The following is a 72,089-nucleotide window of genomic DNA, read 5'->3' on the forward strand; positions in this document are numbered from 1 at the left end:
AATTGGAGGCGTAAACAACGTGTATTTCTAATTGTGAATAATTATTGTGCTTTGAAAATGCCGAAAATAAGCAATGTTTCAACTTGGATAAAACCTTACAAAGAGGTATCTATGAATATGGATAAAGTTTATTGCTCATGTTGTGGCAAAACCGTAAGTACATACGTATTATTTTTTATGTTATTTTAAAAATTTACACGGTGGTACAAACAAAGATTTTAAAATTTTAGATTATGTTTAAGAAAAGTATCGAAATAAGGCTAGTTCGCAATAAATCGATGTAGGTAATTTTTCTTTTTCAAGCATTTTTTAAACTCCTTTGTTAATATCACGGTTTCTACAAGAAGCATTAGCAAACTTTTTTCTTTCTGATGCTGTGCCTAATGATAAATTATTGCTTATTTTATCTGATGTAGCACCATATATGGTGAAAGCAGGACAAAATTTAAAAATATTTTATCCAAACTTAATACATGTCACTTGTTTAGCGCATGGAATAAACAGAGTTGCGGAGAAAGTAAGAAAAAAATTTCCACTAGTTAACAGTTTAATAGCGAGCGTCAAAAAGGTATTCCTGAAATCATCTGTAAGAATACAATGTTACAGAGATATGCTTCCTGCTGCTCCACTGCCACCGCAACCCATTTTAACACGTTGGGGAACATGGTTGGAAGCAGCTAATTTCTATGCTGATCATTTTGTTGATTAAAAAAAATAATTAACATTTTAACGGATGATAGTGGCCAATCTTTATTGGGAGCTTAGCAAGCCTTCCAAAATAACATCCTCCAACAGCAACTGTCATTCATAAAATCAAATTATAGTTTTGTACAGAAAACTATAACTCAATTAAAATCCTCCAAATTATCATTGTTAGAGAGTACAGTTTTAATAAAAGAATTTGAGTCATTGTGTCAAAACGTTCAAGGTACTATTAGAATGAAAATTTTTCAAAAATTTAAAGTAACCATGGAAAAAAATAGTGTTACTAGGTTCTTTCTGAATTGGTTCAAGTACTAGCTGGGACATTTTTCGAACCACTTAATTTAGAACCATCTGTTATAGTAAATTTGAAAAATGCTCCAGTTACATCAGTTGATGTCGAAAGAAGTTTTTCTATTTAAAAATATATGTATTCAGATAGAAGCCATAAGTTTTTATTAGAAAATTTTGAACATCATTTGATAATCTATTGTTACCGCAATTCAAAATAATATTTATATGTTAAAATAATTGTATATGTTATGTACTTATAATATTGTAAGTATTTTTGTAAACAAAAAAATAAACATTAATAATTTAAAAATAAATAGTAAATATTTTTTATTACATGCATATTTTCTAGATAAATATGCATATTATGCATAAAATACTGTATATTTTTGCATAAAATACTGCATATTTATGCGCATATTTCATACTTTTTTATTTGCATATTTGCCTAAGTCTACTGATAAGCTTCATCGCTTCTCATGTTCTTCAAATTATAACTTCCCATTCGTATCCATTCCTGAAACAACAAAATTTTACATTTTATGTCTAATGAATCAGGTAAAAAATTGAAAATATTTTCTTTGCCGAAAATAAATATGGATATAATCAGAGGATAATAATAACGTATGAGAAAAACTTTTTACCAATATCATGATCATCTATTGTTTTATAGAGTTGAAATGTCGTATAAAAAGTTAAAAAATAATTCTAGCTTTAAAATATTTAATGAAATTTATGGGATTTTATTTTATTAACAAAGGCACATCTAGTAAGTAACATCTAATATGTGCCAGGGATTGTTATAAAAAACAAACTACTTACCTATTATAGTTGTCCCATTTTTTTAGCAGAAACACTTCAAAATAAAAACAACACAAAAAAAAACACGTAAATTACTATGCTGTTATAAAACCCGGTATAAATATTTACCACTTTTAAATGTTCACAACCACAATGTATCCGCAGTCGACCTTCTAGTTACAGTAGACACGCATAATGCATAGAAAATTTGTGTATAATGAACCTAAATGCAAGGTGGTAAACATATATACCATCGACCGTTAAACGGTCTGATAGTTTATGTTCAAGCCAATATAAATACTGTAAACATTAAAACACAGTTTTTAATGTTTATTTATGTATCACATCCATTTTTATTATTTTCTTTTCACCCACATAGTAGTTTCGTACAGCTTAACAATAATAAAAGTTTATGCGGTGCAGAAATAAACCACGAGTCTGATGCCGCGCTTGTAAATTGACTATTTATTTTGTCTGCTCACCTTAATCTTTGTTGACTGAGAATAAATTCGCATGTATAATAAAGTGCATAATACGAGTTTAATTTTCCCACTGGCTTCCTCCTTGCTCTTGACAACAGTCATTTACATAACATAACAGAACATTGTAACTAAAATGGAAATCCACGCAAACTCCTTGTTTGGATAATGGGGTTACTTATTTTAGCGTCGCACTTAAAAATAACTTCTTCATTACTAGCTTTTTCTACTCTAAGCCACGTGTTCCAGGATAACTTTTGGAATAATATTTGGAATCGTCTACAAGTTAATAATGTAATAAGAGATGAGTTTGAGTTTATACTATAAATAACACATATACTTAATATTCAATAAAATAACACGATTATTATATGCAAGCACGTTTAAAAGCTGTGAGCTATTGTTTATTCAACAAATGAAAATAAACGTCTGTTTTATGAACACATGAGCCATACTGTTTCCCGAAACCCCTGCAAATACTATACCCAAAAAACAGTTTTGACTGTTTGTTAAACTGATATAAGGAGTGCTAAATTTCAGTTTTCTCATCTCATATTTTTTACAGCTTTCCGCGTATTTTCTTTAACTTGGTTCTATACACGCCCACTAAAGGATTATGGTCAGATTGAATATCAGGCCTGGGAAGGTTCTAACACTGTTGAAACTATTTTGATATCTTTTGTTAACAAGCATATAACTAGTCTATTTGATTTCTTATAATAACATCTTCTCCGTTGTCTCTAGGTGATTTCCACGGATACAGGCGTCTAGGTGGTAGTTTGTAAAATGTGTTTAGCACGATTAAGTCATGCTCAGCTGCAAAGATACTTATTGTTTCTCCGCGTTGATTTCTCTCTCCGAATCCATGTGGACCAATATGTTGCCCTTTTTTCCGTTACCTATTTTCGCATTGAAATCTCCCATGACTATAAGGAGTTCGTGTCTCGGTATATCTCTTATAAGGTTGCTTATTTGTTTGTAGAATTCTGATATTTCTTCATCACTGTGGTCTGCTGTGTGTGCATAGACTTGTATGATGTTTGTATTCACCGGTGACGTATTTATTTGTAGCAGGAGAATTATATCGTTCACTGGTATGAAGTTGTTGACATGTTTGGCTATACTTTTATGTGTGATAATTCCAACTCCATTTTCATATATACCATTTTCTGATCGTAAATAGTATACTCTGTAGTCTTCTATGTCACAATAACTTGAGTCAGGCCACCTCATTTCGCTTGTGCCCATTATTGCTATTTTCATGTGTTCCATTTCTTTGATTGCGGATTGGATTTTTCCTGATTGAGCCATCGTCCTAACGTTCTAAGTGGATATCCTCTTCAGACAATTCGTGTGGATTTTTCTTAAAGGTGTGTTATTGGGTATTTCACAAGGATTTTGCATATTAACGACCTGGGTGGCCCTGTGGTCATGGGAATGTCCTCTCTTGCCGGTCTCCGATGTCCATGATCAGTAAGCGAATTTGTATTGAGATGTACAGCCATTATGATTGTACTAGAGATATCCATAGGAATCTTTAATATAGTGGTTTCTCCTTGCCTTCTATATTCTTGTGTCGTTTACCAAACCATTGATGCTTCAGCCTTTGGACAAAAGAGTACCCTACCACCTAACAACTCGTCCTCCCGAAGCCCTTGGTCAGTAAGTGGGGGATTGCTTATACCGGCAATCACTCGGTCCCTATTTGCGTTAGCCATCAAAATTGATGTTGTCCGTTCTCAACCGCGTGGAGGTGCATATTCGGATTTTTCCTTCATCGAGATTAAGACCTTTTGGCATTTCCTAATCTCTCCAGAGCTTTTAGAAGACTAAAATATAGCTAAAAAATGTAAATTCCCAATAAATTTTCATATTATTACCAGGTCTCTATAATTTTACTTACCATGTAAAAATTTGTGTTGGATTTTACAAATGTTCAAAATATCTCGATAGAAACTGACTTATCGAAAAAATATAAGGAGACAAAAAAGTTTTAAAAACATTTTGTTTAACTAACGGTACCACAAGAATAATTTAATTGGAACGTACATGAATATTTGGGGGGGTTAAAGGGAACAAAGCCCTTATACAATTTTTATGGACTACACAAATTTCACTTTTATTTTTTTTTTCAAGATGTTTCTGCCATAAGAATGCCACCTGTCCATTTTCAATAAAAAAACTTTAATAGTTTTTAACTTATTGGAAAAAATCGAATTTTATTTTGTAACTTCAAGGGGCTATAACTTTTTTATGTGCATATTTGTATTAAGGTAAGTCAGGTTCAATCGAACTATTTTTGATCCCAGAATATGTGATTTAATTTATGACCTGTATTTTTGTTACACCCTGTATATTTTTGCATTTATCTTCAAAATTTAAAGCATGGTATAGAAGTAGCATAGTTCCTTTCACTACGTCCCTCTGTTTTATTTTTAAAATTTCAACAGATAATAGAATTATCAATATCACAGGGATATTATAACATCAAACTAATAAAAGCTTGCAGCTGTAGGTACCTCTGCGCTAGTGCGTTATGTCAAAGAAAAACCACATAATGAAACGCTTTTGATCATACTCTCTCGTTATGTAATATACAAAGTTTTGGGAACGCAACAAAATGGTTTCGTAAAGATTTTCTGGAATTTTACCGTCTACCGCAATGTGATACCGCATCGTGTATCACGAGTCTGAAGATCTCCCCTTGTGTTGGGGTTACTCTCAGTGGCGTCAGTTTAAATGTATTTGTTAGTTTGGCTTTATTAGACAATGCAAGCTCGTATCATCGTTATATCAAACTCTTTGCATACTCTTAGGGTCTATATAGGATAAACTGAAAGAAGTATTAGTAGGTAATAATACATAGAATCTATTACTGCTTAACCAAGATATTTAATAATTGGTTCCATTGTAACCATTGTTTCCTAATGTGAAAAAAGTCTCTTTTCTCCTTATTAAAGAAGGCGCCGAGATGTATATTCCATCTAATTTACTTACCGTTGCACGTCATCCGCGTCATAGCCCGAGACGTCACATGATACCAACACGAAATATTTAGGCAGTAGGTGTGTTCTTTTTTAGAATCACTTTGCCGAGTACATTATAGCGTTACAGCCACTAGGCATATTTTATTATATACGCGTAGAAATAATATTTAAAGATTTCTATTAATGTTAACTTAAAGAAATACACAATAATATGTTTCATCTAATTTGTATACATGGATTATAAAGCGTTTTTAGAACGCTTTATAATCCGTGTATACGAACGAAGGTGATATTTTTGCATAAATTTAACAGTTGTAACATTTAACATTGCGGTAACATTTAACATGGTAACATTTATTTGACAGTTGCGGTGATGACACTTCATATTTGTTTATATTCTTTACTATAAGTATTTGCTTCATTATATTTACTGTTTTTATTATATATTTTAACGTAAGATTATAAATTAATTCTTGTTTTCTATTTCTAAAGTTTTTGTTTATTTACATTGAATATTAATTTGTTTTGCTGTATAATCCACTTCCGCAAAAATTGTGTGATGTATTTGATTTAAAATGAATTCAAGAATTTTTTGTAATTGGGCAACAATATCAACTTAGATCTTTAACGTAAATAATGACGTGCAACGGTAAGTAAATTAGACGGACTGTACATAGTTTAATTTACAATTTTTAAACTTTAAGTTTGTGTAGTGTTTTGTTTATTATATGACCAGTTTTTCTGTGTATTTTTTGTTTTTGTTTTGTCTATATTCATAATTTTAAATTTTATCCAAACCACCTAACAATTCTCTTCCACAACAGTATATTAATAACAGGTGGCTTTATTTCCATGTCATTTAATTAAAAAATCACCCTGGATACTATCCACATCTCTGAATTTTATTTACCACTTAGTGACCCGTACTACATCACGGTCATTTCTTAAAAATTTCCAATAAATAAATAAATAACACGACAAATCTCTAAAGTATACCTCTAGAGTAAATAAAAATAACTTTATAAAACAGCATCACTTTGTGTCATATTATAAACAATTCATATCCATTAATTTTCTGAAAATTAAAAAACAGTAGTTTTCTTTCCAACCACCTCCTTTCTCACTCTTTCGATTTGTAATGAAGTTGAAAACTATTATTGGACAATATCATAGAATAAAGCCGGCCACTCAGGATACTGCGGTGTCGTTCGGCAAAATCGTTGATGATATCAATTTTGCAGTACTGCAGTATCGAAACCACTTTTAGTCCAGGGCGCATCTGTTTTGAGATGGACGTTGAGAGATGATTCATATTTTTTTGCAGAAATTGCTTGGAATTCACTCATATACATAATAATAAATGAGTTATCCTCCCACTCAAAAAGGTCCGGAACATTGTTTAAATAATCAAAATGTCAAAAAATTAAGGAAAAATTCGATTTTTTTCTTCGTTTTTTGATTATAATTTTAAAAGTATTCACTTCCGATAAAAGTGGTATTGACATAAAAGTTACGTAATTAAATTTCCTATAATATAGGATTGGTTAAAAATTTTAAAAATTGTCACCCATGTTGCAGAATAGCAATAATTGCGAAAAAAAAACATAAAAAAAAGTTGATGGATTCGACCGTTACTTGATGGAAGTTCATTTTATCTAACAATAAAACACTGAAAATGTTTGTTTTCTATACTTCCACAAAATTTATTTCAACTATGTGACTACAGCTGTTTCGGCAGAGTGCCTTTCTCAAGTGATCTAGTTTACAATGTGTGACTTTTTAAGTCTTTAACTGAAGAGGTTGAGGATTGGGGAGCTGTTTGTCTCGAGTTGGTCATTCAGAATTATATCTGTATTTTTCAGTTTATTAATTTCCATAGTTTCTAAGAAAGGTAGCTTAAGGCCTTTATTTTGAATATGCAGAATTTGAAACTCTTCATTGAAGGAATGATTATGATCTGGAAGGTGAAGTGCGTATGTAGAAGTGTCTGTTTTTCTATTGTTGAAAGCCCTTTTGTGTTCTGCTATCCGTTTGTCAAAAGTTCTGCCAGTTTGACCGATGTACGTTTTCGGACAGTCACCACAAGTTAGTTTGTATATACCACTCTGTAGTTGCTTTCTCTTTCGGCTTTTATTGTTCTTAATATATTTGCTTAAGTTGTTGCTAGTTCTGAAAGCTGGTGTTATTCCTTTCTTTTTTATGTAAATGGCTGTCTTTGTTGTTATCTTGCCAGTATATTTGAGAGAGATCAGAAGGTACTGGGTTCTTTCTGTGGTGGTGGATACACTAATTTTAGGGCTTTCTTATGGAGTTTTTGGTTTAAAATTTTGTTAACTGTCTGTCCGTTATAGCCGTTGTTAAACTTCGAGATAGAACTAAACATCATTAAACAAATAGCAGTAAACAACGGCTATAACGAACAGATAGTTAACAAAATTTTAAACCAAAAACTCCATAAGAAAGCCCTGAAATTAGTGTATCCACCACCACAGAAAGAACCCAGTACCTTCTGCTCTCTCACATATACTGGCAAGATAACAACAAAAATAGCCAGATACATAAAAAAGAAAGGAATAACACCAGCTTTCAGAACTAGCAACAACTTAAGCAAATATATTAAGAACAATAAAAGCCGAAAGAGAAAGCAACTACAGAGTGGTGTATACAAACTAACTTGTGGTGACTGTCCGAAAACGTACATCGGTCAAACTGGCAGAACTTTTGACAAACGGATATCAGAACACAAAAGGGCTTTCAACAATAGAAAAACAGACACTTCTACATACGCAATTCACCTTCTAGATCATAATCATTCTTTCAATGAAGAGTTTCAAATTCTGCATATTCAAAATAAAGGCCTTAAGCTATCTTTTTTAGAATCTATGAAAATTAATAAACTGAAAAATACAGATATAATTCTGAATGACCAACTCGAGACAAACAGCTCCCCACTCCTCAACCTCTTCAGTTAAAGACTTAAAAAGGCAAAAACATTGTAAACTATATCACTTGAGAAAGGCACTCTGCCGAAACAGCTGTAGTCACATAGTTGAAATAAATTTTGTGGAAGTGTAGAAAACAAACGTTTTCAGTGTTTTATTGTTAGATAAAAAAATTATTCGCATTTTACGTTTTTTAATAATTTATGCTACAATTAACACCTTTGTATTGTAGGTACCCAGAAAAAAACTTTGTGATATAATAAAACAATACTGGAAATTTCATTAAGATCAGTTCAATAGATTGTGCAAAACAAATTTTGCAATCCAGCTTCCGCAAAAAAAATCATTTTTTTTAATGTTGTAGGACTAAAAATAAAGCAGATACCATGTTGAAAATTTTTTCACATATAGAAGAATAATGTACCTTTCATTTTCAATTTAATCGGTTAACTACTATGGCGTCAGGAAATTTTTTAAATAAACATATATTTTTGGTGCTACGCGCAGGACAGCGGTGTTCCATTCACACAAGTTGATTTCCCCCAAAATTTCTTCCAATCTTTATCTAATATATTATTTTCTTAGTCTATATTTTGTCGTATTTTAATATTTTAATTCCACAAAAATCAAACTAATTTTATTATTGTTTGTGAAATATTGTTTAAACAATGCATATGTTTAAAAATAATAAACTTTTATTCTGTAAGTTAAAATATATGAACAAAGAAAGTTTTTGCTAAAACAGTGTAATTTCGAAGAACACAGTATGTGTTTTTATTTTGCAATAAACAAATTTATTTATTTATATCGAAATGTACTAAAAATTTAAATTTATCAATAATTATCAAAGGCCATTGGAATGCCAAATCAAAGCAAACGTATCCGCTGTCCTGCGCTTAGCAACAAAAATTAATTTTTATTTAAAAAAATTCCTGAGGCTGTGGTAGTAACTGATTTTTTCTACGACCGTTTAATAACATTCTCATTATTCGCTATTTTTTCATACATAATAGCACCCATTACTGTACACGTGAGTAATATTTCATTACTCACGGGCTGAAGTTACTTACGGGTCATTACTCACGGCCTGAAGTTAGATTCAAGTGGCGCATGCCACTTTTAATATTAATGGTATATAAACTGCAAACAAAATTACTTAAACTTGTTTATTTAATACAAAAATTATTGTAATTTATACCAATAATTAACTTCGAAAAATTGTTAAAGGAATTTTAACTGTAGCAATGTCAGTATATTTTTTAAGTTAATATCTTGTTTACTAAAAATTTTGACGTTTATCATTTAATTTAGTGACAGTGACATTAGCGCATTTTGTTTATGTTAATTGGAATTTATAACTAATATTGTGTTTGTTTTAAAGTTATATTGTGTTAAATACATTATAACATAATATGTATAGTTATATAATTATATTATATAGAGTTAAATGTAAATATACATTATATAGTATTTTTACTACAAAAGCGATATTACGTAGGTCAAAATTTTTGACGTAAGAGAACTGTCAAAACATTAGAATGTGACTTTTCATTATTCCCATGTTTATAATAAACATAGCAATAATGAAAAGTCACATTCTAATGTTTTGACAGTTCTCTTACGTCAAAAATTTTGACCTAGGTAATATCGCTTTTGTAGTAAAAATACTATAACTATATATTATGAAATACGTCCACCGACAACAGCCATTTCCAATTTATTAGATTTACTGACAGTAGGTACAAATTTAAGCTTATAATTTTTCGGAAACGAATAGAACTTATATTGACTATCTCTAGTTGTATTTTTACAATAAATAAGAATTTAATAATAGTAAGCAACCAATTATTCATCCACGTACTAGGGGTAAATAGAATTTAGGTATTTTTGTAAATTATTATAATTTAAATCTCGAGTAGTTGATAATTAAAGTTTTTACTAATTAAAATAAAAAAAGGTCGTAGAAAAAGTATAGTATTCTACTCGCATGTAATGGCTATTACTCACTCTGATGAATTACGACACTCGCCTACGGCTCGTGTCGCAAACTTCATCATCGTGAGTAATAGCCATCATTACATGCTCGTTGAGTAATACACTATTAATTTTGCAAATTTCAAATGAAAGGTACAGTATTCTTCTATATGTAGAAAAAGTCAACTTGCTGTCTGCTTTATTTTCAGTCCTGCAACATTTTGAAAAAGTGAATTTTATTTGCGAAAGCGGGATTGCAAAAATTTATTTTGCAAGATCTATTAAACCGATCTTAATGATACTTACAGTATTGTTTTATTATATCATAAAATTTTTCTGGGTGGAATATAAGGGTCCTAAGTGTAGCATTAGTCGTTGAAAAACGTAAAATGCCAATACTTGTTTTTATGTTTTTTTTTTCAAAATTATTGCTATTTTGCAACATGGGTGACAATTTTTAAAATTTTTAACTAATCCTGTATTGTAGGGAATTTGGTTACGCAACTTTTATTTGTGGGCAATTTTTCTCGGAAATGAATACTTTTAGAGTTATAATCAAAAAAACCAAGAAGAAAATCGAATTTTTCCTTAATTTTTTGACATTTTGATTATTTAAACAATGTTCCGGACCTTTTTGAGTGAGAGCATAACTCAAATATTATTTGAGTTATTTTCAAGTAATTTCTGCAAAAAAATATGAGTCACTTCTCAACATCCAAATGTACTAATACTTTTACAGATGCGCCCTGGTCTATTTCTCTGTGGTAAATATTGTAACGATTTTGTTGGATGCACATTTACTTATGATCATAACTTTTGTCGATTAGTCTAATTCGACAAAATTGACCGACGCGTTAGTATCGTGAGTTGCCGGCTTAAATAAGCGCTTAGTACGCGTTTATTTTACTACTATATTCCTTGAACCGGCATCATTTTTTTTTCTATGAGCGTGCAAAAAAGTTTACTTTTCTGCACGCGTTTAAATTTGGAAAGTTTTACTTTTCCGCATTACGTTTTCGCGCTGAATTTAGATATTTTAATATGGCCTTAAAATAATTATAATACATGCCATTAACTAATATTTAGATATTATTTACTAATTTATTTCAAATGTATCTTATTGTTTACATATTTTAATAAAATTATCAGTAGCAATTGCACAAGAGCTCTGAAATTCTATATTAATTTCAGAGGTCGAGTGCAATTTGTTGCGATTATTTCATGAATAAAACTGTTCAAAACCAAAATTTTATTGTAATTTCTTTATGTAAGTACCATTAAACACACAGTTTTATAAATATTTGACGATTAAAAGTCATCACTTTTATAATTTTTAAAACATTAATTGTCATTAATGTCACTGAATGTATTTTTTCGTAGCAACGAAGGGCATCTGACGTAATATACTTAACGACGGGAGATTATCAAAAATTATCGATTTAATTCAGATTTATGTAGCTTTCTATTGGTCAGAATCTCTTATGAATGAAATAATCAGTAGTAATTGCACAAGAGCTTTGAAATTATTGAATTTTTCCCGAGTGACACTTTGACAGTTTTAATTTCACGAGCCGAAGGCGAGTGAAATTATGTCAAAGTGTCACGAGAGCAAAAATTCTATATTAATTTCAGAGGTCGAGTGCAATTTGTTGCGATTATTTCATGAATAAAACTGTTCAAAACCAAAATTTTATTGTAATTTATTTATGTAAGTACCATTAAACACACAGTTTTTATAAATATTTGACGATTGAAAGTCATCACGTATAATTTTTAAAACATTAATTGTCATTAATGTCACTGAATGTATTTTTTCGTAGCAACGAAGGGCATCTGACGTAATATACTTAACGACGGGAGATTATCAAAAATTATCGATTTAATTCAGATTTCTGTAGCTTTCTATTGGTCAGAATCTCCTATGAATGAAATAATCATATTAATTCAATTAATTGATCAAGATTTGGTCATTTTTTAAACGCTCGTAGAAAAAATATTGTTCCTAACTCTTGCGGAAAGTCTCTTTTCCACACTTGACTGCTTGCCGAACTCCGCTTCGTGTCATTCGATAAACTGCAATCGGGTGCGGAAAGGTATGACTTTCCGCACTAGTTAGGAAAATTACTAAACTGGACCTTTACCGAAGACCTAAAGATGGATAGAACATTGTAGTGCCCGAAACCGATCTGGCCTTTTGATTAAATAAAACTGATTGTAAATAAATTCTTAGTTTTATGTCTACAATCCATTACAAATACATAACATATTGCTAGATAATGATGGTACCAGAATGTACCTCAACCTTGCACAATAAACGAACACATTTTAGAACACGTCAATAAATTTAAGTACCTGGATAGTAGCACAAATCCTGATCTATAAATTAGATCGAGAATAGAACAGGCCAGAATGTGGATCTACCGAAAAATCCTCAAATTTTCATGGACATCGCATACCTCAAACGAAGAAGTGCTGCATAAAATTGGCAAAGAACGAGAAATTTTCAACACAACGCAAGTTAGAAAAACATCACACGTAGGCCATATCATCATCATCAGGGCTTTTCATTCTGGGTGGAATGTTTGCCGCTCTTACTTAGAGCTCTCGGATCCAGTTCTCGGAGCAGTCCACTTGTATGTTGTCAAAGTTTGTTGTAGGACTTGGCTTTCGTTACAATTTTCTTCCACTCATTTCGATATGTGCATAGTTCCCTCCAGTTTCTCACTTCCAGAATTTTGATATCTCTCATGACCTGGTCCTCCCATCTCTCTCTGGGTCTTCCCCTTGGTCTTTCAGTTTCTGGATTCCACCTGGTGATCTTCTTAATCAGTAGGTCGTTTTTCCTTCTCTCTATCTGTCCCAGTCATCTCAGCTTATGTGCTTTAATAAATCAAATTAAATCTTATCCCTTCAATATGTCTCTTAGTTCATGGTTCATTCTTCTCAATTCTCCGTTGTCCATTCTTATCGGGCCCATAATCCGTCTGAGGATTTTCCTTTCGAATATTCTCAATTTTTCTTCATCTTTTTCCGTGAGGCACATTGTCTCAGTTGCGTACGTAACTACTGGTCTGATTGCAACTCTGTATATTTTCAGTTTTGTATTTCTGGATAAGTTCTTTTCCTTCAGAAGCCTATGATATCCTCAGTACCTATGCTTTGTTGCCTGCTAGTATTCTTTCTGTTACTTCTTCACTTCTCTTTTTTTGGCCATTCACTATTACTCCCAAATATTTAAATTGTTGAACTCTTTCAAAAGTGTAGTTTTCTATTTTGATTTCTCTTGTCCTGTTATCTTCTCTTCTAGAGCAAAGTAGATATTTTGTTTTTCCTTCGTTAGGCCATATACTGAGAAATATTAAGTACCAATATGCTCAACTAATAGTGAAAGGAAAGATCAAGGGAAAGATAAAGGAAGGAAAAAATATCCTATCGGGTCTAAGAAACATCCGATAATTGACAGGGCTAAATTTTGAACAGCTAATAAGAACAGCTGAAGGCAGACAAGAGTTTGCAAATTGTAGTACCCAACTTCGAAAGATAAATAATAAAAAATACCTATAAATCTGAATGTCCGGTCCAGACTCTTCAGAGAACTGGTACGCCTATGACCACTCCTAACTTAGCCAAACGCCACCCTATTCCCGGTTTCTGCCAACTTCTGAAGTGTGAAGTACGTAGGGTTATTTCATATTTTAATAGCATTAACAAAATAATTACATTACGTTTTACCAAAACACGAACTATTCTTTTTATCATACATTTTTATTAAATGTTTAGCACAATTTTTATATTTGGTGATTTTTTGCTACACAATATTAAAACGTTTTTATTGAATTTTTATGAAACAAAAACTATCTCCGGTCACATTAATAAACATAACTAGTCCGTTCTTTAACGGTAAAATATTGCAAAATTTCTAAATTTTAAAGAACCGCTTGGATTGACCTGAAATTTGGCATACACATAGCTAACAAGTCAAAGAAAAAAAGTGATATTGTACCGATATGTGCTTTTGCCCTGGGGGTGGTTTTCACCCCCTCTTGGGGGTGAAAAAATATTCGTCCAAAGTAAGTCAGGAAATGGCTAAACTGGCTAATTTTAAGTAACTTTTGTTCTATAGAGTTCTTTCACCAAGTCAATACTTTTCGAGTTATTTGGCAGTGAATATGTTCATTTTTTTCAACAAAATAACCACGCTTTTAGACGGTTTTTCGCAAATAACTCAAATAGTAAGTATTTTGTCGAAAAAATATTCTTAGCAAAAATATAGCCTGTAAGAAATTAAAAAAAAATGGTGTATATAACACGTATCTATACCTTGTAGAAGCAAAGTTATAGCTAATAAAAAATAGGTTCATATTCGTCAAATTCCAAATGGAATATTTTAACGTGAAATAACCAAAAATGGAGCAAATTTCGGGAAAAACTCATTACAAATTATTTGAAGTGTTTAAAAAAAGCTTCATTTTGGTTTTATAAAAAAAATTTCTAGCATCAAAAGTAAACAAGTTACACTCAAAATAAAGTTAGTCTCATTTTGTTTTGGTAAAAAAATCGAGAAAATCACCCCCTAATTAGTATCTTAAATGAACTTAATCGTTACGACTTCACAAGTTTCTTGACTCGTGTATGTATTGTTTATTATAGTCTGTAAGTTTTATCGGTTCAAAGTCCTTATTATTGAAAGGGCTGTATTTAAAAGAGGTTGAACAAGTCACTGATCACGAATGTATGCAAATTTAGAAACACCAAATCTTAATCAATTTCTGTCTAACAGAAAAACAAAAAATACATGATATTCAGAAAACCTATGCTGACTTTTTTTGTTTTTAGAGATTTTTGGTATCTCTAACAATTTTTAAGTTATTTTGAAAAAAACATATTTTTCAAAATTAAAATTGTTAAAAATTTTACTTTGAAACAAAATTTTTTCAAAAATAAGCACTTTGAACCGATGAAACTTACAGATCATATTATAAACGCAACATAAGTAACATAATTTGTGGGGCGGTAACGATTAATTTCATTTAAGTTGCTAATTAGGGGGTGGTCTTCCCGATTTTTTTTGCCACAAAAAAAGGGACCAACTTTATTTTGAGCGTAACTTGCTTAAATTTAATGCTAGAAGTTGTTGTAAAAACAAAAATAAATCTTTTTTTAAACACTTTAAATAAGTTAAAATGGGTTTTCCCCAATAAGTCCTTAATTTTTTGGATATTTCACGTCGAAATATTCTATTTGAAATTTGGTGAATATGAATCTATTTTTCATTGGCTATAACTCTGGTTATACGGGATCCAGAGATCTAACGCGTACACCATTTCTTTATGTTTTTATAGGCTATATTTTTGCTAAGAACGTTTTTTCGACAAAATACTTACTTTTTGAGTTATTTCCGAAAAACCGTCTAAAAATGTGGGTAGTTTGTTGAAGAATGAACATATTCATTCGCAAATAACTCGAAAAGTGTTGGACTTGGCGAAAAAGCTCTATAGAACAAAAGTTACTTAAAATTAGTCAGTTTACCCATTTCCGGACTTATTTTGGACATATATTTTTTCACCCCCTGTCAATCCAAGCGGTTTTTTAAAATTTAGAGCAAAAACCGTGAAATAATGTACTAAATTGTCCTGGATCCCGCGTACCCAAAAAAAGTTGATTACAAGCAAACTGAAAATTTGTTAATAGCTTAACGGTGTCAAGTCGAACAAACTTCGATGTACGGTAACACTGGAACAGAGGAAGTTTTAATTGTGGAGCAGTTTAAAAATTTGGAACGTCAGATTACCTAAACGTCCCATGTTTTTTGTCGGACAGAACATCCAATTGATTTTTTACCCTTTTATTAAACTCTCATGAAAAAATCAGACTCTTATTACTAACCAACATGATTCCTGTCATTTAACATGTTCTTCGTGTTCCACTGATTAAAATGCCCAGTTGGTGATAAACACACGTCTGATTTTTGCATGAGAGTTTAATGAAATGGTAACAAATCAATTGGAAGTCCTGTCCGACAAAATAAATGGAACGTTTTCGTAGTCTGAGTTTCCAAATTTTTAACCTGTTCCACAATTAAAACTTCCCCTGTTCCAGTGTTCCCATACGTCAAAGTTTGTCCGACTAGACACCGTTAAGCTATTAACAAATTTTCAGCTTGCTAATTTATATTTTTTACAGTGGTTTATTTTTTTTAGTGTTGGCCCTAAAAAATATTTCTGCTTCTTCAAAAATCTATTCGGTTTGTTGTTGATTACTTCAAAATTCTATTTTTGGTATTGATGAATACGTTTTAAGGTCGTATATTCTCAATTCTGATCAAGACTATTAATAAAATGAATTGAAACGACAGTAGCTCTACTCACAACTAATACTAAACAAACTTCCTAAAACTAAACAAAGACTAAATAGAGCTGCCACCCACCTGCCTCTTGGTAGTTAAAATATAAAATATGGTAGAATACATAACGCGCAATATACAGTGATAAGCGCGCTAATAACCGACAAAATAATGCATGCAAGCGTTATATGGAACCAAGATGGAGACACAATACGTTGTGAAATAAAAGGAGATGAAACTAGTGGAGGTGTAAAATTATCGATAAGAACTTATAAATTTACATTACATTACATTACATAAGTTTCTACCTTTAGAAGTATCGAAGGAGTATGACAACTGTCACTGTGACAGGAGAATTTTATGAAATTTTCCTGTCACAGACGTCTAAAGGTTGGAAACTGTGTAATGTAATGTAATCGTTTGCGTTATTTTGCCGGTTATTAGCGCGCTCATCACTGTATAAACTTCAAAAATGAAAACAGCTACATCTGAAAATACGATGTTGGTGATTAAATATTAAGAGAGATTATAAAATTTGTTTAGACCACATTGTATGTGCTAAATTGTGTAATAGCAAACAAAGTACTATGCAAAATTGTGCCTCCTTATTTGCTTTTAAATTTGTTGGGTATGAGCAGGCATTTAGGAAACCAACCATTACTCCTTACTTTATACCCCATATTCCACACAATATTGTCACGAAAATAGAATTTTTAAGTGACACGAGAAAGTTATAAATGGAATATCCGTATACATTGTAACCGCTTAAGTTCAATTCTGACAAATTTCGCTATGGGCTTTATTTTGTACAAACTAGAAATTTGTGTACGCCCTAAAAAATATTAATTATAAAATTTCTATATTTTTTAATTGAAGAACTTAATGTAAAATAATAACAAGCCACAAAAGTAAAAAAATTACAAGATTTGTTTCAAACTTTTTAAAAAAATTATAAAATCTAGTCATACAATCAAAATTACTGTTCTACGTTTTTTACTGTTAACCTAAGATCCCACTGCAAGATCAAGTTAATTAAAATCACATTTTAATATAAATTTAAGAATAGGACAATACATTAACAAGTTGCCAGTCAAAAGTGGCAGCGAATAGTTTTACTTAAATTAGGAGTAATTAATTTGTTCGAGTTCGAGTTTGGCAGGCAAAGCGAGAGGTTGTGCGGCCTATCACAATAAAAACACCGGTTTTTAAAAGACCTATCGTTATCGATAATCGTTAAAGGTAAAAAGTGTACTTGTGCGAAATAAAAAATATACTTTAAAGTGTATATTAATATTATTTATATTAGTGCTGAGGACAACATCTAATAATTTAATTTAAAATGTCAAGTGGCGGAACAATCCGAAAGGAAACCAATAGAAGGAACGAATATAGTAGCGACGAAGAATCTAAGAATAAAAAATATAAAGGGGATGAATTATATTTTGAAAAGAGTATTATGACGAGACGAACACCGAATAAAAGCAACGATACAAATGAAGAGATGATAAAAATAATGCGGGAAGTTATGTGGAAAAATGATGAAATGATGGCAGAAATAAGAACCATACGGAAAGACCAAAAGCAAACGATGGAATATATTAAAGAGCTAAAAGAAAAAAACAAAAAATTCGAAGAAGGTTTGAAAATGGCAAACAAAAGAATAGAACAATTGGAAAAAGATAGACGAAGAAATAATCTAGTGTTAAAGGGCCAAACACTGGATCCTAACTTAATAGAGAATTGAATTACCTTTCAAATGAGCTGTCACACGACCCCTATTCTCATTTAAAAAAATCGTCGATGACGGCATCACGCCCAGGCGGGTAACGTCACTAGCATGATATATATGCCAAAAAGTCGTAATTTAAAAATAAAAATTGATTTGTTTCGGGATTTTTTTGTAAAATGGTCCATTTTCGAGGAAATGAATTAATTCCAACCTTTCCGTGCTCACTGTATAAAAAATGATGGGGATTAGATGAAATGTAATAGCGTTTTATGATTTATATTTGTCTGTATCAAAGGGCTTATATATTATTTATTGTTCTAGTTCACTATTTTTTAGATGCACTTAAGATTTTTACGATTTTATTGTCCACTACCTACGTACACAAACCTTTTCTACTCTCTACAACAAGTTTCTGTAACAATTTAATCAGCTTAACTCGGATTTAGTTCAATTAGCAATTTAAATAAGCTTCAAGCAGGATTCGAAAAATTTGCTCCCAGTAAATCTTCTGTCCAAACATAAAAATGTCATTTGGTTAACGCTGAGAAACTACTAACTTCTCAGAAAGTTCGGGGAGTTTATCCAAACCTTTTACGTCGAAATGTACGTCGAAATGTGGAAAGGCTCCGAATTGTAGTTCACCGATGATCCGCGATTCCCGAGAGACTTCGACCGCAGACGGAACTTTCAATCCAGCGCCTAGAAAATGTTCCACAAACGCCACTGAGGGATTCCCAGTATATACGACAACAAAAACGAGTCTTTACCATCCGCAACGAGTTGTGCATTTTTGCATATTATTTTGTAAATACACTTCAATCGATTTTCATGCCTTAAACATGTAGTTTATTGATAGAGAAATTTGTGATAACTGTAAATTTATTTTAAATTTATATAACTTGTAACATCTTTATTATTTTATTTTTAAATAATGATTTTATCCTATTTTCTTTACTATTTCATTAATAATAATCTTCTGTATTCGTTTTACCTGCTTTCCCCATTAAAAACTTGTTTTGCCCTCTCTATTTCCTATTTCTATTTTCATCTAACATCTCACTTTTCATTCAAGTCATACGGAACGTACTTCATGTTCTTGATCTCTTTACATCTAAATCATAATACGGAACATGTTTATTCCATCTTTATATACTTCACGCTGTCATCTCATCAGACCATCATCTCTCTTGGGTTTTGGGAATAAAATCCCTTTCTCCCTTCGGGACCCTCAAGCATCCTCCATCGCCGGCGAAACAACCACGAGGACCATGTAATGCATTTCATCTAGACTGCAACGACCAACATCCCTAGGACTAGTTGAATCAACATCTAGGACCCCAGAGCCAGTCGCAGAAACAGCAGTAGTATTCAACATCAACAAGTTAACATCGAAACAGGAAAAGCCAACAGAATAGCCATTTGCTTTGTAACGTCATTGTAACGTCATATCTTTGCTATTTCATTTTTAAATAATTCTTATTCTATTCTATTTTCTTAAGTATTCCATTAACAATAATATCCTTCTATTTGTTTTACCTGTTTTCCTTATTAAAAACTTGTTTGGCGCCCTCTTTTGTTATCCTCCATTTCCTATCTCTTTTTTCATCTAACATCTAAGTCTGTAGGTATCTGTCTTTTAAGTCGGAACAGGCCTGTCCGTCCATCTCCTACTTTGCTCTGTCATGTCAATGACAGTGACAATAATGGAGAGAGGGAAAAATTAATTTATTTAACAGCCGATACAGGCTGATAATAGCTATTTTAATTCCAACAGAGTATCTCTTGGGGTAAGAATCGTATAGTATTCAATACACAGGAAATATTATTCCAAGGTCTAAAACCTTCGATGAAATGTGAACGCTATAAAACTATCAAAAAATAGGAAAGCAACCGTGCTAGAAGAAATTCACAGCGAAATAATCAAACTACTCGACAATCATCATCACCATCATCCAGCCTTCTGCATCCAATGTTGAACATAGACCTCCTCTAATTTCTTCCAGTTCTGTCGTTCTTGGGCTTCCTTCAACCAATTCGCAACAACCTTTTTGACGTCGTCTGTCCATCGTGTAGGTGGTCTACCTCTACTTCTTCTGTCTGCTCGTGGATAAGGCTGCACTGTAATTTTTTGGGTCGACTTCCCGTTCTTCATTCTGGATACATGGCCCGCCCAATTCCACTTCAGCTATGTTATTCGCTCTATGATATCTGTGAAGCCTCTCCATCTTCTGATTTCCTCGTTTGTAACCCAGTCTCTTAGAGTCAGTCCAAGTAGTGATCGTATCATTATTATTTGGGGCACTCTAAGTTTGGTTGCTGTGGCCTGCGTTAACGATAGTGTTTCGGCGCTGTAAGTCATGATACACACTCACACACACACACACACACACGTGGCACACTCGACAATAAGGGCTTGTTCATATAAGAGCAGTTTGCCAACGTCAACGCCGCGGTTTACATGAAAAACCCAACCGCCGCGGTGCAAGTTAACATAGAAACAAATGCAACCGTTCAACATCGTATATATGCAACCGCCAGTTTACAACGCCACAAAATGGGACATTTTTGATGTCTCCAATTTTCTAAACCGGTTGTCCGATTTAAGTGATTTTTAATACACTTAGGGCCGGTTGTTCGAACGCTAATCAACAATGATCACTATCAAATATTTAATTACTGTCACCAAAACTGTCAATGTCAACTTTTATTGGGTTGCTGAAAACATAATTGATTAAAATTATGAGATTAATTAATCAATTAACATAACAATTGTTAACATAATTGATTAAGTAATTTCATATTATGTTTTCAGCAGCCCAAACAAAGTTGACATTGACAGTTGGTGGCAGTAATTAAATGTTTAATAATGATCATTGTTGATTAGCTTTCGAACAATCGGCCCTAAGCGTCAAAATTAACGCACCACCTTAAAAATGGGACATTTTTTATGCCTCGTATTTCCTAAACCTGTCGTCCGCTTTGAGTGATTTTTTTAATAGTTATAGATTTATTCTTCAGGAATAATAATGTAATAATATTATTGCCAAACAGATAAGTGTCATTGTATACCGGGTGAAACAATGATAGTGTGTTTTATCCTCAAAGTTTGGAACACCCTGTGGAATATTCTAGCGTATATAAAATATTGAAATTAAACCTTAACTGTAGCCTTGGGCTTTTCAATATTTGGCTTTTTGATTCATTTACTTATGTTGGATAATAAAAAAGTTAGTTATTTTAACAACTAGCAATGTTATATTCATCAGTACAGGGTGTTTCTAAATAAGTGCGACAAACATTAAGGGATAATTCTGCATGAAAAAATAATGACTGTTTGCTTTGTAAACATATGTGTCTGCAAATGCTTTGTTTCCGAGATACGGGATGTTGAACTTTTTCTTACAACGTGACGATTTATTTATTGCTCTAAAACTGGTTGAGATATGCAAATGAAACTTGGTAGGTTTTAAGAGGTAGCTATTGCGCATTTTTTGACATACAATTAAGAATTTTATATTCACCATTAGCGTGCAAACGGGTGTAAACATTTTATATACATCCCGTATGCAGGCCAATGGTGAATATAAAATTCTTAGTTGTATCTAAAAAATGCGCAATTACTATCTCTTAAAACCTAGCAAATTTTATTTGCATATCTCAACCGGTTTTAAAGCAATTATTAATAAATCATCAGTTTGGAAGAAAAAATTCAACATCCCGTATCTCGGAAACCAAGCATTTGTGAACATATGTTTATAAAGCAAACGGTCATTATTTTTTCATTCAAAAGTACCCCTTAAAGTTTGTCGCACTTATTTAGAAACACCCTATATTGATGAATAACATGGCTAGTTGTTAAAATACCTAACTTTGTTATTATCCCACATAGGCGAATAAATAAAAAAGTAAAATGTTAAGAAAGCCTAAGGCTACAGTTGGGTTTTAATTTTATATAGACCAGAATATTCCACAGGGTGTTCCAAACTTTGAGGAAATAAAAAAATATGAAAAAAAAAATGTTTTAAGAAACGCTTTTCTTTAGTTACGAGTGACTAAAATTAAAAATATTATAAAAAAATCAACTAAAAAGCAAAAAATAAAAAAAAAATTGAAAAAATCTAACACATGCGTCAAAGAAAAGCGTGGCGCGTGTTCATTACTGTTCATCGAATAAACGGTTTTCGCCCCACGCTTTTCTTTAACGAATGTGTTAGATTTTTTCAATTTTTTTTATTTTTTGCTTTTTAGTTGATGTTTTTATAATATTTTTAATTTTAGTAACTCGTAACTAAAGAAAAGCGTTTCTTAAAAAAATTTTTTCATATTTTTTTATTTTTTACTTTTTAGTCTTACACTTTTCAAACATTAAAATATATCGTCGTGTTTATTAAAATATGTATAAAACATATATATTGTACCAACATGAAAAGTAGTCGGAATCGGCAAAAAAATTGAAACTTTATTGTTTATTAATGAAGCATAACGTAAACAACTAACGCAAAAAGTGAAATTATGTATTGTTCATATCATTAGCTGTACAATCCGTAAAAGTTTCAAGTTTTTACATTGTAAAAAACAAGAGAATTTAAGCGTTTTCCATTAAAATCGTTTTTTTTTTATTTAAACAATTAACAAACATGAAATAGCTATTTGTATAACAAGGGAGGAAAGGGCTACTTTTCCTCCCGAGAATGAAGTTTACTGCCCGACGCGTAGCGGAGGGCAGTAATCATTTAAGGGAGGAAAAGGCACTTTACTCCCATGTTATACATATGGTTTTTCCACCTTCCTCAAATAACAAGTCATGTTTTCATTTTTACTTAATTTATTTATGTAACTAACCAACAAAATTTATTAGAACTAAAACTAACAAGTACGTACAATATAACTGTCAACTGTCAAATATAAGTCAAATTAATAATGTAAACATTGTTAAATCAAAATAACAATTTACTGTTTTTTACCATTCTGCAAAATACAGAGTGTTTTATAAATACACGTTAAAATGTATAGAAACTTACGTAATAGAAAATAGATATTGTACAGGGCGTCAATAAGTTACATTTCATGAATGAAATACCATGACGTCACTTTTACTTTTCCTCCCTAGGGAGGAAAAGTACAACTTTGCTCCCTACAATCAGGTCCGGAAAAGTATACTTTCGGTAGAGGTAGGTGGAAAAAAATTTTTACTGACTATTCGTGCATTGTTCCCGCGAATGCGTATGTCTGCAAATTTTCATTCATTTGCATTGAAGAAAAGGCAGTCAAATTAACGTCTAAAGATTTGACGCAAACTATTGAACGAAATAAAAGTGTTTAAAAACACACTATAATTGCTACACCCGGTATACAATGACACTTACCTGTTTAGAAATAATATTACTACGTTGATATTCTTGAATTATAAAGCTATCATATGCTAAATAAATCACTCAAATCTGAAAACAGGTTTAGGAAATAAAAGACATCAAAAATGTCCCATTTTTAAGGTGGTGCGTTAATTTTGATGCTTAGTGTATGTTATAGCATTATTCTTTAACAATATCTCTGTAACAGTATTGTTGCTAGACAGGTAAATTTTCATTGTTTACTGGGTGTACCAATCAAACCGTGTTTTTTTCTCAAAGTTCACCACACCCTGTGGAATATTCTAGCCTTTACAAAATATTTAAATTAAAACCCAACTATAGCCTCAGGTTTTCTTAACATTCTGTTTTATGATTCACTCGCTTATGTTGGATAATAAAAAAGTTAGTTACTTTAACAATTAGCCATGTTCTTCATCAATACAGTTGTTTCAATACTTCATAAATAAGTGCGACAAACATTAAAGGGCAATTCTGCATGAAAAAATAAAGACCGTTTGCTTTATAAACATATGTCCGCAAATGTTTCGTTGCCGAGATACGGGATACGAGATGTTGAATTTCTGCTTACAAACTGACGATTTATTTATTGCTCTCAAACACGTTGAGATATGCAAATGAAATTTGGTAGGTTTTAAGTAGTTATTGCGTAGTTTTTGACATGGAATTAAGAATTTTAAATTCATTATTGGCGTGCATACGGGTCATATTACCGTCGAAGAACATCTATATATTTAATTATAATAAATTAAATTTGAACAAAACTAACAGGAGAACAATATGGAATTTCACGAGTCCAGTTACTTTTGCGGGTCAGTTTATTTCAATAATTTTTATTGTAGAATCATTTGTCTTGTGCAATCCAGCCTTCACATTAATTGTTTTCTATGTTCAGCAAATGCTCTATTGGTTTCTTTATCCGTTCGTGTCGAAATCACTATCGGCAATCTTCGAGTTACTATCTCGCTTTGAAGTTACGAGGGCGGGTGACAAATAACAATTTGTGTCCGAGCACTAAATAACACTCGCTGGGTGCCTGACATTTATTGGATACTTTCTTTGCAGGAAGTTCTTAATGTTTCGGGTAAACTTAACGGAAATATCGGGAGCTCTACTTCCGACAACAAAGGGTTTTTTTTTCAATTGCAAGATGTGTATGAAGCTCAAGTTTATTTAAATTACAATTTACTGGTATTGACCACAAGTTTAGTTTAAAATCTGGTTATTTTGGCGTTTCGATTTTCACTTCCGGTTTTAGATAAAATATATCTCAATGTGTTTGTAGGCTATTGATTATGTATTTTAGAAAGGAACTATAACGTTAAGAGAATGTTATTGTTTCATATAGTCAATGGACCTCTATATTTGAATAAACCGCGGAGTGCTACCATTTCAATGGGTGCGTTTTTGAGAAAGGGGTGAATTAGTCCCTAGGCACATAGCGAATTAGGGTGAGTTCTATGCACATTTAGTGCAAACACGTCTATAAGAAAATTGTTCCAGGTTAAGTTTACTATCGAAATATCACATTTTAAAGTCAAAAACATGTTTTTTTACAAAAATATATCCAAAAGAAAAGCAAGAAAAAAAACATGAAAGATAGCAATTTTGTTTTGTGCCCCATAACTTTTTTCCACGAGGATATAGGTACAGGCATTGATTCACAAAAAACACTTCTATTCTTCCTCTTTAAAATGGCGTTTGGTAAAGTCCTACAATTTTAGAATGCTACTCAGCGATTTTTGGGTATGTTCCTTGTTACTTCGCAAACATTATTCTGTAGCTTTTTTCTACGCATTTCTAGGTATACGCAATGGTACATCTGATAGAAAGTCAATTACCTTTAAAATTTTCTATTGTAGAAGGCCGTATGGTTACATTCAAGCAAGATATGGTTTTTCAAAATGTTATACTTTTAATGATTTTTGATATATTTTACGATTATTTTTAAATTTCTCATTATAACTTTTTTGATTGTATATTTGGGTATATACATTGTGTAATAAAAAGGGAAGCTCATTTTCATTACTTTAAAATGGTGTACTGTAAAAAATTTTAGGACTATTTTTAAACAAGATATGCTTTTTCAAAATGTGACGTATACACATGCAATAGTTGTATATGAAATACACCATATGGAAAACTTTTTTAGTATGAATTTTATGAAAAAATTATTCTTTATAAAATGCTCTGCCTAGTCTGAAACCTAAAATGCAATCATCAGATATAACTTTTATTTAGTGTACGAGGTATGTTTTTAAAAATATGAATTTGCTCAGGAGTAAAGTACCTTTATATTTCACAATACCTATCGAAAAGTGTTATTACGAAAAATTATTTGGAATTAAAAAATATGCAGTTATATTCTTCTAATTAAAAAAAAAATAAAAAATTTTAAAATTTTTTCAAATTACGGATACTCTTGGATATCCTACGGATACCTTGTTTAAAAATAGTCCTAGATTTTTATGAAATACACCATTTTAAAATAAAGAAAACATTCTGTTTTCTATTATACAATGTATATCCCTAAATGTACAAGAAAAAAAGTCATAATGAGAAATTTAAAAAATAATCATAAAAAATATCAAAAATCATTAAAAGTATAAAATCATGCAAAAGCAGAACTTGCTTTAAAACAGTCAAGCAACCTTATACAATAGTCAATAGACCATTTTAAAGGTAATTGACTCCTATTTCTAATAAATGTACCATTGCATATACCTCTGTGTAAAAAAAAGTTACAGAACAATGTTTGCGAAATAATCGGGAAAATGGCCCGAAAATTCTCTGAGCGGCGAATTTTGAAAAATCCTATTTCGGAAAATATAAATGCTAGAGATTTCTACTAAACATCATTTTAAAGAGAAAAAATGTAAGTTATTTTTTGTTAAAGCAATGTCGATACCCATATCCCTGTAGAAAAAAGTTATGGAGCAAAAAATAAAATTGCTTTCTTTCGTGTTGTTTTTTGCTTTTCTTTTGAATATATTTTTGTAAATAAAAATATTTCTGACTTTGAAATGTAATATTTCGATAGTAAATTTAACCTGGAAAAATTTTCCTGTAGACGTCTTTGTACCAAAAGTGCATAGCACTCACCCTAATTCACCCTGTGCCTAGGGACTAATTCACCCATTTCTCAAAAACACACCCATTTAAATGGTAGCACTCCGCGGTTTTTTCAAACTTAGAGGTCCATTGACTATATGAGACAATAAAATCCCGTTAACGTTGAAGTTCTTTTTACCTCTCTTATTTTGAACATAATCAATAGCCTATTGTTATTTTTAATATTTTTTAAATGTTGATAATCCTTTTAGGTACTAAGACGGTCCGATAAGTACTTAGCCATAACAGAAAAACGAAAATTTTGAAAAATTGGCGATTTATTTTCAACATAGTCACCTTTTAGCTCGATACGCTTGACCCAGCTATGCTCCAACTTCTTTAACCCGTCTGAAAAATACGCTTTCTCGACGTCTGCAAAGTAATTATTTTCCGTGGCGGCGGTTATCTTATTTGACTTAAATGTTTGCCCAGCGAGTGCTTTTTCTAGTTTGGAAACAAAAAGAAGTCACACGGGACCAAATCTGGAGAATACGGTGGATGGGGCAAAAGTCTGTAGCCCAATTCGTCAAATTTTGCCATGGTGACTACAGAAGTGTGAGCCGACGAGTTGTTATGGTGAAAGAACAGTTTTTTGGGATCGCTTTTTCTGCAATTAGCATAGTAGAATGATGTGCTCGTTTTGCCTTTCTCCAGGTGGTCGATGTAGATCATACCTTGTGAATACCAGAAAATCGTGGCCATCAACTTTCCGGCCGATACGACAGTTGTCGCCTTCTTCGGAGCACGTTTTCCGGGTGCCGTCCACTTTTTCTACTGTTCCTTGTACCAGTGGATCCATGTTTCGTCGATGGCTACAAAACCACGTAGAAACTCCTTCGGATCACGCTTAAATAGCATCAAACACTGCTAGGAAATGGTCTACCGGTTACACTCATAGCCCTGAGTAAGCAAACGCAACACCCATCGTGCCGGCAGTTTTCTCATGCACAAAATATCGTGCAGAATATGACCCACGCGGCCTTTTGATATGCCTAATGCCTCAGCTATTCCGCGCAAGGTAAGTCGAATAATATATCGCTTGTACTATTTCGCCCACTTTAGAACAGTACTTCCAGATGCAACGTTGGAACCGAAAGTCTGAGGTGAAATTTCTCACCTATAATACCATCTTTGATTTATAAGTAAAGTCCAGATTATAAGCATGACAGAAAGGTCAAAATAAGCACTTATATAAGCAAAAGATATCACAAAAATAAGCAAAAAGTTTTTATAAAATAAGAAAGGTTCAAGAAAAAAAAACGTGTCAGTAAACATGGATATAATGATATAAATATGAATAAAGGACATTAACATTAAATTATATTTATTTTTAATTATCGTATTATTAACAATAAATAAAAATTACCAAAGTGTTAAGCTCTAAATATAATAAAAAAAAAGATTTGTACGCACGTAAGAAGTTATACTTCTATTATATGATTTCAACGAAATTAATATACTTTAAATAGTTTATTTATATTTTATTTAAATATTAAACTAATTTTAATACTTACTACTTCTCAAATTTTTTTATTAAAACAGTGCCAAAAATTAAAATAATAAAAGAATAAAACACACACAAACAAACACATTGAAAAATGCCACAAATGATTTTTGAACAATGTAGGAAAAAATTTTAACTAAATACGTATTTTCTGAAAAAAAATTATTTAATAAATAAACTTAAAATCATAAAATGTATAAAAAAAATAAAAAAATAAAAGTTTCCATTGGGGTTCTAACCCGCTTATCAGCGCAGTTAGTATTGAAATTCATTCACCTTAAACTTTTACCCACGCAGACCATGTGTCATCATGTGCGAAGATCAACTAACTAAACGGATTAAACTTTTGACGGTTCTGAATTTAACCAAACTATTTTGATTTTGAATTGAAATTATTTAGAATTGAAAGAAATATTAAAATGAAACAAAACATAGAGTAAGAAAACAATATATTAGGTGAATATTAACAGAAATTTTGATGGTAATCAAATTATGTAAATCAAAGCATAACATACTATTTTGGTAGGTTCTTTTTAAATTTTCCAAATAGGTAGGTATCTATGAAATTTTTTATTAGGATACTGAAATATTTACAATTATTACGTACCTGTCGCTTTTAAAAACTATTTAAAAAGTCACTACAATATTATAAACTTGCTTTTTTCTCTGCCATCACAAAAATAAAAACTAATGTACACAACATTAATTTGTTTATCCAAAATCTCCATATTGAACAATTATTGATAGATGATTTTAACACCCAATCAGATCCCGTATAACGTTTATACGATAACTGTCAATGTGCGCATGCGCCTAGGAAAATAAAAATTTACCCTCGTGCCTAAAGAAGTATAACTTCAAAAATCGAAAAATAATTAACACAATATATGTGGCTGAGTTCTAAAAGAGCTAATGTCAAATTTTTGTTTTTTTGTAGAGCTTTCTTTTGAATTTAATATTGACCAAACAAAATGTAAAAAATTGACACTGGCCCTTTTAGCATTAAGCCACATTATGTGACTTGGTGTTAAAATGGGCAATTTCAATTTTTTGCATTTTGTTTGGTCGATATTAAATTCAAAAAAAGCTGTACAAAAAACAAAAATTTGACATTGGCCCTTTTAGAACCAAGCCACAAATATATTTCTTATTCATGGCCATTAGCATTAATAATAATCAACAATAAAAAGCAAAACAATTAACAATAAAATGTTTTTCAAAATTTGCTTTTAAAAAGCTATGTTTTCTATGTGTATACATATATATTTTACAACAATATAATAAACTTGGGCTGTCTTCAGACAAATATTATTTTATTACATGACAGGTATAAAGATGTGTTTTCCCGTTTATCTCCTAGGCCTAAGGGATTAAAATTCTTATGGTTTAGATATTGAATTATTAGAGTTTTATAGCTCTGTATACTTCATAGATTTTAGCTTAAGACAGAAAGTAACATGAAATTTCACTATAGTTTATCATAGGAAGTTAAAATAAACAGAAATAAACATATCTTTAAAATAAGCATTTTTAATAAAAATCCTAATTATAAGCAAAAAAAGCAAAAAAAAAGCAAAATGCTTATAATCCGGACTTTACTTATAAGCTTTCATTCGACTGGTCTAGTGACGGAGAAGTTGTGTATACGAAGGTACCTGGGACAGACACACATTGATAATTCAAAATTTTTAAATTTTTCCAAAACGGGTAAAACCGATAATTTAAAAATTCGTAGAAATCGCAATAAAAAACAGTTTAAAATGCAGTTATGTACACTTACACATAACGGTATATTTTGCACAGCGAATATTGCATTTCGTAATGGCCAAAAGCATGAACGGTTCCGCTAATAGCCTAAAATGATTTGACCCACGTAACTGGATTTCTGCATAACCTAGGGTCGAATACGGACAATACGAATACGAATTGAATTCGAGAAATGACCGGATGAGTTACCGGGAAAAGAATTTCCTGAAACGCCACCGCTAATACGCAATAAAAACAAAGGAATCTTTGATATGCCCATGCCAGGAGAGAAGATTCCGAATGTGATATGCGTTTAATAAGATTCACGTTAGCTACGGGTCAAGTCAAATATAAATGACAATTTTACTTTGGGTAAATGATATATGGTAGGAACAAGAGAACCCATTCTTAATATTGGTCAAATTATCGAAAATTCTCTAGAGTTTAATATAGAAACATATTGGTGCTTTGTTGGGATAAAATGTGACATATACTTAGAGTAATGGATACGCCAGAACATCAATGTAATCTATTTAGTACAAGAAGTATAGTAAATAATACTGATAATGGAATAGTTAATGATGTGGTTTAGAAAACTTCAAATCAAAATCTGTAGTTTGACAGGGATGTATAAAGTATTATTGTGTTTTCAATTTATCAATCAAAGGCAAAATGAAAATTAAATTAAAATTTTTTTAAATAACGAGGGCACATAAATTTAATACACCCTGTATATTGATCTGTAAATATTTATTAGAATTTAGTTTGGATGTAAGTGGATTTCTTTTTTAATGAGCTTTCCGATGAACCATTAAAGACTTTTGTGAATAATTAAAGTGAAAACGACGATGTATTTAGATTTAAAATGGAAAAAGATTGTTTATTACGGGAACTATAGAATCCACAGGTAGAGGTAATTATCATTTTCTAGAAAAATGGTTTAAAAGAAAGTTTGGAATTTTAATATCTTTGTTTCAACCCGAGTAAATATTGTAGGGTTCCCCGAAAGTAATTAGGATGGTCGGAATAATTTTGAAAATGATTGTTTGTTTGTCGAATGGAAAAGAGAAATGTTTCTGATTTTTGGCAAGTTGGAAGGGGAAAAGTGGTTTGAATGTTGAGTGAGTTTGAAAAAGAAGTGATTATGTTTTTGGCATCGCTGAGGAGCAGTCCGACGTTTTCGTGGATAAGTAGTTAGCAAGTACCAGTGGTTGTTTGATAGTGGAGAATAGTGCTGAAAAGTGGAACGAGAGACAGATCAAATTGAGACGAAATATCTCTTTGATTCTGTATTATTGTGAGAAGGAGAGCAGAGAATTTTTGGAGTTTGTGTGCATCGAGTACTGGTCAAAAGAGGCTTTGGCTCGTTGGAGAATTGGTGCTGGTATGCTGATAGTTTTGAAGCTGGAGAACGGAGAGGGCTTTGATGAGTAGCCTTTAACATAGTCAACGAGGGAGAGCTGTTTTTGGGTCACGAGAAGACATCAGAGTGAGTGAAGAAAAAGGTCAGTCAACTTATGTGAAAGATATTTTTATGTTCGGAAACTAAAATTTTAAGTAAAAAGCATATGAATTAAAATTCCAATATTTCTAAAAGGAAATAGGAAGTATAGCTAATCTTGTGAATACATAAATTTATTTTGTTTAGTTTGTTTTACCAAAGTCATCGGGAACAAACCGATAAATTGTTTTTGTTTTAACTATAATAAATTTAAGTGGTAAAAATTTTATTCGGACATCTGTGTCCACAGGTTTTAGATTTGGTAGATTTTTAGAGTATTGATTTTGATAAATAAAAGACAATTCTGTATGTTTATTTTATATTTTTGCTTTATTTCATTTTCCTATTTTATCCCGATTAGGATCAACTAAGAGATACTGAAACCACGAGAGAAGATAAGTATAACGTAAGATAATTTAGACATTTTTTAATATTATAAAAAGGCACCCTGAGATTTTTTTATTAATTTTTTATGTATGATTTGCGACAATTAAATAATTAATCAAATGAATAATAATTAATATAAAATTAATAAGAAGCAGATCATAACAGTATATTGTATATGTGTAATAGCCTCAATTATATTCAATATATAAGCTCAGAAGCCAATCGGTGTAGGTCAATAAATGTTTGAAATGAGATAATAAGATGTTTGTTAAAATAGTTGCGGAAAATAACGAGCTATTAAAAATAAATAAACCGTCTTTATTGATCATAATAATTATATGTATTATATTCATAACTTAATATAAACCAGGAGAAGCTATTTGTCTTTGGTGTATTCTTTGGTGTTACATCTCATAAGTCATTTTAGGGAGAACTTGGCTTACCTACACCCTTTGATTTCTGAAGCATCCATATAGAGAGAGGTTAAAAATTATGGAATAAATTCATTTTTTCGAGAATAGGCTACTTCGGAAAAAATCTCTATACAGGCCAATTTTTATTTTTAAAGTATGATTTTTTGACATATATTCCATAACAGTGACGTCATCCATTTGGGCGTGATGACGTAATCGATGATTTTTTTAAATGGGAATAGGGTTCGTGTGATAGCTCATTGGAAAGGTTATTCAATTCCCTATTTATAGTATACTGTCGCTAGGGGGGTATAACGGCCTCCTTTATTTAGATGTACCTACCCAAGCTTTTTTTATGTATTTTGACCCGTAGATCACGAATTTTTTGGGTAACAGTTGTTCCAGATGTCGATAAAATGCTTATTAAAAAAAAACTTGGTGAGTAACGAGTTTTCTAAGAACAAAACATTTTTTTTTGTATTTTTTGGGTCATTCTAAGCAAAAAATATCCTTACAAGTTTTTTCGTAGGATGCATAGTTTTTGAGATAAACGCGGTTGAACCTAAAAAAAAAACGAAGAAATTACAAGTTTTAAACCCCAATATCTTTTGATTAAAAAATAAAATAGCAATTCTGCTTACAGCATTTTAAATTTTAAGTCAAATTATACTGGTTTTGATTATTTGCATTGCTAAGAATTATTTTTTTATCCAAAAAAGATGAAGTTTTTCAATCCTAATAGCAACATTAATAATATTGAAAATATTAAAAATATTACTAAAAGGTTTTTAAATTGAAAAACTTATTGCTACACTTTCCTGGTGACACCTCCAAGGCTTCTACAATTTGCAAGCCAAATGGATGCTGCAGTGAAGACAAAGGGAAGGAATTCTACACTATGCAATTCACATCCCCCGTCTGCAGCTTGGTAAAGTTCCAACGGAAAATGCACCTAGTTACTCTATGGAGTAATACGACTATAAAATAAAAATGTATACCATTTTTATTCAGTTGCAATGCGAAGGCAAAACAATCTTACTTTTCAATTAGAATACGGAGTGCAATCCAGCTCTCTGAATCGCGATTTTCGATTCTTATTGGAATCTCATCGGAGAGAGCGCAGACTTGTTCTCCATATCCTAACTGACCAGCACCGAGAGCTTTTCCCATACATTGCAACTGAAACAAATAGGGTAGGTGACTAGCGTCATCTGGCAGTTGAAGGATGAAGTTTTTCAATCCTAATAGCCACATTAATAATATTGAAAATATTAAAAATATTCCTTAAAGATTTTTAAATTGAAAAACTTATTTATACACTTTCCTGGTGACACCTCCAAGGCTTCTACAATTTGCAAGCCAAATGGATGCTGCAGTGAAGACAAAGGGAAATAATTCTACACTATGCAATTCACATCCCCGTCTGCAGCTTGGTAAAGTTCCAACGTAAAATGCACCTAGTTACTCTATGGAGTAATACGACTATAAAATAAAAATGTATACCATTTTTATTCAGTTGCAATGCGAAGGCAAAACAATCTTAATTTTCAATTAGAATACGGAGTGCAATCCAGCTCTCTGAATCGCGATTTTCGATTCTTATTGGAATCTCATCGGAGAGAGCGCAGGCTTGTTCTCCATATCCCAACTGACCAGCACCGAGAGCTTTTCCCATACATTGCAACTAAAACAAATAGGGTAGGTGACTAGCGTCATCTGGCAGTTGAAAAATGAGTTTTTCAATCCTAATACCACCATTAATAATATTGAAAATACTAAAAATATTCCTTAAAGATTTTTAAATTGAAAAACTTATTGGTACACTTTCCTGGTGACACCTCCAAGGTTTCTACAATTTGCAAGCCAAATGGATGCTGCAGTGAAGACAAAGGGAAAGAATTCTACACTATGCAATTCACATCCCCCGTCTGTAGCTTGGTAAAGTTCCAACGGAAAATGCACCTAGTTACTCTATGGAGTAATACGACTACAAAATAAAAATGTATACCATTTTTATTCAGTTGCAATGCGAAGGCAAAACAATCTTACTTTTCAATTATAATACGGAGTGCAATCCAGCTCTCTGAATCGCGATTTACGATTCTTATTGGAATCTTATTGGAGAGAGCGCAGGCTTGTTCTCCATATCCTAACTGACCAGCACCGAGAGCTTTTCCCATACATTGCAACTGAAACAAATAGGGTAGGTGACTAGTGTCATCTGGCAGTTGAAAGATGAAGTTTTTCAATCCTAATAGCAACATTAATAATATTGAAAAGAGCTGGATTGCACTCCGTATTCTAATTGAAAAATAAGATTGTTTTGCCTTCGCATTGCAACTGAATAAAAATGTTATACATTTTTATTTTATAGTCGTATTACTCCGTAGAGTAACTAGGTGCATTTGGTGCCGTTGGAACTTTACCAAGCTGCAGACGGGGGATGTAAATTGCATAGTGTAGAATTCCTTCCCTTTGTCTTCATTGCAGCATCCATTTGGCTTGCAAATTGTAGAAGCCTTGGAGGTGTCACCAGGAAAGTGTACCAATAAGTTTTTCAATTTAAAAATCTTTTAGAAATATTTTTAATATTTTCAATATTATTAATGTTGCTATGAGGATTGAAAAACATCATCTTTCAACTGCCAGATGACGCTAGTCACCTACCCTATTTGTTTCAGTTGCAATGTATGGGAAAAGCTCTCGGTGCTGGTCAGTTAGGATATGGAGAACAAGCCTGCGCTCTCTCCGATGAGATTCCAATAAGAATCGAAAATCGCGATTCAGAGAGCTGGATTGCACTTCGTATTCTAATTGAAAAGTAAGATTGTTTTGCCTTCGCATTGCAACTGAATGGTATACATTTTTATTTTATTTCTTTATCGTTAAACAAAGCTATAAACAAATAGCGTTTGAGCGTTTTGACGCGTTCCCAATGCATGCGTTTTAATGCATGCCATCTATAAATTGCCTGTTTGCAGGCGCTTGCACTTGTACCTGCTCGTTCGATTTTAAATGAGAGATGCACTGAAAACATCACCCAAGCACTATGTATTTATAGCTTTGTTTAACAATAAAAAAATTAATTTGTAGCAATGCAAATATTAAAAATCAGTATAATTTGACTTGAACTTACGAATCCTGCAGGCAGAATTGCTATTTTATTTTTTAACCAAAAGTTATTAAAGTTCAAAAAAATTCGATTTTTTGAAAGTTCAACCGCGTTTATCTCGAAAACTATGCATCCTACCAAAAAACTTGTAAGGACATTGTTTGCTTAGAATGATCCAAAAAATACAAAAAAATTGTTTTGGTTTGCGCAAACTTGCTTTTTTGTAACTCTGCAAGTTTTTTGTTTATAACAATCTTATCGACATCCACTGTTACCAAAAAAATTCTTGTTCTACGGGACAAAATACATAAAAAAACTTGGGTAAGTCCAGCTAAATAAAGGAGGCTGTTGTACCCCTCCTGGCAATAGCACTAATAGTATAATAGTTATTTATGAAACAGTTCGTGAAGTATGCTTTTTGCGAACGCACGCGATGTTTAGAGCACGAGCGGCAACGGAGCGAGTGCTATACATCGCGTAAGTAGCCACAAAACTGTCAAAAGTTTTGACAGTTTTGTGGTTTGAAAGAAATTAGAATGTCAAAGTTTTAAAAATTGTAGAATAGAAATGAATTCCAGTGACAAAGAGTTACAGTTTTTTATTTGTTTATCGTAGATAAAATATTGTATGAAACTGTGCGTGAAGTACTTTTTGCGAACTTGCAAAAATGTATAGCACTCGATCCGCTGTCGCTCGTGCTCTAAACATCGCGTGCGTTCGCAAAAAGCATGCTTCACGAACTGTTTCATAAATAACTATTTGAATTAAATTAATTGGCGCAAAAAGAAACACGTATGTAATCTATTTAACTCAAAATGAATTTTAATGCTGTCAGAAAATAGAAAAACAAATTTCTTTCTTTATGGCTTTGGTATAGCCAATTAGCCAAAAAAATGTTTATTTCATAAATAAATACCCATTCTTAATATGTACTCATATTTTTTTAATTAGACTATTATTTTCAAAATTATGTTTGTTTGAATTTTCTTCGAAGAGTTTTAAACATTGGATATTTGCTAAGCATCCCGTGATAAACGACTTCTTTTTTTCAATAATTTTATTGTTTTATTTTCTTGAAAGGTAGTTTTTTATCGTGTTTTTATGTATTTATGTATTTTTATCGTGTAATTATGCCGGTGAGTGTATCTTATATGCTATCATAAGTCGTTTATAAATTTCACAACATAGAGGAAAAAGAAAAACAAATTTACTACAACTTCAACTGAGTGTATATTTTCTTATTCTGGGAATACCCTTTTTGATTCCTTTTGCACAAATTCTTTTGTTGAATTTTACAATACCGAACCTTTTATCAATTAGTATCCCAAAAGCAGAAAGCATCGAACAAAACAAACGTTTGTGTAAGTTATTAGGCCTTTTTCTATCACTTTTGCTAAAAGAAAAATATTAGAAATAATGAAATTTAAAGGGTGACAGTTTACAAACATTGGAAAACGCTCGCATTGTAAATATTTGCTCGGTATGAGTGTTTTTCCTAAGCAGCTTTTATTTTCGTTTCCTTCGTAGGTTTTCCAGAGAAATTCTTGGCTTTTATTGCTTCTCCGACATTTTGTACATAAAATAGCACTTTGAGGATTAGCAGGTAGGTCGCACAAAATTAAGATATCGTGTCACTTCTATACAGTTTTGGATAAACTTTTTGCAAACAAATTAGGCCGAAGATTAATACGAAATGTATACGAACACAACAGAAAAGGAATATGAAATATTATGAATTTTTTTTTATATACCGGGTGTCCACTTATATTTTCCCCCATTTTAACTGCCTATAACTTCTAAACAGTTCAAGATAGAAATATGCGGTTTTCGCTGATATGTTTTATTTTAGTAAAAGTTTTGTCTGAATGGATCGAATTTTTTATATCGCTTTCAAATACGAAATAAAAAATGGCGGATTTTTGAAAAAAACTTTGTTGACTTTTTTTAATGGAACACCCAGTATATTTTTTTGTAAATTGAAATAAAGGTCATTCACCTATCCAGCGATATAAAGTTTTTCAAAATCCGTTGTCAAATCACTGAGTAATTAATTTTTAAAATGAGGGGTGCAACGTGGATATCACATACCTAAATGACATAACTGAGCAAAATGATATTGTTATATGTGATTTCCACATTGCATCTCTCATTTTAAAAATTAATTGCTCAGTCATTTGGCAACCGATTTTAAAAAATTTTATATCGCTGGATAGGTAAATGACCGTTTTTCAAGACACAAAAAAATATACTGGGTGTTTTAATATAAAAAGTCAACAACGTTTTTTTTTCAAAAATCCGCCATTTTTTATTTAAAATCGATATAAAAAATGGTCATTTGCCTAAAAACTTGAAAAAACAGTCATTTATCTATCCAGCGATATAAATTTTTTTAAAATCGGTTGTCAAATGACTGAGCAATTAATTTTTAAAATGAGAGATGCAATGTGGAAATCAATAACTTGCTTAGTTATTTATTTAGGTATGTGATATCCACGTTGCACCTCTCATTTTAAATAATTACTCAGTGATTTAACAACCGATTTTGAAAAACTTTGTATCGCTAGATAGGTGAATGACCTTTCTTTCAATTTACAAAAGAATATACTGGGTGTTCTATTAAAAAAAAGTCAACAAAGTTTTTTTCAGAAATCCGCCATTTTTTATTTCGTATTTGAAAGCGATATAAAAAATTCCATCCATTCAGACAAAACTTTTACTAAAATAAAACATTTCAGTGAAAACCGCATATTTCTATCTTGAGCCGTTTAGAAGTTATAGGCAGTTAAAACGGGGGAAAATATAAGTGGACACCCGGTATTATACAGTGAGCACGTAAAGGTTGGAATAAATTCATTTTTTCATGAATGGGCCATTTTGGAGAAAAATCCCGAAATAGGTCAATTTTTATTTTTAAATTAAGACGTTTTGGCATATATATCATAATAGTTACGTCACCCATCTGGGCGTGATGACGTCATCGATACTATTTTTAAATGATCATAGGGGTCGTGTGATAGCTCATTTGAAAGGTAATTCAATTCTCTATTCAGTGATACAAACATTAATATAAATAATTATACAGGGTGGCCAAAAAAAATTGTTTTTAATTAAATTGATTGACATAAAAAGAAGAGTGTATGTAATTTATTTAATTCAAAATACATTTTTTACTGCTCTCAGAAAACAGAAGAAAGTGTTTATTTGAAAAATACTCATTGCTTTTCGCTCAAATTAAATGTTCAAACTGTCAAGAGGCAGGTGGGTGGCTGCTTTAATATTGAATTTAAGCAAAAGGCATTATTTATTTGTCAAATAAACATTTTTCCGGTTTCCTGATAGCAGTAAAATGTGTTTTGAATTAAATAAATTACACACATTCTTCTTTTTATGTCAATAAATTTAATTAAAAAAATATTTTTTTGGACACCACTGTATAAATAATTATGTTAATGTTTATATTACTGAATAGATAATTGAATTACCTTTCAAACGATCTATCACACGACCAATATACTCATTTAAAAAAATCATCCATGACGACATCACGTCCAGATGGGTGACGTCACTAGTATGATAAATATGCTAAAAAGTCGTAATTTAAAAATAAAAATAGACCTGTTTCGGGATTTATTTCCAAAATTTCCCATTCATGAAAAAATGAATTTATTCCAACCTTTACGTTCTCACTGTATAAAGTTTGCTATTGAATAATCTTAAAAACAACGCGCTAGTTTTCACAATCATAAACTTGTCAGGATGACTTGTTCCACAGTTAAAATCACGTTTTACAATTAAAACTTCCCCTGTTCTAGTGTTCCTATATATCAAAGTTTGTCCGACTAGAAACCGTCAAGTTATTAACAAATTTTCAGCTTGTTACCAATAAACATTTTGTTGATAAGCGGGATACAGGCCTAATATTTTATTGTATGAAAAAATATATATTTTACAATGTATATAAATTTTATTTATTAAAAATATTACATTACTGCCATCACACATGAGTGACAGTGTGCACTGCATGATACAGTTTTGGCTGCATGCTCATGGCACTCATAGGTGACATGAAAAAAAAAGATTAAAAAAACATTCTGTATGGATTTATTAACGATAAGTATTTATTATTTACTATCAAAACAATAGTTTTATTTAAAAAAAAATGACTCCGCTCCTAGCGAACGTAAATGTGATAACGCGCTAATAACCGGCAGAATAATGCAAAAGATGGAAAACACATTAAGTTGTGCGATAAAATGAAATAAAATTAGTGGAGGTGGGAGATTTAGCGTTAAAAACTTATAAATTTTCATTCTACATTCTACAGTTTCAGTTGACATACTCCTCTGATGCGTCTAAAGATGGGAAACAATCAATATATGTAATGTAAATTTATAGGTTAATATCGCTAAATTTCCCACCTAGACTAGTTTCATTTCTTTTTATCTCACAACCTAATACGTTTTTTATATTTTGTGCTATTTTACCGGTTATTAGCGCGCTCATCACTGTATAGTTAAATATAAATGTACATTATAACTTTTTTCCTTCTATGTGATGGCTGCGGGAGCGTAGGTACATTATAACTTTATAAAAAATGCGTCCACCGATAGTAGTCATTTCATAGTTCGTAAAATTAATATATAGGTTACTAAAAAAGTTTCTCATATGTTTCCAACCTAAATATTATATCTAATATTAATATTATATTATAACAACTACATACTAATTCTTATAGAAGCGCTGATGAAGCAGAAATGCCAACATACACGTGAAACTTTATAAAACTACCACTAAAACATCGACGCTAGCGCTACTGCAGGATGATCAAAGAGCAACATTTAAATTTTAAATATAAAACTTCAAAAACTGTTTCCAAATTATTTCTGCTTCTCCTCTTTAAAATTGGATTCATCTCATGGCGCAGCGTAAAAAATCGCTTATTGTATTAATTTTTCGTTTCATTTTGGTTATTAATTCCAGGAAAGGAAAGGTAATTGGTATGAGTGTTGCTTTAAAGCGGATTAGGGTAAAAGGTTTTAATTATACTTTTATAGCACAAGCCTTCTGTAATAAATAAAAGAACTGGTATTTTTTTATCGTTTTTTTAATAAAATTACTACACTTAAAACATCATATAAAAACAATAAAAATATTATAAAAATAATTAATTCATCATCATTCCTTTTGCCTTTATCCCTATGCGGGGTCAACTTCCCTAAATGCATTTCTCCATACAATTCTATCTTGGGTCATGTCAATATTAATCCCCTTTACCAACATGTCCTGCCTAATCGTGTCCCCCCACGTCTTCCGCTCCTACTCCTTCCAGGAATCTGAACTTCAGCAATTCTTCGTATTGGGTGATTAGCGTCTCGACGTTGAACATGATCAAACCATCTCAACCTATATGCTCTCTCATTTTGACATCAATTGGTGCCACACCTAGACTTCCTCTAATATACTCATTTTTAACTCTATCCTTTTTTGTCACTCCACTCATCCATCTAAGCATTCTATATTCCTATATTCATTCGTTGTTCCTCTTTCTTTTTCACTGCCCAACATTCAGTTCCGTACATCATAGCCGGTATTATGGCTGTTTTAGAGAATTTTCCCTTCAACTTCATTGGAATTTTCCTGTCACACAGCACACCACTCGCTTCCCTCCACTCTATCCACCCAGCCTTAATTCTACTGCACACATCTCCATCTATTTCTCCATTACTCTGTAATACCGATCCCAGGTGCTTAAAGTTATTGCTTTTTACAATCAGTTTACCATCCAAAGGTATCATTTTATTTGTAGTAACTCCATTTTTAAATGAACATTGCAAATACTCTGACTTTGTCCTACTAAGTTTTAAACCTTTTCCTCCAGAGCTTGTCTCTAATCTTCCAGTTTTTGTTCTAAGCCTCTTTCATTATTTCCAACTAACACGACATCATCAGCATACATTAAGCACCATGGAATGTTACCCTGTAGTTTCGCTGTTATCTGGTCCAAAACTGAGGAGAATAAATACGGACTAAGCACCGCGCCTTGGTGCAATCCTAGTTTCACATGAAATTTATCAGTCTCTCCCACACCTGTCCTAACACTAGTCGTTACTCCCTCATACATATCCCTCACAACCTTTACATATTCACCAGGGACTCCTTTCTTATTGCAGGATCTTATTGAATCTCTCGAGGATCTCTATCATATGCTTTCTCAAGATCAATGAAAACCATATGAGCGTTTGTTTCTTTACTCGTGTATTTTTCTATCAGCTGCCTTATAATGAAAATTGCATCTGTTGTTGATCTGCCCTGCATAAAGCCAAATTGATTATCGGATATTTAGGTCTCTTCACGTATCCGTCTATCAATTACTCTCTCCCATATTTTCATGGTGTGGCTGTGGCTAAGTAGTTTTATGGCCCTGTAGTTTGTACATTGTTGTATGTCTCCCTTGCTTTTGTAGACAGGTACTAATAAACTGCTTCTCCATTCGTCTGGCATTTGTCCAACTTCCATAATTCTATTAAATAAACCTGCTGGCCACCGTGTTCCTGTCTCTCCCAATGCTCTCCATACTCTCCCAGGAATATCATCTGGTCCTACCGCTTTTCCTTTCTTTATTTTTTGAAGCGCTTGAGCCACTTCCTCGTTTGTTATTTTGGTGACCATTGCTGCTACTGTCTCCGTTGACTCTACAGGCTGTCTGTCAAATTATTCATTTAATAAGCTGTTAAAGTTCTTTCTCTTTTTTTTTTGACATCCTCTTCGTGAACTAGTATTTTATTATTTTCATCTCGGATACATCTAATCTGATTAAAATCTCTTGCTTTCTTTGCTCTCTGTTTAGCTATTTTATATATCTTCGTTTCGCCTTCCCTGGTATCAAGTTGATCGTATAGGTTTGAATCTCCTCTTTTTTTTTTTCTATAAAAAGAATTAATTAATAGCACAAATTTAAACGATCATCATTATCAGCATCAAGGCTTTCCTTTCCGGATGGAATGTTTGCCGTTCTAACTTAGAGCTCTCTGATTCGCTTATTGCGGTGAACTACTTAGCATTCTTCTTGTATTTTCATCATATTGCTGTGTGAATTCGCTTCCGTTACAATTTTCTTCCACTCACTTCGATATGCGAATAGTTGCCTTCAGTCTTCTCGCTTACAGGATTTTGATGTCCCTCATGACCTGGTCCTCCCGTCCCTCTTTGGATCTACCCCTTGGTCTTTCAGTTTCTGCCTTCCATCTGGTGACCTTCTTAATTAGTAGGTCGTTTTTCCTTCTCTCTATGTGTTTTAGAATTCTGAGTATCTGCGCTTTAATAAACATAATTATATCTTCTTCCTCTATTATGTCTCTTAGTTCATCATTCATTATCCTTCTTATTTCTCTTTTTTCCATTCTTATAGGAGCCATAACTCTTCTGAAGATTTTCTTTCCGAATAATCTTAATTTTTTCTTGATCTTTAACTGTGAGGCACATTTTCTCAGCTACTTATGTAACTAGTACTAGTACTACTACTACTACTTTAGTGGTACTACCACTTTACTACTACTACTATAGTAGGACCACTAAACTTAGGTAATAATGAATTTAGAAAACTCATGACCACGAAGTAAGAGAGCTTCTGAAAGAAGAAGACATCGTCAGATTTATCAAGGCACAAAGACTCAGATGGATGGGACATATAGAAAGGAGGAATCCGGAAGCCGTTATCAATAAAATTTCCAACGAGGAAGACCCAAAACTAGATGGGAGAACCAGATAGTCGAGGACCTTATGAAGATGGGAGTCAGAGAATGGGTAACCATAAGCAAAATCAGGAACGAATGGAGAAAAATCGTAGAAGATGCCAAGTCACTCAACCAACTGTAAAACCAAAATGTTAATGAGGATTGATTCACCGCGACAAACGATTCGGAAGAGCCCAAAGAGGGCGGCAATCCGCTGTGAGTGTAGATGCCATGATGTATGTAACTACTGGTATGATTGCAACTCCGTATATTTTCAGTTTTGTATTTCTTAATAAGTTCTTGTCCTACATTAGCTTATGTTATTTCCAGTCTGCTTTGTTGCCTGCTAGTATTCGCTCCATTACTTCTTCATTTTTCTTATTTTTGCCACTTACCATCAATGCTTTTTGATGAAAAATTCTGGGAGTGATGTTTTGCCCTCAAGATATCAAATTCTGATTATTTTGTGAGTTTTTGTATTATATGTTTGTGTATTATACGTTTGCGTATTATGTGTTTATATATTATATGTTTATAATATTGTGTGTTCTCCATGTATTATATGTATAATTTTAGCTGATGTGTCTCCGACTTTCTGTTAATCCGCTAATGTTGTTAAATTGTTGTTGCTGACTTCATCTATTAGTGTTGGCAACCAGAGAATCCAACATTATGCTGATGCATTTGTTAGTGCTTATACTAAGTTTAAAATATATTAAATTTATTTTTCAACTATTTGAAATATAATCCGTCTAGAAAGAATCCGGAAAAAAGAACGCAGAATTATAATTTTACGGTATTTATTTCTATCACTTGAAATATAAAATTTCAACAAATAATTCATCTCATTTACTCATACAACCTCCACTTAAATCTAAACACTTAACTAAACGTCCAGGTACACCCTAAACTAGGTCAAGGCCATAATTTTCGGTAATGGTGTTCCAGGCGTGTAAAACTGACCGAATCAAACCTTCTTTATCTCGTGGTGCTGCTCGTTCCACTTCAATCTTTATCAGTCCCCATATGTTTTCAATGGGGCTAAGATCTGGAGATGCTGCTGGCCACGGAATTGTTGCCAATTCGTGTTCTTGCATTCAAGCTTGAGTATAAGCAGAAGTAAGGCATTTTGCATTAGCTTGCTGAAAACGCCGCCCCTCTGGATATAAAACATGAGCCGTTTAAAGAAGAAAACCATTTAGGAGGTCACAATATTTCGCACTATCAACAGTACCATTAACTATACAGAGGTGTAGCACCACGCTGAGATATTGCTCCCCAAACCATTGTTTTAGTGGGAAATTTGGAAATTTGAACGTTAAACATTTTCTCTTGATAGGACTTTTAGATGATTTGCACCAAGCTGGAAACAACTTTCATCAGACATAAAGACATTATTAAAATTATCTTCTCTAAAACGTTGACAAAAATCTATTCTTCGTTGCCTTTGCAGAGGTGTCATTGTACGGATTTTTTTTTGGATTCCTTGATATGTAGCCTTGTTTTTTCAGTGACATGCGGACAGTCTCTGGCCACACTTTTATTCTTCGTTGATTTCCAAAACTGTTCGGTAATTTTCGAAACCCTAGGCGCGAATTTTGTCGTCCTAAAGTCACTAAAGCATTTAAATTGATTTCGCGAATCTTACGCGGTCTACCCGAAGCTGGTCTATGTCTCATATCTATGCCATTTTTTATCCCCTTTATTGTCTCATACACTGCACTTTTTCCGAGTTCAGTCAATTGCACTAATTTTTTAACGTTTCGGAAACCCTTTCTACACAAATATTCCACCACTTTTCTTTTTTATATTTGCGACATGATTTCACAAATCTTAAGTCTGTTTACAAACAACAATATTTGACAGATGGTGTTGTCATGCGGTTTTGTCCATTACCTACTATCGGCACAACTAGGGCTTCCAATCCCGGAATACCGACATCTCGGTATTGCGGGATCCCGCGTCATTTTCCAATCCCGCGTGATGCGGGATTACACGCACAACCTACTTGATGCATTACTTTTGACTTAACATGTTACAAATAGGAAATCTATTAAAATTAGGAAAAATTTAAAATTCCGGATACTTTCTAGACGGACTATACATGCATATAACTGTTAAAACCAAATGTTGCGATAGAAGTTTAATTTTTAGATAATATCTAAAAAAACCTCTTTTCTATTTCAGATTGGTCAGTGGCAATCAAAACCTTGTAGATGATTTATATAATGGTGAGTAAAAATTATTTTATTTTTTTATAATATGAATGTATAAATTTTAATGTACAGGGTGTGATAAAAGAAGCGGGAAGGTCGAATATTTCACGAATTAAACATCGGATCGCAAAAATGTAAAACACAATATTTTTTAAAAATCTATCGAATGACACCAAACACTACCCTCTAGCCACACCCTCTAGAGTGGGAAAGGAGGCTGCTGTGAAATGTTTAATGGGAATCCCATTTTGATTGCATTTGAATTCCTCATGTTTCAAATATATTGGTTTAGTAGTTTAGTGTATGACGTTTAGTAATACACCAAACCGCAAGGACAAATAGGTTATACGTATTACAGTTTGTGATATAAAGTATACGTGTCCTTCCTATAGGACGTTGATGTTTATAAAAATATTAAACTACTTAACAGATTAAGGCCAATTTTAACAAATAGCAGGTACCTCAGCAATATTACCTCATCGCCATTTTGACTTTAGGCCACAGCACACTACCATTGAACACATTCATCGGGTTTACCGGCAAATATGCCAATATCATTAAAAACAGAAAATATTATTCCGGGCTATAAACTAATTAAACAAAAAATAAAGGAAGCTAAAGAAAAATGGATGGAGAATAAATGCAAGGAATTAGAAAAGTTGAATGAAAAACATGATACGTTTAATATGTTTAAAAAAGTTAGAGAAGGAGCTGGTCGTTATCAAAAGAAAACTCCACATACTATGGATATACCTGGTATAATTACATAAATAAACTGTATAATGATGATAGACCCGAAGAACTGGAGACTGTTTCTAGTCGGGTTTGTCGTCCTGGGGCCCTCCAAACCAGTGTTCTTCGCGAATCAGATATCCAATTTTTGATTCATCCGAGAACATCAAGTTATTCCAGTTAGGACCATGATACACCATGTGTCTAGCCCATTGCAATCTTACTATTTTGTGTTGGTAAGTTAGTTTGGGAACATGTAGGGGTCTTCTAAGATACGAATTTACCGCATTTAGTCTGCGTGTTATTGTTTGCCGTGAAATATTCAGTCCTTGAAGTCTAGAAATTTCTCTGGATATTCCACTTGTAGATTCCAGACGATTTCTACGAGCTATCAATGTTATCTGCCGATCTGGCGCTGCTGTTGTACATCGACTTCTACCACTTCTGGGATGATCCTTGACGTGATTTGTATCTTGGATTTTTTTTTTTTTTAATTTTCGATACAGCACTCTGAGTAACATCAACAATATTCGCGATATCACTGTGACTAAAACCCTGTTGTAACAAAGCAATTACTCTAGATCTGTCAAAATGAGATATCACGTTTGTAGGCATTTTTAAACGGCTCAATTCAACTTTAAACAAAGACTGAAATAATGTGTAAATACGATAATCAGTTAAATGTGACCAAAATGATACAAAAACGATTGAAATTTTTTTGCCATTTTCATTTAAAAACGCTCTAGAATGAATATCAACAACAGTTTTGAAAACACCATAGGCGTAGATATATTATTTGTACGTATTCCAAACTTTTGGACATGTGTGTAGTATATAGCTATAGTTAAAGTTACTATAAACTAGTCACAGAAGCCAAATAGACTTAGTTCCAGAAGACTACACAGAAAGTTGTCAATAAGGAATTTTCTACACGACATTATTTAAACATTGTTAAATATTATACAGACGGCAAAGCTAATAAGATTAACAAAAATGACCATGGACGAATCTGGAGCTAAAGTAACAACAGAAGAAGGTAGCACAAAATCAATAAGAAGGTAGCACAAAATCAATTTCAATAGAAACAATAGTGTAAGAAAGCGATTCACGCGTAAACCACACTACTCAACCTATCAGTAGAAGGAACAGTCAAGGCCAGTGGAATTAAAAGAACTATAGCCCACTCCTTAACACAAGTACATTATGTAGTAGCATATCATGCTACTTTTTTAATTCCACTGGCCTTGACTGTTTCTTCTACTGCTAGGTTGAGTAGTGTGGTTTATTTGTGTGAATCGCTTTCTTACACTAATTATTTCTATTAACATTGATTTTCTGCTACCTTATTCTGTTGTTACTTCAGCTCCAGATTCGTCCATGGTCATTTTTGTTATTCTAATTAGCTTTGCCGTCTGTATAATATTTAACAGTATTTAACAAACGTCGTGCAGAAAATTATTGCATATTATGCAGATGGCATAGCTCTTATGGTAATCTGACGCGCTCGAGTTACTGCAAAAATCTCTGCTTGGGCTCCCCTACCCCAATAATGGTTTCTATTACTTTTCAGATCTTGGTTGGTAATTCCTGCTCCTTTTTTGGAATTTGCATCATCTTGGCCTGCCGTACTCGATCAAACGCTTTCTCGTAATAAACCAGACATGAGTATACGTCGTAATTACGTCTCTGCATCTCTGGAATAAGACCTGGATTGGGAGCAAAGTTAATCTCGTACCAAGAGGATTTATAAACCCGAACTGGTTGAGAGTGACTTTCACACAGCTTGTAAAATTTAACTAGTCGGAAAAATTAAAGAATATCCATGAACGGTCATATCAAGCACATATTTTGGAGTTGCTGCCTTTTTCTATAAATAACAAACGAGAGAGATAGATTATTAAATGTTGTCTACTAAGCAAAAACGTTATCCAAGACATACGCAGTTACATATTTATAATTGACAGAGTTAGACGGCGATACAATTGTTTAAAGTAGTTATATGTTAATTTAGTAGAAAATTTAGACTCACACTTGATTATTTCTGTACTTCTAATGTCATTCTTAGAAAAACATTCAACATCAGTATAGATAATGATTGTATAAACTACTATTCGAGTAATCGTGCTGGTCAACTATAATCTGACAGATTCCATTTCTGTCACTTTGACAGTGAAACTGGTTTAGGTTCGGTAGAGTTAATAAATTTTAATAATCAGTCGTATTTACTTGACTAAACTCAGTTCTTTTAAGAGCTATTTTGATATTATATTGAATTTTTGGTTTGGTAAGTATTTATTTAATTAAAATAAGTCAATAAAATTCGTAAGTAATCATCTGACAATACGGTTAACTTCTGTCTATGAGTTTTCCAAACATGTACAGTGTACATATACTTTTCAATCATAGTGTATAAAATTACAGATTAGTATATTTTTACGAATGTACATTTATTTGCAGATAATGTCCGGTAAATGATCTGGATACCAAATTGATCTGAATTCATTAAGTTTACTTTTATTTAGGTCACTTAATGCAGCTGACATAAACGACATTTTTTAAATCCCTGTTACTATTTACGTCCGGCAACTTTAACATGGAGAAATTCATAATACCTACTATATTTACTTACTCAATATTTTTGTATTATTAATCTATATCAAATAATTAATTACGGTAGTAAAACTAACATTTATTACCAATAAATATATAGGTAGGTATTATCAGAAAAAGAATAACATCACAAAAAAAATTTGGACACACTTACGTAGCGAAAAATCGTACGGTGGGGTAGTAGTCACATCCGTTTTTTACAGTATTGTTGTCTTGACTAGAAATTTTTGATTTGATTCGTATGCATATCATCGATGACGCATGGGTATTCTTTCATTTTTCCTACCATGTGAATAAAAAAATGTCACAAGCCTGAATACGTTTATGAACCTTTTTAGCGAGTTTTCATTATAGTTTTTTGGCGTCGTTAGATATTTTTTGCCTGTTTCAAGCAAAAAAATTACGAAATGTCTGAATAATTAGCCACCACCTACGTAAAGCTCCATATTCTTTTTGAGTATGCAGTCTAATTTTTCACATTTCAGTATGTTAATATTTCCCGTGTAGAGGTAAAATTACGGTTTGGTCTATATAATACGTCACGAATTTCTTTAGAAAAATCTAATTGAATATTTTCCCTGACAACGCCCTCATTTCGGGTGAGCTGTAAGCAGTCATAAAATTGTTTATCACAAGTTGTATCCGTATTTTCACGGTTATGAAACATTCTATGGTTCTACTGAATACGGTCGTTTTCAAAGAAACTTCTTTTATACGAGAAAAATAAATGTCAAAATAATTTTATTTAGGACGCATGACATTACGAGCTTTTTACAAGAAAGTTAGTGATGAAGGCATGTTACATTTTATGTATATTGTAACCATGATGTATTATGACTGTTAAATTAGAATTTATATATAATCAATACAGGTGTTTGAAAATAATTAGCACACAAAAATAAGCACAATCGGTTTTTTAATCTATAGTTCTACAGTTAACATACCATCTTCTTTATCGTCTATTGCCGACTTCACTAATGAAGTTAGGCTAAACCAGTGGTCATCAAACTTTTTAGCCAAAACGCAAAATATGAGCATTACAACAATTTAAAAAATTGGGAGCCAAATCTGCTTGTTCAGCAATCTTTTATTACGCTAAATAAAACTAAAGGGTCTAGTCAGTCGGTTAAGACAGTGAAAAATGCTCCCAGCGATATTCCAAAAATAAAAGAATCACATGTTCTACATCAAAAAGTATTTGAACAAAAAAATGTTTAAACCCCTAGCCCCATCCATATCCTCCCAAAAAAATGAAAATGTGTTTTCTCGTTTTTTTTGGCGATATCTTCGTTTCTAATCATCGTAGAAAATTTTATTTTCTTTCGTTTTGTAGGGTTTTATTTCCTACAACACTGTATTTTTTACAAAATTTTTGGTGCAAAATCCAATCCATTTTTTTTAAATGTTGATATGTAGAACCGAAAAGGGAAAGAACAGCAAACGTGAACTTTTTTAGCTCATCATAAGAATTAGGAACTTTATTCAAAGCCTTGAAAATGATCATGTCTTCCTTCTACAGATCATTCAAAGCAGACCACTTCTTGTGTTGTGAATATTTTTTCTGCTCCAATATTTCCAATTTAACACAAAGACGTTCGCATTTAGAACGCCATACCTCCTTGTTTTTTTAATCCAGAAACTGTATCAAAGCTATTAATGCCAATTCCAAAAGGAAAAATTTCAACTCTGTTATAGCATTAAGAGGATTTTTGACAAATGCTAAAGTTTGATAAAAGATAATTTATCAGAATAAGGTATAATGTTTCTCCTACCAATTTTTATTAACGGAAAATATTATTGCCGAAACTTTGCACAATTGCACTTTGCCGAACACTGGGCTAAACCATTGAAAATTCGTCTCTATCTAATGCTTTTCTTAAAAGCGTCTGTATATTTAACCAGGTCCAATTGTGATTTTTTTAAGCCAATGTATTTTTGTCATCTATTAGAACCCACTTTTCCTGTGTCATTTTACCCTTCATAATCAGCTGTAACAACTCATACTTATCATTTCTAAGTATGTGCCCCAAAATATGCTGTTCTTCCTCATCCTCAAAAAGTCAATTTGCTCAATTCTTGATCGAATTTCTGATTTCGGATTTAGATCTTCTGTAATTCAGTCTCCTAAGTATTTTAGTTTGTCTACTTGTACCTGTCAATTATCTTCATTTTTTAAATTGATCCTTACTAATACCCTTCTTACTGATAACAATGATTTTTGTTCTCTTTATGTTTATTGTTCAAATAAACTGTTCTCACAATATGACAAATTGCGTTTAGTAGCGTATGCAGGTCTTCCTTACTTTCAACTGTAATGGCTGCATCGTCAGCATAACGAATGTTATTTATGTTTTCATGCAACCTACAATAAGTACCATCATAAACAAGTGCCAGTCTTCAAAGCATTGGGATTATGGCGTATACTATTATATATTATTCTATTATAAGGTAGATTAGCCCTCTTTATCTTTGTTTTGGTTAGAACTTATTTTGTTCCCGGCTGATTTCGCTGCATGCTTCGATTCTTTCCTATTTCTACATTCTCTTAACTTTGGTTTATTTTTGTGATTAATCTCGTTCTCCATGTAATCTCATCATCTCTTTCTCGATCTCCCATGGCTTCTTCGTTAAATTGGAGACAATGTTTTAACTTTTTGAATTGTGATTGAATTACTCTCAGTATATAATATAGAATTGTCCGTTGTCCCCATTGTTGCCTCGCTTTTGCCGATGACGTGGATGCAGTGGCACAATCAACATTAGAAGCTAAGGATATTTTCTCGAGCTTTGAAGAAGCTGCAAACATGGTATGCCGCCTATACGGCAACATACGAGTCCAACGGTAAAACTCATCTTGCCGCCACTACGGCGACATACGAGTGCAAAGGGTAAACATCGGTCTAAAAATAAATGAAGACAAAACAAAATACATGATCGTCTCAAAACAAGATCGACGGCAAATAAGGCAAAACATTACTATAAACGATCATAACTTCGAAGTGGTTAACGAATTTAAACATCTAGGAGCAACAATCACTAATGACAACAAAATAGAACGAGAAGTTGTAACGCGAATAATGGGAGAAAACATATCTTTCCTTGTAATGCAATATCTAATGAAGTCAAAACTTCTTTCACGAGGTGCAACAATCCAGATATATAAGACCCATAATACGACCAGCAGTCGTGTATGGAAGCGAAACATGGACGCTAACAAAAAGGGAAGTAAATAAATTGCTGGTGTGGGAACGTAAACTCCTTCAAATGATATATGGCCCTTGCAGAGACAGCGCGACAAACTAATGGAGGCGCAGATACAATAACGAGCTAGAGTCTCTATTCGGAAAGAAAAATATAGTCAGATATAATAAAGGCCAATAGATTAGGCCAAACTAGATGGGCAAGCCATGTGATACGCAGTAACGAAAATCGCCTTATAAACAATGTGGTCTGGAAAAGTCCAGATGGAAGAAGGTCTGTAGGATGGCCTAGAAAAAGGTGGAGAGATGCAGTGAGAGAAGATCTGAAGAAAATTGAAGTGAGACAATAGGAATTAGTGGCACTGGACCGACAAGCATGGAAGGCAATAGTAAACGCGGCAAAGACTCACGAAAAGTTGTAGTAGAGGATGTATATTTGTATATAGCTTTTTATAGAGGTCGCTGCTAGCGTACTCAGGTCTATTTTATTACTAAAACAACCAAAATAGATTGCATTTAATTGCAGTGTGAACTATCACAAGATTAAATGATATGTATATATGGGATTAGTCACCATTAGGTTGTAATTGCAATTATATAAATATATTTTACATAAAAGTACTTGACGTTTCAATTTTCACTCCAGAAATCGTTATCAAAAGAAAATTAAAAGAAATTTGTTGAAAACGTCTGTATAACCGTCAGTTAAAGGGATCAGTGCAAAAAAGTTTTAAATGGTTCCCATACCTACACTTTTAAAAACCAACACGTGTAATTTTTGGCAAAAAGTACATCTTTAAGCTATACAATGATAAGCGCGCCAATAACCGGCTAAATCATGCAAATGATGGAGAACTTAATTCGTTGTGAAGTAAAAAGAGTTCAAACTGGTAGAGGTGGGAAGATATCGGTAGAAACCTATAATTTAATTTAAATTACATTAATCGCTATTGGTTATATAATTCAGTCATATACAGTGATAATCGATGTAATAACCGGCGAAATAACGCAAAAGATATAAAACAAGTAGAGGTGGAAACTATCGAAATATACTTTTAAATTAACATTACATCACATAGTTTCCCACCTTTAGACGTCTGTGACAGTGACAGGTGTCATACTCCTCCGATACGTCTAAATGCGGTAAACTGTGCATTGTAATGTTAATTTATACGTTTATATCGATAATTTCCACCTCGACTAGTTTCATCTCTTTTTACGTCATATTGTATTATGTTTTCCATCTTTTGCGTTATTTTGCCGGTTATTAGCGTGCTCATCACTGTATTGTACATATTCCTCCTAGCCTAGTTTTATTAGGTTATGTATGTCTTCTGCTTGTTCTTTGGTTTATTGGCCTTTACCTACTTGGATATATGGCAAGCTAATCTTCTGAGAATGAAGCAAAAATCCTTTATTCACCTACAATTTGGAGTTCATATGGGTCAAACAAAACAAAGGTAAAAACTTCGCTTGCTCAGGGATAACTGGCGACCATTACACAATCTGCTTTAATAAGCCACAATTTTAGTTTGAAATTAAGTTTATTTGACGTTTCTATTTCGATTTGACGTTTATTTATTTCAGTCGAAACGAATAATATGGTACATTAAAATAAAATGTTTTTCGACGTCATACGTATAATTTTATAACTAAAGTCAACTAGCCACGTATATGAACTAACTTTATCTCGTACTCACAACTTAATAATATGTTTTCCACCTTTGCGTTATTTTGCCGTTATTAGGTCACTCCTCACTGTATATTAATAGATACCACATTTATTTAGAAATTTATTTATGAGAATTTTTTTTCTCATAAATCAATAACATTGTTAATTTGCTTACCATGTTTTGTGAAATTTAAAGAGCACGACCAAAAATTAATAAATTAAAAAACAAAAGTCTTTTCTGTGACAAAATGTTTTCAGGGTGTAATATGAAAATTATTGCAGTAAAGTTTAAGTATCTGTTAGTAAGATTAAAAAGGTTTTGCGCATTACATAAATTAAACATTACTCTCAGAATTTTACACGGTCTGTTGTGTGTAAGAAGTGATAAAGCACCTACGTTATTAAAACGGCAATGTTCTTAGTGTGTTTTTCTATGAATTATGATGACTATTCTTATTGCAAAAAGGAAATTGATATAAGCTTTTAAGAAAACGATAACTGTGAAATGTTCATAAAGATATTCGAGTTGCCAAATTATATACAGCTTAAAAAAGTTTGTCAAATTAATAACCGTTTTTAAAGAAGTTGGGAAAATTGGGATTCTAACTGCATCATTATTTTTAAAAGGGAGGGCAATTTTGAATACCTGGGTATAGTATTCGATGAAAATGGAAAAGAGAAATTGGAGCTCGATGCCATAATAGCAAAATGGAGTAATAAATTGATTAGTTTAAGAGTTCTATGAATTCAAAATATGTGTCTGGACAAGGCAAACTCCGAAAATTCGCTGTGTGCAAGTACTTGGAGGGGATACGAGAAACGATCGCGCGTAAATAGCGGAAAAATCTTGCAACTTTCTTAAATAATTCATATTGTCAATTGAAATTGTCAAATTGACGTATATTTCATACCTACTGTCATTTAAGAAGAAAAATTATATGTTGCTCCACAATATTGATATGATATGCAATTAGTGTATAGAAGTAAATTTAGTTAATTGTATTTTGCTTGCAGTACTGGATTTTAATAATTAATTTTATTTACTGCATACAATTGTTTACCTTTTAATAACATAATCTCAATCTTACTTTTTCTTCTTATAATTTTTTTTGGGCTATGGCCTTGCCAATTTTCTAGCAACCAGGACTAATATAATTTCCCAATATAATTAAAAGTGCTAAAAATGTTGCTGAGCTATGAAACCAGGTGTCGCTTTTCCGAACTTGCACGGTCCCAATATAAAACAGTAATTAGACAAACAGTAAGTTATATCTGCCAAGCATGGACAATGGACATTAAATAATAAGGAAGAGGAAGACTGGTGGGAGCTAACAACCAATAACGAGTTAGTGGCTTTGTACAAAGAACCTACTTATCACCAGGTTCGTCAAGTCGCAAAGAATCAGATGGTTGGGACATGCAGAAAGAATGTCAATGAACAGAGTGCCTAAACTCGTTATGACCAGAAAACTAATCGGTCCCCAAAAGAAGAGGGGGGGTGAAAAAAGTAGAGGAAGACTTTATAGACGTGAAGGTGAGGGACTGAAAAAGAAAAGCACAGTATAAAAGTAAATGGAAAAAAATTGTTCATCAGGTCCTTCAGAAGAGTAAAAAAGAATGTGTGTGTACTTTGTACGCACGTAAGAAGTTATACTTCTATTATATGATTTAAACGAAATTAATATACTTTTTATTTATATTTTGTTTAAATATTAAACTAATTTATACTTACTACTTCTCAAACATTTTTATTAGAACAGTGCCAAAAATTAAAATAATAAAAGAATAAAACACACACAAACACATTAAACAAGCCACAAATGATGTCTGAACATTAATTGTCGAAAATTTTTTTAACTAAATACGTATTTTCTGAAAATACAATTTTATAATAAATATACTTACAATCATAAAATGTATTAAAAAAAACAAAAAAGAAAGTTTCTATTGGGATTCGAACCAGCGCTGATAAGAGCGGTTGGTATTGGAATTCATTCGCCTTCTCCGCTTAGCCACGGACACTATGTGTCATTATTTACGAATATCGACTAACTAAACGGATTAAACTTGTGATATTTTGATATTTTGAAAATTGATCAAATTATTTTAATTTTGAATTGAAATGATTTAGAATTGAAAAAATACAACAAAACATAGAGTAAAAAACAATATATTAGGTGAATATTGACAGAAATTTTGATGGTAATCAAATTATATAAATAAAAGTATTACATACTATGTATTTTGGCAGATCAAATAGGTAGGTTTATACCCATGATACATTAACAATTATTACGTACCTCTTGCTTTTAAAAACTATTTAAAAGTCACTACAATATTATAAACGTTTTTGTTTCTGTCCTCACAACAATAAAACTAATATATTATACATTTGTTTACCTTTACCTTTACCTCCAAACCACAGCTGCCATATCGGATAATTTTTGACATGTCATTTGAACATCCAATCAGAACAAAGTTATAATGCGCATGCGCCGGGCTGATAGGTTTTAACATATAAAAAAATCACCCTCTATCGCCGGTAAAGAAGTATAACTTCAAAAAATTTTGTATTATACTTAAGTTTTAGATTTATTTAAAATAATAATTGTAATTAGCTAATCTTATGATTATGTTTTATAAAAATACCGTAGGTCTTTACAGCCTATTGCGAGTGTAAATAAATTAATAAATAAATAAAAATATCAAATCTCTACTTCTGTTTTTAAAAACCCAGAACAAAATTAAATTAGATTCAACCTATTAGATTCTAACATTAAATTAGATTCTGTTAACAAAAAAACGCCTTTTACAAGTTTCTCGTCAAAAGATATTAATTACACTTTGACACATAATTATATACAAAATATACGCTCTGAGCTTCGCTGGTGTCGCCACTAGCGGATTATTAATGCAACTTTCGCTGGTAATTTTTAAATTTAGTACTTAAATTGTTCTTCTTGTTCTTATGCAATCCACTAATGGATGTTCGCGATCACGTTTGACCATTTTTCTCTATCCGTTATCGCTTATTATTTACACTGCAAAAAAGTAATTAAATTGTAATCGATTTTTTTAAGATTTTGCTAATCATTTTGACGTTCTAATGATAAAATAATAATTTCTTACTTCGGATACTTTCACAACTATCGTGTAGATGGCGCTAAGGTTAATAGATTAATTTATATTTACATATTACGGAATATTAAAAAAACTTAAATTCAGTATTTAAAAAGTTAGTAGATTTTAGGTAAAAATATATACCACAGCTTTGACCAACTAATATTTTTTATAATGAATGTTTTTAATTTCAATTTTAAATTAATCACTTTGATATTTATGTGGACATCGCACACATCTTATGGAAAATATAATGTCACTCAAATTTAATAAAATTTATACGAACAGATTCGTTTTAAATCAACGGTCAAATCTTATCATTGCGCCAACTCTATATTTTCAATAATAAGAGCAGAAATTGATATAAATAAATCTGAAATCAAATGGATACGTACATAAGTTAGAGAGAGAAAAAATATTTTAAAACACCCAAATTGTCGGTACTCCATAAATCAGAGGATTAGTTTCACTAATTCGCTTAGGCCCAGCGGGGGGTTTAAGCTCTTTTGAATAGCACCCAGAGCAATAATGATGGTAACTGGCACTTTTACTGACTCAAAAAATGTGATTTCGATAAACTTTAATTGCAATTTGCGCCGTAATTAATCATAACTAAGAGTTGGCGCAATGATAAGATTTGACCGTTAATTTAAAACGAATCTATTCGTATAAATTTTATTGAATTTGAGTGACATTATATTTTCCATATATTCCACGAATTTTTATATATCCCTTCTACGTACGAGCTCACAGCGTATACGCCAATATTTGGTTATAGACTAAGAACCGGCACAGATGAAATTTGCTAATCATTATAGGCACGAAAAGATCTTATATAATAACTTAAATAGTAGAACCTAAAAGAAAACATTTGCAGTCACTTTTTAATGACTGTGACACATGCGTCGACAGTGGCGCATCAAACTTTCCACTTAAAAGGTACCCTCCCTCACTCTCAGAATTCAATTTTTTTCATTTTTTTAAGTTCTATGTGATTAAGCAAGAAGACTTACTTAATTTTAACCCACCACCCCCTTCCGCCTTCCCCACCATCAAAAACTTCATTTTTCGTTTTTATTTCTTTTAGGTGGGATGCAATAATTTTAAAATTTCAAAAAATTCATAGCCATAGTTAAGGTATTTACAAAACGTGTCTATTTTTTATAGATCCGTAGGTTGAGTAACAAAACCTCAACAAAAGGTAATTTTTTTTTTTGGAAAAAAGCGTATAACTTGTTTTTGGAGATGGCTAGAGGTCTACTTTTTTATATTTTGTGTATTTTATCAAACACTCACTATGTTTTTATTTTTTTCAGATTTTTCCGTAAGATTCGCCACCTTCAAAAATCCAAAAAACTGTTTTTTTTTATTTTTTGGGAACTTTATCTAGTTTATAGACTTCAAAATAAATCAAATCAATATTTTTTGTAGGTTACATGTAACCGAGTCCTTTAGCATATTCAAGAATGGGAGAAAAAAGTTCAAACCCCCAAAAACCCCATAAAAACAGTTTTTGGGATTTTTGAAAGTGGCGAACCTTACGGAAAAATCTGAAAAAATTAAAAACAGTGTTTGATAAAATACACAACATAGAAAAAAAATTCGACCTCCAACCATACCAAAAAAAAATTACACGATTTTTTCCAAAAAAAATTTTAAAAATTTGTTTGTGATTATGTACACTTAACCTACGGATCTATAAAAAATAGACATGTTTTGTAAATACCTTAACTATGCCTATGAATTTTTTTAAATGTTAAAATTAATTGGATCCCACCTGAAAACAATAAAAACGAAAAATGAAGTTTCTGATGGTGGGGGAAGGGGTGGAGTGTTAAAATTACGCTGAGTCTTTTTTTTTAGTCACACAGAACTTAAAAAAATGAAAAAATTGAATTACGGGAGTGAGAGAGGGTACCTTTTAATTTATTTATCCCGTGCATAAGTAGAAAGTTTGATGCGCCACTTTCGACGCATGTGCCACTAAAAAGTAACGGCACAGTGTCCATACGTTTTCTTTTAGGTTCTACGATTTAAGTTATAGGGTCTTATTGTGACTAAAATGATTAGCAAATTTCACCTATACCGGCTCCCAGTCTATTATCTTACTCTGTGTTTTTTCTTAACGCCACCCTAATGAGGATCGCTAATTAATCTAGTTTTCGTTGGGGCCAAAACTTGGTCAATTGTGACACCCTGTATATAAATAACAATAAACCTTATGTTGTGTGTAATAAATATATTTTATTATATTTGATGTTAATAAAGATTTATTGAGATTGAAAAAAGTAATTATTTATCTTTAAGAATACAAAACCACCGGACAGACTTTTTTAAAATCTCCCAAGGACTGAATCAGGGAGATGAGCTGGCCGCAACATTGTTTAACCTGGCACTGGAGTATACGGTTAGGCAAATGCAAAATGGAAGAGGAAAACTACTGACCAATAGATTAACACAGAAAATGGAACAACAGTATGGCAATTAACACAGAAAAAAACAAAAATAATGAGAAGAAATATAGTCCCACTGTCCAATAATAAATATTCAGAATTCATATTCGATATTGAACAGAATTATTTTATCACCCAGTAGACCGCACGAATTTATTTATTTTATATTCACGCACGTAGATTAATTAGTTTAGATACAAATTGGTCAATTATCAACAATATAATTTGGAAATGTCACGAAACTGCTGACAAAAGTAGAATTATTTACATTAATTAGATATACAAATCACGGGGGACTAGCGTCACCTATGACCCAATTTAAGCTTCTATAAAACTAGGCTCTTGGGCCTAGAAAGAGAGTTCTCATTCAGTCTTCAGCTAATCGCGTATCATTTAGCAGTGACAGTGTTCGGCGGTTCTCCCGGGATTGAAATATATCCTTGTGTTCGTCTATATCAATAAACGTATTTACACACCCACAAAAGATTATACATGAAGATGACATTGAAACGGTTGGAAAGTTTACACATATCTGGGAGTAGAACTATATCCCGACGGATCAGAAGGTGGAGAAATACGGAAAAGAATAACGTAGGCAACCAGAGCTTATTCTACCCTCTCCCATATATATTTCGGTCTTAAAGTGTATACCCAAATACAAAGATGAGAATCTATAAAACCCTAATTCGACCAACAGCATGCTATGGCAGTGACGCGTGGGTCCTGAAAGAAACATCCAAAAACAAACTCGACACATTCCAAAGGAAAGTACTGAGGAGAATTACTAGGACCTGTGAGGGAAAACGGAATCTTCAGAATTCGATACAACAACGAGCTTTATCAACTTTATAAAGAAACACCATTGTCAGACATCATTAGAATACAAAGATTGCAATGGGCCGGACATGTGATAAAAACGAGAGAGGATAGGCTACCAAAAAGAGCACTGAACGCTAGTATGCAGGGAAAGAGACCGGTTGGAAACCCAAGAAACAGGGATGGGAAAAACCTACCGGTTTAAACCTAGAACCGGTTTTTTACTTCGCAATAGCCGGTTTTACCGGTTGTTTTTTTGTCCCTGGTTATAACCAGTTTTTTCTTTTTAAATTAAAAACCGGCTATTAGGTTTTTACGGTGATTAGGATTAGGTTAGGTATTATTTCGGAACCCAATCATAATTATTATTCTTAAGTAATTATTCCAAACAAAACTATAATTCAAATTTTATTTTATTTTATAAAATACAGAAGCAAACTGAAAGTGCAATCTCACATCAGCCAGAAACAATTATTAAGTTTTATTATAACATTTCCTTGAAAAGGTATTTGTAGTCATAATATTTACATAAGAAGTGATCTGGTTGAGTTAGATGCAAACATCATCTATTTTTCACACTTAACTCTTGACATTGAAAGTGGGTGAATGACTTTTTCTGATTACCAAAAATAATGCTCTGGCCATGAATATCGAATTACTGATTACGAATACGAATCTCCAAGAATTTCGCTACGTTTTCAAAACGATACACTCATACAGGAAGTATTAAATGAGTTAAAATGTACCTACTCTACAAATATACAAACGTGTTAAAAGTAATACATGTTCTTTCGATAGTACTAATTTTGATCATATTGATATCGAGTCGAATGGAGTATCGCAAACTAAAGTGTATTGTAAATGTAACTTTGTAACCTATTGGATTAAAAAAACCGAAAACCTGTTTTTCCAAAAACCGGTTTTTGGCCGGGTATAACCGCCAGGTTAAACCGTAAGCAAAAAAAACCGGTATAACCGAAAACCGGTGTTATCTCAAAAACCGCCATCCCTACCAAGAAAGACACTGTAAGCAGTGACGCACAAGCACTTTTAGGAGTCCGTGTATGGAGAAGAGCTGCCACAGACAAACAAAGGTGGAAGCAACAAATAAAGGAGGCCAAGGCTTAATTTGGGTTATAGTGCTGTAGAAGAAGAAGAAGAATGATTTATCGAATATCTTGGCCTAAATTATAGCAACTTTATAACACCCTCCTAAAATTAGTCCTAATTTTTCTTTCAACAAATATTAAAAAAAATACCAAATCCTTACTTCTGCTTTTTAATTCACCAAACAAAATTAAATTAGATCCTCTTAACTAAAAAAGCCTTTCGCAAGTTTCTCGCCAAAAGATATTAATTACACTTTGACACATTCAAAAGATACGCCTAATATTTGGTTATCTTACTCTGTGTTTTTGCTTAACGCCACCCTAATGAGGGTCGCTAATTAATCTAGTTTTCATTGGGGCCACAACTTGGTCAATTGTTTTCCCTCGTCTTCGTCTTACTTATTACGGAGCTGGATTAGAGGGGTCCTATGGCTAAATTAATGCTTTCAGGGGCAATTTAACCAGGAAACACAATATATCATTTGTATAGGGTGTTTCTTGTAAAAGAAATCTGATCAATACCACAGGAAGTTAAGTAAGACCTAAAAATAATAGAAAATTAACTTTTTCAAAGGCTTCTTCCGCGTTTTTGTTTTCGTGATCAACAATATTTTTTTAATTTACAACTGGATTATATACCTACTAAGTGATTTATTTTTATGATACCAACGTCATGCCTTATTATTTATGTAAATATGTAGAGAGGCCTTATCGTGTATAAAAGCTCTTCTAGATAATCAAAATATATATACAGGGTGACCCAAAATAGTGGAACGGTCGAATATTTCGCGAACTGAACATCGGATCCAAAAACTGACTCGAATTATATCTCTGATCGAAAAACTGTCTCGAAATTCTATCCACAATTCGAAAAAATGTCTCGAATAAAGGTTGCTTACTTTTACGTAAGGAATCCAAATCTGCAATAAAAACTAGGGGTTTCTATTTAAGACTGTAAGGTTACCCCCACCCTACCCCCAGGGGGTAGAGTGGGGGGTTGTGTTTGGTGTCTTTGGACAGATTTTTTTAAATTATTGAACACGTACTATTCAGTTTAGCGATCTGATGTTCATTTCGCGAATAAATATTCGGACGTTCCGCTACTTTTGGGATACCTTGCATAAAGGGTTATTTGTCTACATGCTAATAATGGCTAATGCCGTTTCCCGTCCGTCAGCCACAACTTCCGTTTTTTACAATCTTCCTAGTGTCCGCCTTCCAATCTTCTCTTTGACATGGTTTCGTTGACTTCATTTTTCCATAAACTTCGCTATTGTCCTCTTCTTTTTGTTTTTCTTGGGCTCCATTCTACGACCTTGTTTATCCATGTATTTACTGCTCTACGTACATAGCTGTACAACTTTAGTCTTCTCTTATGTGTATACTGCGAGGCAACTTTTTCACTTTCGTCCTTATCCTTTCTCTTCATTTAATATTCTGTCTCTTTTGGTCAGACCACAGCATCTTCTCCAGTATTTCATTTCGGTCGCCAGCATGCTCCTTTGGTTTTTTTGTTTAGGAGATCCAAATTTGTGCTGCATATGTCATGAGTCATGACACATGTACTATTGTTTGTTATATCTTTTTTTTTTGTTTTTTCTTTGATGTTTTTTTTTTATTCCAGACCACACTATGGAATTGTCTTATACAAGATCTTGTTTGCCCAATCTACTTTTTTATCTATTTTTTTAGTCTGTGGTATATTAAACAAGTTTTTATTAGATTGCAAAAATTACTGTCTGTACAATATTGACCTCTAGCCTTTTCTATTCTGATTTTGATTTCCTGGTAGTAATCACCTGTGGAGTTGATCATTGTTCCAAGATATGCGTATTGGACGACTCTTTCGACATTGGATCCGTTTATTAAGAGATTCTCGTTATTTCTTGGAGTTTGCGATATTCTCATAAACTTTGTCTTCTTGACCATGAACGTCCAGAAGACAAAGAGTATGGACATATTACACGTGGAGATAGATACAACTTGCTCCAATTGATTATGCAGGGAAAGATTCAAGGAAAAAGAAGCACAGGGAGACGCAGAATATCGTGGCTACGCAACCTGAGAGAATGGTACGGATGTACTTCAGAACGGATGTACATGAACTTTTCAGAGCAGACGTCCCTAATATCCGAATAGCTATGATGATTGCCGACCTCTAGAGATAGCACTTAAAGAAGAAGAAGACAATATTGGCCAGATTAATTTCATTTCTGTCGATGTTGTTAATAAATGGTTCTTTCATAGTATGCCGCAGAGTTTTACCAAAATAGCTATAAGGTCTTAAACTTTATGGAACAATACTGGTTATTAATGACAATATCTTAAGTCTCCTTCTTCTGCTTCTTTTTGTGAAGACATGACTTTGCCTGAAGTTCCGTCCCTCGCCTTCTTTACTACTTTATTTTTTGTTGTGATTCGGCTTATATAATCCTCCAGTTCCAATTTACCTCTTAGTTAATTTTCAGTTATAACCGTGCGTTTTTTCTTTTTTTTTTTGGAGAAATCAACATGTTTTTTCTGACGGTATAGTAAATTGGTGTATATCGTATATTATGTATGATGTATATGGTCGCCTCTGAAACAGAATGAAATATTAGCTGTCTTTATTTTTTTTATTCAAGAAAGTTACCACATCCACTAACAGGTTATTAGCGGCATTACTTGATAAACAAAAGTTAACATTGATATTTAACAAATAACAAATAACTAGATTTGATACACAATATTGATTGACATTAGATAGTTGAATAAGTCTTTTACTGGACAGTTTTCTCCCAATAAAGCTGGTAGAGTGTTTGGTAGATTGTTTATTGAACGTTCACTATGATATTTTTGACACTCAATTAACAGATAAGATGGGTGACGATAAGAGGCGTATCACATAGGTCGCACATGGGACGTTCACTGGCCGAAAGTAAATATAACTGTGTAATCTTGGAGTGTCCTATACGTTGGCGCGTTAGAACCATTTGAATAAACCGTGAACTAGTATTTGTTTTCCACTATCGTGTATCTGGTTTTACCGATTTTAAATTAGATTGCGACAGAAACCATTCGCATTGCCACTGACCGATCACTTTTTATTTAAAAAACGTTTTGAAATTTTTACATACACACTAGCGCACTAATTCAGATTTCGCACTTGTTGCTGCATTACGAGAACTTCTATCTGCCTCTTTATTACCGATAATTCCTATATGTGATGGGATCCATATAAATTTCGGAGTTGTGTTGTTCTCGTGGGAAATTTGTAGTTCAGTTTTAAATTAGTCTCTTGTAGACAGATTATGTCTGGACAGTTTTCGGCAATGATAATCTGTAGCATAGCTAAGCGATGGAAAATATATCAATATTCCAGTGTATTATTGAGTTGAATGTAAAAAAAAGTATGTAGTAATGGATAGAAACCAGCTGCTGATCTATGATGACTGTGATGCATCACTTTCTAATCCGGAGCCCACCTCTCCAAGATGAGCAAGTATTTTTTTATTCAAGTTAGTCAGCCTCGTTTTTATTGATATCTCTTTTAAGTAGGGATGTCAATGAGACCTCTTAAATTAGAAGTGAAGTCACTGATTGAGATTATGGGGTTCGATAAGCCAACTATATTTTGTAGGAGGACGACTAATTGATTACTGTTCAGCGGAGATGGTGGTTCGTGATTATCGATGAATGCGTTTCTTCAAGTTTAGATGTCTTTGGCTTCTTTCGAGTTCCTGTAGATTTTGGTACTGCAAATGGGTTTTCTTGAAGTGCATTGTCGGTTTCTGTAGAGGCGACTTCATTTATAGAGCGTTTTAAATGAGTTACTTTGTTTTCGGTGACTTCTGTATTTACGTTTGGTAATTTTGACTCAGTATGCTCTGAAAAGTACTTTGGTGTGATGATGTGATTGGAGCTTAATTATGTAGATTGGGACGTTACAGGTTGATTAGTCGTACTGGTAAGGGTTTGCGTAGGAATCGATGCTGTTGCTGTTTGTGCAGCCGAATCAGTTACAGTTGTAGTATTTGAAGTTGTAGAGCTTAGTGGAGTTTGTTTTGTCGTAGATATATTTGTAGGTTCGGTGCAGGCTGCTTACATATGTCCTGGTTTTTTGCATTTGAAGCAGACGTTTCCATATTGAGAAAAGAATATTGTGTAGTTTGTGTTTTCGAATGTTATTTGGGATGGTTACATTATGAGGGCTAACATACACTTGCCGTCGGAAGCCTAGGATATGGCTGTACTCTATAAGATTTGTGTCGATTTTTAGAAATGTTATGGGAGATGCAATATGTTGTCCGATTTTTAGCAATTCTTTTTCAAGAAAATGGCGTGGAATGGTCGGGCATACATTTGACATGACATTTCGTTTGGCAAGTGTTATATGTCGTCTATCCTTTCAAACAAATTCGGTTGTTCGAAAGGCGGGAGGCGAAAATGAAATTTTTAGGTTGAATAATGTTACCAAGAATGATCAGGTAGTCAGGAAGTGGGGTATTTTCAATTGCACTAAAAACGAGTGCCTGCTCTTTTAAAGGACATTTGAAATGATTTGTCACTGCTGAGTAGCTTTTCGGTGAATTTGTGTTGTGTTGAGATTGTTAATCTATGCTTGCTTCGGTTGAGATCATTTTAGAAGAACAGGTATCACTTGCAAGAGTGAGTGCGGCCCTGTCCCCCTATTGGTAACCGACTCCAGTTCTTGCCAGTATAAACCGCAATAAAATTGAAAATGTGTTTAAACTGTTACTAGTATATACAATTGTATATTATAATACAAAAAATATTTATTGTTTTAAATAATTACGTGAAAAGTACATCACATATGGCGTTTTTAAATGTATGTACCAATTTCACAAAAACTTCACTGTCTTTCATTGTCTCTTACTTTACTCCTATTGTGAGTGCACGGAATCATCATTCGATAGAATTTTAGCTAGATAAATAGACGGGAGGTGAATTCCCATTCCCTCTTGTCTGCTTCACTTATCGTTCGTGGGCATTACAAATTGTAGAAAGCACAGATTAAGGTTGTCACCAAAATGTTTGTTCCAAAAATAGAATCTTTACATTTTCGGATCTAAGACTTCTAGTTGTGATAAATAGATGTCGCTCCATTGTCTAAAAGCAAATTATTTTGTATAATTTTGCTTAATGAGACAGTTGGTTTTCGTTTTGATTCAGAGCAAATCATAGGCCTCTCTGAAGATACCAATAAGATGAAACGTAAGTAAGAGGATGATAGTCGCCTTTGAAGCACAATGAAATATAAACTGTCATTTATATTATTTCATCCTGCTTCATATCTTCATTCTGTTCATATTTTAATTGCCAACCTCTAACAAGGAAAAGGTATTATTGTGAAAATAAATGAATTAGTTTATATTCGCCAATAATTGCCGTTTTGCTTTTATTAATGTTCATATAGATAGTGGTGTTAACGAAATACAGTTATTAGTTATTAAACAAACACGTACACTAATAGAGACGATTAATTATCTAGATGTTTTACCGCGTGCTAGGTACTGAGCACGTTAATGTTAGAAATTATTAATCGCCATTTTAATACATGAATTAGTTGCACCATTTTTCAGTCGACCTAGGTTTTAATAAAATGGAAAGATCCACTAATTTACGTTTGTATTTAACGGCAATGATACTATCAATATTAACTTTAAATTATTGGGTGTAATCTGAAGTCTTTTCATATATTTTTAAGTGTAAATGTTTGAAATTGTATAGTTACTGCTAGGTCTGGAACCTGCGTATGAAAAAAAAAGGTGATTAATAGCAAGCTGAAAATTTGTTAATAGATTAAGGGTGTCTAGTCGGACAAGCTTTGATATCTGGGAACACTGGAACAGGGAAAGTTTTAATTGTGGAACAGGTTAAAAATTTGGAACGGTCAGACCACGAAAACGGGACATCTATTTTGTCCGACAGAACACACTTAAACTCTCCGAACAGAGATTAAACTCTCATGCAAAAATCAGACTGCTAATTATCACCAAATGGGCGTTTTAATGAGTGGAACAGGTAGAATATGTCAAATGACAGGAATTATGACAGGTGATAAATAATAGTCTGATTTTTGCATGAGAGTTTATTCTCTGTTCGGAGAGTTTAAGTCTGTTCTGTCGGACAAAATAAATGTGCCATTTTCGTGGTCTGACCGTTCGAAATTTTTAACCTGTTCCACAATTAAAACTGCCTCTGTTCCATTGTTCCCGGATATCAAATTTTATCCGCCTAGATACTCTTAAGCTATTAACAAATTTTCAGCTTGCTATTAATAAACTTTTTTTTTCATACGCGGGATCCAGACCTATGCATGTTTACACCAGCCCAAGAGATTGAAGAGACGCAATTTCTGGGTGCGCAGTGGCAAAATTAGAAAAAACGGTGAGGAAAGCTGCTTTTTTAATAACCACATAATACACAGAAGTCATTTTCATCTGACACAAGATCGTCCAACTCATCATCATCGCATAGTTCATATTTTGAAATATCTTAGGAGCTGCTCTCTTCAAAAAACTTCCATTTTGTACCTTGTTTCAATTGAGTGGTTTTCTCTTTGCCCCTTTGTCCATTTTGAAGCGTGTTCAAACGATAATGTCTTTATTTTCTTTTTCAATTTCCATCAAGTTTTTCTCTGTTCTTCCCTCTGTTTCCCCGCCAAAATGTTTGACACACTATTTAGGTCTCAGTTTTTTGCAAGGATTTTGTACGGTGGTAATTCCGCTCTCGTCAATATTAAAATTCGGTCTTTCTTGAAGTTAAATTTCAAGTGTATAATTTTTGCAAATTATTAAAAAAGATGGTAACTTGCTCTTTCTTAAACGTCGAGATCCTATTTATGCTGGTGGATTCAGGCTTTCTTAGAGAAATTTCTGGATGTCTCTTTAGAAAGCCATAATACCAGTCTTCGCCAGCCATTTGATTTTGAGCATTAAAATTATGTTCAAAATGACTAACATTCACAAATGAGAATGCAAGTCTTCTAGCTGGTTTCTGGTCAAATCAGGAAATAATTTCGTTATCTTAAGTACGTGCTCTATTAATTGTTTTTCTTGATTGAGGGAAAGATGCAACACTTTTTAGTATGAGGATTAGCGATATCACGTCCATCATTCCATCATTAACACATTTCTTAGATTTTCGTGTAGAAGATTCTGGCATATTGAACCTTCTTCCAGTTTCGCGTATTTTACCTCCATTTTTTACGAAGTGTCGAGCCGTGCTCATAGTTTCGTTAATATTTTGACATTTGGAAAATAATGGCTTTTCTAAATAAATAATTGTATATGAACGTTCAGACTTGTTTTGTTGCAGAAAGTTATTAAGTATCGCTTTATTGAAAAATCTGTATTCAATTTCATTGAAATACAGATACATGACATAAAAAATGTCTTTATATACCTTGTCAGCTAATAATGCGCAATGCGCAGCATTGGACGGAAGGGCGTCCTGCAGTACATATCACAAAATTGGATTAAAACAAAAAAAATCGGACAAAACTAATTCTATCAGCGTCTAAAATGGTAAATAAACAACGTGCCGATGTACTTTTTAAACTATACTTCTATCAAGAAAAATCTAACCACTTATTATCGCTGATCTGATACACAAACAATAACATACCACGCGAAAACATGTAAAGGATAACCTGCCAACCGGTAAAGTATCTCCCGACGTTCGATAGATGGCGCGACAATAAAATTTTTATAATTTTTGAAATAGGAGATTAGAAACATTGATGCGCGCAATTACCCGATGCGCACCATTAGCCGACACTCTTATATTACAAACACACACCGCGAATAACAATAGTAGGATGAAGTTTTCATATTTAAGGTTGATTTACAACTCCCTGTAGAAATATAGAAGTCAATAGTATGATCCAAAACCGATAAATTGCAACGCTTAAATACGATTTCAAATCGCAAATTTATTACCTTTTAAATAAATTGACCTCTAACTGCATCAGGATTTTTCAACTGTAGTTTATGAGTTTATCCAATCGGATAAGACTATTGCGAGTAATCCTCAGGTCCCGAGTTGCTGTAAATTACGGAGTTCGTTTTATAAAAGTCAATAATTTGGTAAATGAGTTTCTTCATTGTAAAAAAGTTTTAGCAGCTAGGTATTATCAAAAACAAACGTTCTTTTTTGAAGTTATACTTCTTTAGGCGCGATTGAGAGTGCATTTTTATTATTCTGGGCGCATGCGCACACAGACAGTATAGAGTTCATTGCTAATCTTTCAAGTTATGTATGTATCAGCGAAAATAAGGTATGAAAATAATACAGTAATTGATGTTTTTAATAAATATATTATTTATTATAATTTTTGTCTCTTTGGATTTGTCTTCCTTTTGAGAAAAATAATAAGTATCTATTATAACATCTTTGGACACCATAGTATTTGCGGACAACCTAGAAGATGTACAAGTCCTCATGAGCAAAATCACGTATAACAGTCAACAATATGGACCCAATATAAACGTAAAGAAGACAAAGCTTATGATCGTCAGCAAAAAAAAAGATAACAAAAGGTCCACTGTATATCAACCAAACCCCAGTAGAAAGAGTAAGGCACTACAACTACCTCGGCACCATAATAAATGAAGAATGGACCAACAACCAAGTGCTAGCAGCGCGCATCGGAAAAGCTAGATCAATCTTCAACCGTATGGGGGCCTTTTTCAAGAGCCACAACCTTTCTCTTGATATAAAAGTAAGAATGCTGAGATGCTACGTCATCTCTGTCTTTTTTTATGGTGTTGAATCATGGACCTTGAACGGAGATATGTGCCGAAAATTGAAATCATTTGAGATGTGGCTATATCGGAGAATTCTTAAAATCCCATGGACTGATCAGGTTACAAATGAGAAGGTCCTTAGAAGAATGGGGAAGACCGAGAAGTACTATCCACCATAAAATCTCGAAAGTTGGAATACTATGGACACATTATGCGAAATAAATCCAGATATGCCCTCCTACAAGCCATCCTGCAAGAAAAAATATTTGGAAAGCCAGGTCCATGGAAGAAGAAGAACATCCTGGTTAAAGAACCTCAGAACCTGGTTCAATACAACATATGTGCATCTTTTCCGCGTTGCTGCAGATAAAGTGAAGATTGCCATGATGATCGCCAACATTCGTCACGGATAGGCACATCAATAAGAATATCATCTTTATACTTCACTTGATCTATTTGTCACCGTGATTTGTAATTATGTCCGATATGTCACGCAAACAGAGCGATGATGGCTTTTTTGGTAGAGCATTCTACCACGGATCGAGAGGTCCCGGGTTCGAATCATCATCATCATCATCATCAATGGCGCTACAACTCTTCGTGAGTCTTTGCCGCGTTTACTATTGCCTTCCATGTTTGTCGGTCCTGTGCCACTAATTCCCATTGTCGCACTCCCATTTTCTCTAGATCTTCTTTGACTGCATCTTTCTACCTTTTTCTAGGCCGCCTTACAGACCTTCTTCCATCTGGCCTTTCCCAGAACACATTGTTTATAAGGCGATTGTCGTTACTGCGTATCACATTCCCTGTCCATCTGAGTCTATTAGCCTTTATATATCTGACTAGATTTTCTTTTCCGAATAGAGACTCTAGCTCGTTATTTTATCTGCGCCTCCATTCGTTTGTCACGCTGTCTCTGCAAGGGCCATATATCATTCGAAGTATTTTACGTTCCCACACCAACAATTTATTTACTTCTCTTTTTGTTAGCGTCCATGTTTCGCTTCCATACGCGACTGCTGGTCGTATTATGGTCTTATATATCTGGATTTTTGACTTCATTAGATGTTTCATTACAAAGAAAGATCTGTTTCCTACCATTATTTGCGTTTCAACTTCTCGCTCTAATTTGTTGTCATTTGTGATTGTTGTTCCTAGATATTTAAATTCTTTAACCACTTCGAAGTTATGATCGTTTATAGTAATATTTTGCCTTATTCGCCGTCGTTCTTGTTTTGAGACGACCATGAATTTTGTTTTGTCTTCATTTATTTTTAGACCGATGTTTAATGTAGCTTAAGCTCGAGAAAATATCCTTAATTTCTAATGTTGATTGTGCTACTGCGTCTACGTCATCGGCAAAGGCGAGTATGAGTTTTTATCCCCGAGCAGTTATGTCTGGTTTGAGATTTGGATACATTTTTCACATAACATATTCTAAGGCCATGTTAAACAACAATGGGGACAACGGATCTCCCTGTCTTAGTCCAGAATTTACGCAGAAAGCATTTGATATTTTTCCCCTATTTTAACTTGTGCAAAGGAGTTACTTACACATATTTGTGTTACCGCAGCTAGTTTCTTTGGTACGCCGAGCTCTATCATTGCCTTCCATAATGTTCCACGATTAATTGACTCATAAGCCTGTTTGAAGTCTATAAAGATCTGATGAACGTCCTGATTATATTCCCAATATTTTTCAAGCATTTGTCTTATTGTAAATATTTGATCAACATTCGATCTGCCCGGCCTGAAACCACACTGGTAGTCACCAACTATTTCTTCGGCGTATGGTACTAATCTTTTTAATAATATCGAAGCCAATATTTTATACGTAGTGTTAATTAGTGAGATTCCTCGGTAATTCATGCATGATTCCTTTTTTCCTTTCTTGTGTATTGGTACAATAATACTACCACACAATTCTTTCGGCATCATTTCTTGTTGCCAGGCCTTTTCTATTAATTAATGGATTTTACTTATGAGTTCATGACCGCCTGTTTTAATTAGCTCGGCATCAATATTGTCCAGACCAGGGGATTTATCGTTTTTAAGCGTTTCTATGGCATGCGTAATTTCTTCCATGCTTGGTGGGGGTATTTCTAATTCGGCCGTTTGATACTCATGTTCTCCGTTGTTTCCACCATTTTCATTGTTTTCATCAGTGAAATTTTGGATATTCAGGAGCTCTTCAAAATATTCAGGCCATTTTTCTATTATTTTGTTTTCGGCAGCCAGCATTTCTCCATTTTTATCTCTCACGAAGTTGGTTGTCCTTATATACCAG

The sequence above is a fragment of the Diabrotica virgifera genome, chromosome 8 (genome assembly GCF_917563875.1).
Source record: "Diabrotica virgifera virgifera chromosome 8, PGI_DIABVI_V3a".
NCBI classification, from domain to species: Eukaryota; Metazoa; Arthropoda; class Insecta; order Coleoptera; family Chrysomelidae; genus Diabrotica; species Diabrotica virgifera.